A 60,948-nucleotide genomic window follows, 5' to 3' on the forward strand; every position below is an offset into this window, starting at 1 on the left:
TGACCATCTGTAGCAGCTCAGTCCCAAACCTGCTGAGCAGGCTGACAACCGTGGGCCACTCACATTGTTTTAAGTTCATTTCCATATTAAATGTAAGGAAAATTAGCTAAATAAGAGGAAGTGATCATTAAAAACATGTAAGCTACTACTTTTAAACAACAGTTTTACATTTGGAACCCCATAAATACACTTCCACATGCAACAGGAAAAACTCCAATCAGCTTGGTTTTAGAGGTCATGCTCACCTTTTTACACCAGCTTCAACATGCTAATATTAGCATAAAGTTTGTGTGTTGTTGCATCATGATAAGCTAGGTCATGTTGTCCAGGCTAGTCTGAATAGCTAACATGGCTAACACCGGCTAACATCAAACTGTTGCTCTTGCGTCAGTGTCTTAGGTTTTTCTGGGCAAAGCTGTGAAAAAAAATGATCAGAAATGAGACCAAGGCCTGAATGCAGATGCTTTTCCAGGCTGATGTAGCATTGGTGCTGCAAAGCTCAGGGTTTTTGATCAAAACTTTTGTGTATTTCCCTGATCCCTGATCTGTATGCATTTCACTTTAGGTTAATCTTTAACCATTTTTATTCACATGTGCTTCAGCAGCGGTTCGTGTTGTGACAACTTCAAACTGATTCTGATTGTGGGAACCTCCCAGGCCGAAGGCTGCATCTGTGTTTGCTCAGTAAGGTTGCAGAAGTCATAAAAACTGTTTAAACTAAATGCTGTAAAAGGAGCCAGAGTGTTTCATGTGGTCACTCTGTGCACATGTGACAGGACAGAGGGAGGCTTTCTTTCCCCTTCCCTCCAGAAGGAGATATTCAGCTGCCTCTCCCAGTGGGCGTCCTGGTCTAGATCAACATTCCTGTCGGGGTTCAAGGATATCTCCCATGTTTGTGTCCCACAGCTCTCTTACATGGCCACTATTGTTTTCCCATTGCTCTGCCTCAGCCCTCCAGCCCAGGAACAAATCCAAGACTCTTCTGGGCACGAGGGCAGAAGCAGCGTGGTCAGCCCACTCTCTGCATTCCTGCACCCTACCGCTGTCAGGCCCGCGGGCGCTGCACTGATCCGGCCTTGCAGGGCGAACAGACGCAGCACTGTGTACAAGGCAGAGCGGACAAAAATGTCTCCCGTCGAGTCTTTCCCCATTTTAGTGCACTAATGCAGGAAACCAGCCGCCATGTTGGCTCCATAGACTGCATGATATGAATATTCGCCCACATGTTCAAGATTTCTGAGTGGAAGAGTTCAAATAGAGACCTCATGTTGCTCCTTTTATGAGATTTTTTTATTTCTTCTGAGTCACAGATCTGAATGAGTTGCTAACAGATAAAAAAAATGTTTATTTAATTGCAAATAATAAGACTTATGCTCATTTATCAATATCTTCTTAAGAATTTTTAAGTTCTTTTTTACAAAAACTCTCCATTAGATCTATGAACATGTACTCAGACCATGAATTTTTTCTTAGGCTGATAAATGCTAATGCTAACTGAAAAGATGTGCCAGGTGTCCCTAACTTGCAGGTAAACACCAGGATGTCCATTAAAGGTCATGAGAGTGAAGAGCCATCTGCAGAGAGACGAGGGACGGCCAGTGGTGTTATCAACCACCCGGTTAGGACGCGTCCTCCGTCTCCTGATGAAAATGATTAGAAATGCACCAACAAGCCTATTTACTTGCCCACCAAAAATCTGATTTTCAGAGTTACTATATTATTTGTTTGATCATGTAGGCAGCATAATCTGATTATGGTTCATCAGGTAATGGCAGTTTATTATGTCAGATTAGATAAAAACAGATTTTCTTTTTAAATATTCCGACGTCTTCGTAGCAGAAAACAGCATTACTTTAACCTCTTGATGGGTTTTCCTGCTAATTTGCAATAATCAAATTTGATGATTGATCAGCTTCAAATTTCTTTTATTGATTTAACTTTTTATTATTTTTTGTGTATATATTTTTATATTATCTATTTAAAAATTATTTGTATTTATTTAATATAATTAATGGAATTTTATTTAATGGTTTATTTTTTTAACGGTTCATTTTATTCCAGCATTATTCTCCTTTTTTTTTTTTTTTTTTACAGTATTTATTTTGTTTTGATAAAAATTAATACATTTAGGTGTTAAGGGGTTGAAAAGACAGAAGTGCTGCCATCTTAACTCTGAGCGAACATTAGTTTAAACAAAGTGAAACCTTTATGTGTAGTCTGTGTTATTAGCTCCACATTAGCTGCTAATGTGCCGCCATGTTCAACAAAATACGTATGTACTCCAAAAAGAAATCAAATAACAGACTGGGAATTGTAGACCAGGATTTTTGGAATTTCTCATTTTAGAAACATCCGGTTTTCCAGGTGTAGCGTCAGGTCTGTAGATGTAACTATAAACATGTGTGGTATCCACAGAAAGTCCAGAATCTCAGCTACCAGCTCAGTAAAACCATTTCTATCACCAACAAACACAGTTAAGACAACAAACCAGGTACACAAAGTCCGAAACAATATGTAAACACAGATGATGTCTTCCCGTGAACACGGAAAAACGACTCCTCTGCTGAAAGACGACTATTTTTATCGTCCAAAAAATCACCATTTTCTGACCATCTGCGGGGGTTTTGATGGACAAAGAGAAATGTTTCCCTCTTTAAGTTCCAGGCAGAAAAAGTCTCTTCATGTTAACAAACCCACTCTTTCCTGATCGCATGACTTCCATCTCTTCACCAACTTCCATTAAAAATACAGAATTACATGTGAGCACATACACAGAATAGAAAAGGACGTTTCTCTCCATCCTGCGGTGGAAAAATACAAAGAATAATTTAAAGAAAAGAAAAACAGAGTATGAAAAATACAGTAAAAAAAATACAATACAAATGAGTATGTCTGTGAATATAAACATTTTTTTCTTTATGTCCCAATGCATAAACATGCAAACCTACAGTGCAAAATACAGAACCAGGTGATTCAGTGGCAACAGAAACATCAGTTTTTATTTTTATTTTATCATTTTATTTTTTTAAATAATGCAGCTTCTGTGTCTGATAAGTGTTGATGGAGGAGTTCAGAGTTCAATGTTTCTGGTTTACTGGTAGATAGGGTTACATTTTATGTATTTATAAAGATAGCTAGTCCTTTTAAATGTTTACATGCAAGTTAGAACAATAAGACCACTGTGGCTTCACAAAGTTGTTTATTTAGACACATTTACCTGCTGTAATATCATTTATTGGAGATAATAATTTAGTTCCAGCTGGGGTGCAGGTGTAGTACAACTAAATCAAATTTGTGTTCTAATGTTCATGTTTCTGCTGTGAAGAGAGATGTATTTACAACATGTTTTCAACTAAAACCAGAAACATGTCCATCAGCTCAGACTGGAATCTGTCAGCTTCTGTTTATCTTTGCTTGTGAGAGTCTGTCATATAATTATTAATAATTAAAGGCTTCAGCAGCCGTTTGGCTCTAAGCTCTGGCGAGTCCTCTGTGGGTGACAGGACAATAAACTGCCACATTCCTTGTTTTCTGAATATGCTTCCTCCATCCAGGAGGTCACTAATAATCAGCTTCTCGCTGGCCTGTCAGTAGACTGCAGCAGCTCATCGCTGATCAGACCAGTATCTCATTTAGTCCTTCGATACGGAGGATTACAGGTAGTCTCTTCAACATCTTTCACTGCGCTTGGGCTGCTTTGTCCTCGCATGTGAAACTTTTTCTATAGAAAATAAATCCCCATTTTTTATATAAGTAATTTGTCTTATTACATTATACAGCCTGTTTATGTTTTTGTGAAACACTAAAGTTGTAAAGACATTTTTTCCACTTCAGGAAGGTTCTATTTACTTTTTTCTAAAGTTACTCTCTAAGTTGAAATAAGAAGCAACCAAAACAAAAAGCATCTGTTCCAAAATATTAATATGCTGATGCTGAGTGGGTGTTTTCTAACACAACTTAGACACAACAGAACCTGCTTTGTTCGGGTGAAACACAACCATCTCTCCTTGTAGAGCAGTGATGTGGTACAATGGAAAAGTTTCTACTCTGTTTTACTGAAGCTTCCATAGTCGCAGAAAAGAGGCCAGTTATTATCACTTTCCTCATCAGCACCTTTAAATTCAGCAGATCTGATGGCAACAGTTTTATCATCAGTACAGCACAAAGTTAGGATTTTAAACACGAAGTTAGGATTTTAAACACGAAGTTAGGATTTTACACACGAAGTTAGGATTTTAAACACAAAGTTAGGATTTTACACACGAAGTTAGGATTTTAAACACAAAGTTAGGATTTTAGACACGAAGTTAGGATTTTAGACACGAAGTTAGGATTTTAAACACGAAGTTAGGATTTTAAATACGAAGTTAGGATTTTAAACACGAAGTTAGGATTTTAAACACGAAGTTAGGATTTTAAACACAAAATTAGGATTTTAAGCACAAAGTTATGATTTAAAACACAAAGTTTGGATTTTAAACACAAAGTTAGGATTTTAGACACGAAGGTAGGATTTTAGACACGAAGTTAGGATTTTAAACACAAAGTTAGGATTTTAGACACAAAGTTAGGATTTTAAACAAACTTAGGATTTTAGACACAAAGTTAGGATTTTAAACACGAAGTTAGGATTTTAAACACGAAGTTAGGATTTTAAACACGAAGTTAGGATTTTACACACGAAGTTAGGATTTTAAACACAAAGTTAGGATTTTAGACACGAAGTTAGGATTTTAGACACGAAGTTAGGATTTTAAACACGAAGTTAGGATTTTAAATACGAAGTTAGGATTTTAAACACGAAGTTAGGATTTTAAACACGAAGTTAGGATTTTAAACACAAAATTAGGATTTTAAGCACAAAGTTATGATTTAAAACACAAAGTTTGGATTTTAAACACAAAGTTAGGATTTTAGACACGAAGGTAGGATTTTAGACACAAAGTTAGGATTTTAAACACAAAGTTAGGATTTTAGACACAAAGTTAGGATTTTAAACAAACTTAGGATTTTAGACACAAAGTTAGGATTTTAAACACAAAGTTAGGATTTTAAACACGAAGTTGGGATTTTAAACACAAAATTAGGATTTTAAACACAAAGTTATGATTTAAAACACAAAGTTTGGATTTTAAACACAAAGTTAGGATTTTAGACACGAAGGTAGGATTTTAAACACAAAGTTAGGATTTTAGACACAAAGTTAGGATTTTAAACAAAGTTAGGATTTTAGACACAAAGTTAGGATTTTAAACACAAAGTTAGGATTTAAAACACAAAGTTAGGATTTAAAACACAAAGTTAGGATTGTAAACACAAAGTTAGGATTTTTAGACACAAAGTTAGGATTTTAGACACGAAGGTAGGATTTTAGACACGAAGTTAGGATTTTAAACACAAAGTTAGGATTTAAAACACAAAGTTAGGATTGTAAACACAAAGTTAGGATTGTAAACACAAAGTTAGGATTTTTAGACAAAGTTAGGATTTTAGACACAAAGTTAGGATTTTAAACACAAAGTTAGGATTTTAGACACAAAGTTAGGATTTTAAACACAAAGTTAGGATTTAAAACACAAAGTTAGGATTGTAAACACAAAGTTAGGATTTTTAGACACAAAGTTAGGATTTTAGACACAAAATTAGGATTTAAAACACAAAGTTAGGATTGTAAACACAAAGTTAGGATTTTAAACACAAAGTTATGATTTAAAACACAAAGTTAGGATTTTAAACACAAAATTAGGATTTTAAACACAAAGTTATGATTTAAAACACAAAGTTTGGATTTTAAACACAAAGTTAGGATTTTAGACATGAAGGTAGGATTTTAGACACGAAGTTAGGATTTTAAACACGAAGTTAGGATTTTAGACACAAAGTTAGGATTTTAAACACAAAGTTAGGATTTTAGACACAAAGTTAGGATTTTAAACACAGAGTTAGGATTTTAGACACAAAGTTAGGATTTTAAACACAAAGTTAGGATTTAAAACACAAAGTTAGGATTTAAAACACAAAGTTAGGATTGTAAACACAAAGTTAGGATTTTTAGACACAAAGTTAGGATTTTAGACACAAAATTAGGATTTTAAACACAAAGTTAGGATTTAAAACACAAAGTTAGGATTGTAAACACAAAGTTAGGATTTAAAACACAAAGTTAGGATTGTAAACACAAAGTTAGGATTTTTAGACACAAAGTTAGGATTTTAGACACAAAGTTAGGATTTTTAGACACAAAGTTAGGATTTTAGACACAAAATTAGGATTTAAAACACAAAGTTAGGATTGTAAACACAAAGTTAGGATTTTTAGACACAAAATTAGGATTTTAAACACAAAGTTAGGAATTTAAATCCTTCTTGGGTTGTTTTGGTCTTAAAGTTGCTGCAATATCTAAAGTTGCATCACAGACTGGATCAACAAAGATACAGAAACAATAACGTAGAAGCAACCGATATTTTCATTCATTTACATCTTGATGAAATTTTTATTTTAGTTCTTTTGTAATCGACTGCTGCATTTACTAATGTTGATCATAATATCCTCCCTGATTGATTAAAAAAATGGGACGGGATCTCAGGTGAAGGATTAAAGTGGTTTTCTTCGTATATATACAACTTTTTGTTCTAACTCATGATGTCACCTCTGACTTGTGGGGTTCCCCAGGGACCAATCCTTGGCCCAGTTTTATTCTCTCTCTCTCTCTCTCTCTCTCTCTCTATTTTATATATAATAGTTCTTATCTCCGTTGCTGCTGTATGACTGTCAACAACTAAATTTCATTGCAAGTTTAAAATGACAATAAAAACTTAATTTTAATAAAACTGAAGTTCTGGTTTTTATGACAAATCAGGTTCCAAATAACATTATCAGGTTTCTTGGTCATTTGATACAAGGTAGGGATGTATAGATACTCTGGGGTCAACATGTCACAACACTGGGTTTGATGCTTTTTTAAATACCCCTGTGCTGTTACACAACATGCCATTTCTTTTCATTTCTCAGAGTTTTAGGCAATAAAAGTACAATTATAAACTTATCATAAAATTAAATTACTTCTGTGTCACATGCTCGTGGTAGCCTATCAGCTGTCATGTTGTTAAGACGATGCTCCCAGCCTCAGTGATGATGATGTGTTTTGATATTTTACCTGTTTAATGAAGGTTTTTCAGCACAAAGTTCTTTCGGTTGAAAAACTAATAAATTTTGTATTAATTTGTAGTCTAATCATCATTTTAAAAATATTTATTTTAATCTTATTTTTATTTACTTTGATGCATTTTATTATCATTTTAAAAGCACTATTTTTATTTATATTTATTTATATTTATATTTATTTATTTATATTTCATGTTACCCTTGCAAAGAAAATACAATTTTCAGTTGCTATAGATGGAAAAAGTACCATGAACTGAAATAATCACACCGAAATTTAAGTGTCATCTTCAAATGACCTGAGAAAGGCTGTAAAAAATAGGCCCCAAGTAAGAATAAGAAAAAACTATTTAAGCTTTTATATCGCTATGCTGAGACGAGTGCACCTTCTTTATTCCTGTTCACAGCTGGTCCAAAACTCTGCTGCAGGCCGGTCAGTAAGACCCCGAATCATTGTCGCATCACCCCAGTTCTCATGTGTCTACTCTGACACAAAAGGTGCTATGCAATTAAATCTGCTTTCTTAGTGAAACTGGGAATCCAAACATGCAAAGTCACCGAGTTATCTTTGGACTCTGAGCCTCAGCTCCTCCACGAAGGTTTTCGGATCTTGCACAGTGTAATCTTTCAGTGCATGTGTTAATCTAGTGACGTTAACCTCAGCGCGTTTAGAAGATATACGAGGGCGAGCCAACAATGGGTGCACAGTGCTTTGGGTCGTTTGCATCAGGCTTCAGGCTCAGAGATAACCCTTGTTGTCCCTGAGGCCGGGGTGAGGCAGATGGGGAGAGGAACAATGGCTGGGCCCATGTGGAGGGCGGCAGTGACTGACACAGCCTCTGAAGCTCCGAAGAATGTCTGGAGTTGAGCCAGAGCCATGTAGCCCCCCCAACCCCACCCTGACCTGACCCTCCTCGTGTCCCATGGTGCCCCTGGGGGCCGAGGAGATGACACCTTCAAAGACAGCCCCTGGGCGTCAGACATCCTGAAGGAGCGGCAGAGCTGGGTGTCGGCACTGTGGGTTCTGGACTGGATCAGGAGAGGACCACCAACGGAAGCACCTATCATGGCTACAGCGGGCACCTCAGGGCAGAGCGGCTTCGGGCTCGGCCGGAAAAAGAAGAATCCCGGTCTGATGGATCAGATTAGCAAATTCTTTGGAGGCAACAAAAAGAAGAGGAGCAAGGTGAGAATCCGGTAGCTTCTTTTAGGTGAAGATTAAACTTTGATCAAAAAGTCAGATCATACCTGAGTCTCCCCTCATCGTTCACTGGCAATATTTTCCAAATTCCTGCTATCTGGGATGTTTTATTACTTTTTAAATCTGTTGTTGTAAAAAATACACCACATTTACTGCTGCCTATCTTGGACCAGGACTCCCTTGCAAAAAAAGGTTTTTAATCTTTTAAATTATCATTTTTCCTGTGAAGGTTTAATTGAAGTATTTTCATTCTGTTTCTACTATACTTGTCTACCACTTGCTACTCGCTGCTGTAATGTCTGAATTTATAGTTGGGAAATTTATAAGGGAAGTAAAACTTTTAAAAAGTTTGCTATTACAAAGTGAGAAGCAGAAAAAATTTAAATAGCATTTTATTTCTTTCAATATTTGACCATATTTTCTTTTTATATAGAATGAAGTTAAAATTATTATTTTTATAGTATTAAACTATAAAATAACTTTTATAAAATCTATTATTTTATTATTTAGATTTTTTTTAATTCAATGCTGATGCTGAGATAATATCTCAAACTTCAGTTCAGCTTCATTTGTACAGCATTAATTCACAACACAGTTATCGTTGGGCATTTTTACAGAAATAATCAATTCAAGCCAATTCATTGTGATCCAATTAAAATAATCCATGTTAATCCAATTTAAAATAACTGTGTTCAGCCAATTTAAAAAGGAATGAATAAATAATTGCCTATGGCTCAATTTAAACTTGGATTGGTTAAAAAAAAGAAAGACAGAACACATAAAAAATATTATTCCAAATTGAGAAAATGATTTTGAGCATCTTCATCATTTCAAAGTCTTTTTTTCTGTCATGTTGTAATGAAAACATGTATAATTGTGCTGTTCCTATCAGAGAGGGAGCGGATGCATTTCAGCTTCATTGTTTGGGTAAATTTAGTCTGTAATTTCAGTCTGACCACAAACTGCAGAAAACCTCCAACAAAGCGTCTTAAGATCCAACGTCCTACAGCCTGCGGTGGGAGGGGCCCCTCGGACCACTTTCATCCCACATCCAGGCTTGTTTTTCTGAGCTGATGCAGCACAAACATGCCAGAATGTGCTTGTGCTCCATCTCTGGCTCATCCTCTGCAGCATCTGTAATACAACATAAAAACACAAAGGCATGCATCTTTCTGAGGTTTACTTTGCTCATTTCCTCAGATAAAACTTAAAGAGAAGTGGAAGAAAATAAACATTTATTGGTTTATTGGCGTTATGATTGGCTGAGCTGTGAGCCGTCGTGCTAATTTCAACTTGTTTGGCCCAAATTGCAAATGAACTTGTGTTGAGCTCCATGACTTGTTGATCCTCTCAGGGCTCCTTCAGAGGTCACCTGGCCGCCTCACCCCAGCAGTCCTCTGCTCGCCGTCGGACCAATGAAAACGCTGTGGTGCATTTCTTCAGGAGCATCGTAAGTTCAGCATCAAACCTCACACAAGTTTTCCCTCTGAAGTCTCTGTTTCAGAGTCAAACTGATGCAAAGATTTAAAACCAACAACCAGAACAGGAGAGGTTAGTGTGGTGTCAGAAAGCAGAACAAATCACGTCCCTGTTTACTTCACAATGAGAGTTTTCCCTGCATGTAAATCTGGGCTCAGCAGCTGTTTCCCTGCGCTGGTCACAGAGCTGCCTGATGTTTTCATTTACATGCAGATAAAGAAGGAAAACGGGGAAATTTGCACGAGAAGCTCCAGCTTTTCTTTCTTGCAGCTCAGCTTGTTGTTGAACTTTCTCGCTCTGTACAATCAGTCACTTTATTGTTGTTGTTGTTGCTTGTTGTTTTCTTCTCGTGCAGGTTTCCTCTCCTCCTCCTAAACCTAAGGTGAGTCTCATTTTTCACCACATCTGTGTTGTAGAGCTTCCAGACGTGAAGCTGTGGGTTATTCAGATGTTTTTAAAAAATTCAAGAAGCCAACATCTTTTCCTTTTATTTCAAAGACACATTTTTGTTTCCATGGTGCCTCCTCCTCCTCCTCATCTTCCTCGGGTTTCTGTTGTCAGTGGTTGCCTTCTACTTGCCATATGTCAGAACTGAACATTTCTGGGTTTGGTGCCACCTGGTGGCAGTTTAACAAATTAAATTCAGAAATCGGCGTCATGATTTATTTTAGCTTTAAACCAACTCATGTTAGTCCTGGTGCCACATACAGTGGGCCGGAGCAGTAAAACAGCAGCATAATAACCTAAAAATAAAAACAAAAATAACATTTTTGTCCAAAAAAAGTCCAAAAACTTACAATTACATTATAAATATGTCTTCATATAATAAACTATCCTTTAAAAACGTTATGAACCTGAAAGTCTTGAGAAAAATAAGCTCAGTTTCAACAACATCTTGCCTCAGTTTATCATTTACATATTTAAAATAGTTAATATATAAAAATGTATTTATGTTTTGGTATTTAAATATATACATAATCTGTTTTGCTTTACATATAAATACAAATATATGGTCATTTATATTTATCTAAAATATTAATGTTTATATTTATATAAAGTATTTTTTAAATTCTATCGTTTAAAATTCTATTAATTTCATGAAAATATTTAGTATTTTTATATACAGCTATTTTATTTGATAGATTTATTTATGTCTGTTTTGTTTTTATTTTTTTACCTTTTATTTATTTTATTTATTTTACATATTTACTCATTTACATGAATTACAACTTCCAGACCAGCATGGATCTATAAACCAGCTAACACTCAATCCCAGGTATCTGGAAGGGAAAATCCAGTATGTCATATGATCAGAGCAACTTTTTCTGATCTAGACCTTATTTTAATGTACATATGTGTGCATTTCCACATGTGTGTAGTAATCTGACACCTGAACTGACTCACCTCGTCATACAAACTGAAGTCACGTCTATGAAGCCAGAAAAGATGGAAGAAATTTTCCTGCTGGCTTGGAAATGTTTTACATTTAAACAGAAATAAATGAAACCTCACCTGGAAACATTGGAAAAAACTGGAAAACAAGATTACAGGACAGTTCATTTCTTCTATGTCATTTTCACATTTACCAGTTTCATCCTACAGGCCAGACTGGGCCCTCTTGTGGACTGCTCTTTGCCCCCAGACCATATGTTTGACACCCGTGCTGTAATCCCTTTGACTCAGAAACACAAAAGGGCAAATGAACTGTCTGCCTGGTTCTCATCATACTGTTGGACATGCAGTGTGAAGTAAGCAGGCGGCGTACCAACCAAGAGAAAACATCAGGACACATTTAGAACAAGTAAACTAGTTTGTTTACTTTTGTTTTCAAAAGTTGGAACAGAGGTTCAGAAGTGTGCAACAATGCAGCTTTCCCAAACAAAAGAACTTAAAACGGTAGCCAACTTGTCCTTGACTTCTTATGTTAGTAAACCTCAAAGATTCTACAGAACTCTGCTGCACAAAAAACACCCCGGATAGCAGACAGGTTTGGGCCGAATCCAGCCCACACATGGGCACTTACAGCCCAGTTATGGCACCGGCAAGTGTTGTGTGGGCCAGAAGTAAATCAGATGTCAGCTGCCAGCCTGGCTTGGGCCACATGTGGTCCAGATGCCAGTTGTTGGCCTGGATATGAATTATAGCATAAATATTTCGTGGGCCAGAGGTGGTCCTCATACAGAAAGCCTGCATTATAGTAATTTCCTTGTGGGCCACATTAATTTAATTTTTGATCAAGATATCTCGACATTTCAACCACATTATGGGGGGGGCACCTGGAGATGTGGGGCCTTGGCCCCCGTGGGGCTATGCCTTGGCCCAGCTCTGGTAAAGAAATTTTAAAAATGCAGTCATATTATATCAAGGACTTCTCGTTAATTCATTTTTGTCAAACAATTTGCTCATGACCAAAAAGGTCTAGACAAGGGATCCTCAAGGGATTCTGGTCGTGGAGGGACTATGTCCTGCAGGTTTTAGAAGTTTTCCTGCTGCAACACACCTGACTCAGATCAGTGGGTAATTAGCAGACTTGTGCGGAGAATTAACATCAAGCTCTGCACAAGTCTAAGTCTGAATTAGGTGTGTTGCAGCAGGGAAACCTCTAAAACCTGCAGTACACCAGCCCTCCAGGACCAGAATCCCTTGAGGATCCCTGGAACTGCAAAGAAGGTAAATCAAATTTAATTTTATTTGCCTCCAAGTTGCATTTTGATCTGACATGGATGCATCAGATTCTTCTTCCTCTCATCATGACGCTGTCTTTTTCTTTTTCATGTCCAGTGGAGAGACGTCTTGGGTTTGGTACGTTACCATCTTCCTGGAAGCAAACTGCGCTGCTCTGAGCAGTCGTCTCATTTAAATGTGTCTGTGGAGAGCTTCCTCTCAACTCCTTCTTTGTCTGCAGTGCACCTGCTGCCTAACCTTCACACTCGTCCCGTCTCCTCCTTTGTGTTTCACTGCTTTCCGCCTTGAAGAGAAATGTCTTTCATGTGGAATCAGATCATATTCAAAGGCTGTGCTGATTCACCAGCAGGGACTGAAAAGCTCAATACATGTCACAGAAAATCACATGACGATATTGGAGATTGAAAGATTATTCATTTAACATAATTACGTGCATTTTTGGTACTTTACTACATTTCAATAACCCTTCTTTGCTTCAATCCAGAGCGACTCACTGCTTCTGGATGACTTTGCAACCGCTCGACTATTTATGAACCGGTAAACACTTTCTCTTAGGACTTCGTGGCCAGCATCACCTTCCTCCTCCTCTTCTCTTTCACACATCCTATTCTCTGTAACACCTCCATGTCTTTGTGCCAGAAATGACTCACCGACCCTTTTCTGTGTCCTCTTGTCAGAGCAGCAACCGCAGACGGCCATTTGTGGGTCATTTCTCAGCAATAATCCTTTCACATCCTCAGCTCCATGTGGACCCTGTCTTGTCCACTTCTGCCCTTTTCTTTCTCCTAAAGGTTGCTGTTAGTGACTCTGGTCCTGTTCTGGTTCATGTTTTCCTTCCTTAATGTCTCACTTGTGATATTGTTTCATAACAGCTCAAATGTTGTGCTGCTGTTGCAGAGAAACCACATACCTGCGGCTTAAAGTGATAAAATAAGACATTTTTAGAGACCTTAAAGGTGCAATGTCAAACAAAATCAAAAAAGACAAAAAAATTAATATGCCATTAAAATCTGTTTCTGTTGGTCTCTAATCAAAATAACTGGTTTTTATTCTCTTAGAATGAACCGTTTACTTGCCATGGGTCTACCTACATGGCAGCTGCCATATTTGTGGCATTATTTTTACTACGGTGTCTTTAAATGGACAAACAACTCTGTAAAGCTTTAAAACTGCAGTACCAGCTTTGTTTGATAGGAGCTAGAGCACTGTTTGGGATAAGTAACGGCTTAAAAGGCAGATGAAACCATGTCTGGAAGAATTCTGGCCACTAACAGCCACCATCCATTCACAACAGTGCTTGGCATTTAGTCATTTCTCTGCCCATCTTTACCACTAGATGTCAGCAATTCCTACATACTGTACTTTCAGCTCCTCCACTTGAGACAAAGACCCATAAAGCTCATGAAATTGGCCGAATACAATTAAAAAGAAATAAAAAGTCTGTTAGAACATGGAATAAAAATGGTTTAATATCTGTAAGGGAAGTCAAATTTATTTTTACATCACATTTAATACATAAGCCAACCATGAATGATGTATAATCAAAAGAAATGAGAGGAAACAGATTCCCTGAAGTCTCTGAGAATCTGTTTCCTCTTCAGCCCTTTTTAAATGTGGAGTTCCGCAAGGATCTTTTCCTGGACCCATTTTATTTTCTATTCACAAACTCCCCTTAGGCTCTATGTTATGAAAGTATGACATCTTTTTTAATTCATATGCAGATGACACTTTGATCTACCTCCATTAAGACCACTGCTAGACTGTGTCACATAAATCACAGCCTGGATGGCTTTAAACGTCCTCAGCTTGTGTGACTTGAGAACCCTCTAACCTTTAAACTGCAGCAGTAGCTAGAGCACCATTTGGGATAAGTTACGCCTTAAAAAGCACCTGGAAGACAATACACATAAACACGATTTTCAGGTAGTTACTTGCTGTGCAGTCATCGCTGCACCTGAAGCAACTTGCAGATGAAAACATGTCTTGAGGAAATTTGGCTACTGACAGCCACCGTTCATTCCTAACTGTGTTTGGCATTTAAAGAAATTTCTAGCCCATCTTTACCACTAGAATTTAGTCATTCTTACACACTGTACCTTTAAGGCATTTGAGATGTTGTATCACCACTAAATCTAACCCTGTTTTTATTTTAATGTCCAAAAGGGATATTTAACCTGAACCAATGCACACTGGAACTGTAATTTAAAAAATAGATCCAAGTACAAAAATCTCACTCTATCTAGAAATGTGGAAAATATCCAAATCATGCCAAGGTTTAAGCATTAATAAGAGCCTTTCTTTCCTCATTTTCTTTTTCAAAAAAAGAACATATTTAGTCGTTACTGTATGTGTTTTTTGTCCAACAACAGCAACAATTGTTCTTCATAACAAAACACTTCCAGCCATCGATTTGTGTTGGTAATTTATTAAAGTAGTCAGACATTTCAACTCATTTTGTAAGGAAAAGACACTGGTAATGTAAAAGGAGTTCAGCATTTAAAGGCTTCAGCCTCTGCTTTCAGGTCTCCATCTTTGCTTATAGAGCATCTTTTTTTAGGCCTCGTCGTCGCGTGCCGAGAGCACAAAGTCCCCAATCAGGAGACGCAGAGACCAAAGCACGCTGTCCAGAATCTTCAACCTGGTGAGCTCGCTGCATGTTTGCCTGTTTTAACACAGAAAATCTCCACTTTTTTCTATAAAACTGGGCTTCACAAATGCTGTTTCCTGTCTGCTTGCTCAAATGCAACAGTGATGCTCTCACCAGAGATCAGTGAGTAATAAAACTGTGTCCAAAATTATTCACCATGTCAGTATGAACGATTTTAGTCATTTTAATTCATCAACATGCTTTCAGCAGCACCATCATTATAATAAACTAACAAGCTATAAAGCAACATTTTCATTATTTTTGTTAATACATGTAAACCTAAATATCCACTGATCATTATTCTACAAATATTATCTACCTCAACTCTTGAGGATTTATTTTCAGTGTGGATCATCTGAATCATCTGAATGTGAAGTACTCGACAATCAACCCTTAGATGGACTCTCACCACAGTTTAAACTGCAACTTAACCCCAGATTGCTCTCATCTGCAAGCTGGGGAAAGACAAAGCTGTGTTTTTCTCAATTTCCCCATCTTCCTCCTCTCCAGGGAGAAGCCAAGTCCCGTCCACCCCCAAAACGCTGGAGCACCATCTTCTAAGCTCACCGCTGAGGACCAAACCACAGATCCGACACCGATGGGATCCGAAGGAGTTAGAGGAGGGAAGACGGATCTGCATGTGGCAGACTCACAACCTCAAGAAATGTTAACACACTAACACAAGCCTCCTGTAATTTACAGACAACGTTGTAAAGGATCCACTCTGTGGTATGCCACTTTTCCTTTTAACTCTACTTGTGAGGAATTATCCAGCTGTTTATAAGAGGTTCCATCCAAATATCCTGTTGTAAGAATCATCTTTGTCTGATGGTGCTAGTGTTTGCTGTCTGAGGTTTGTTCATGGCAGATGTTTGTTTCTCGACGTGTCTGCTGTCGTCTGCATTTTGTACACAAGCGATGCTTTATGGATCCTGCAGCCCACACACCAAACAAACCTCTGTTTTTGTTTCCTGTGTGGAATCCAGACAGAAAGTGGTTCTGCTGTGCTCGAGTCCTGTGTGAGAATGTTTAATGTTGCTTTACGGTAACTGTTTGTGTCTCATTATGCCTGAGTGTGATTAATGAGCATGTACAGTATGATGCTACTTTACTCTATCCAAACATAAAGTGCCCTTTTCAAATGCACTGTTACATAACCACAATATGTCCTAAAAAAGTAGAGCTGTTCTGTTGTTTTTTCTTTCATCGACTTTGTTTAATATATTTGATCTGTTTGTATCTCAAATGAAGGTTTTTTTTATTTGTGTTGTATTTAGAAAATGACAGATGTGGTTTGTTTTAGGTGATGGTTAGCTTGTAAGTAGTTGAAAAGGATTCAGAAGCGGCAGGATGGTGTGAGGAGCACAGAGTATGATGGATTCAAATGTTCTGAGGCATGCTTTCTTATTTTTATCCCTTTTTATGCTCTCTTTAACAGAAAAGCACTGTAAATATAGTTTTCTCGAGGTTGCTGACCCATTTATAAAACTGTTGTTTCCACTTAATGTAGAGTCTTTCATTTAATGTAGAGTTTAACTAATAATAAACTCCTTTCGTCCTCTCTTGGGTAAAATATTTCAGAAACTGATTATTGTTTGTCTATATTTTCAACATTTTGCATGTATGAAAGGATGCAAGACACACACATCCATAATGCTTTTAGACCTACATTATCATCAGTTTCCGTTTTGGTAATATAAAGGCACAGACACTGAATACAGAGTTAAACTGTTAGAGCTTTGTCGAAACTGTCAGTCATATTGCTATTAAAAGCTAAAAGTGCCTTATTTTACCTCTATTTTCCCAGGATTCACATTAACTCAGCTCTTTTAAAGCCATAAAATTCATGTTAATACATTAGAACAGCACTTTTTAATATAATCTATAAAATTGTCATTTTTAAACATGTTTTGTGGTGGAACACGTCACTAGATTAAAACTCTGACTAATAAAAACCTGACATTTCACATCAATGTCAGGTTAAAACTGGCTGACCAGCAGCGTGGACATCCACAACCTTCACAATAAATCAGTGATTCATAAACCACAAAATTTCTTTTTACTTTTCTTAAGCCTTGAAAATAAGAACAGCACTTCTTAAACATAAAATCCTAAGGTGACACATTCACACTGAAATGAGCAACATGAATCTATTGTGTTAGCTTAAGTAAAACAGCTAATGGAAACCAGGTCTAGTATTGGTGCTAACTTTAGCTGTTCCATTTAAGTTGGTCCCAGTTTCAACAACAAGGAATCACATCAGTTTCTGGTCACATTAAATCAGCACTTCTTATTCTTTAAAATAACAACATATTTAAACATAAAACAGAAATTCTTCAGTTGCCACTACTAGTTTATGGTGCATTACAAACCTTTGAGGAACACATTCACATTGAAATGAGTGACCTAAAGTCACCAAAGCTCAGCTACAACATCAGCTGGAGCTAACTTAGCAAATACCCTGCAACTATAATAGCAAACAACTGTAGCCATGATGCTAACATTAGCTCACATGTTCCAGTTTACAGCTGGTTCAAGTTACAACAACCCTGGATTTTAATGTCAGTTTCTGTTTGAAAACTGGTTGACTAGCAGTATGGACATCACAGCACATTTTTCAACTACCAAAAAAAGAATATATAACCAAAAACACTAGCTTGTTGAATAATTTTGTAATCTGTTCAATAGTGAAGAGACAGAATCAGTTAACATACAGCAGTATTTCACTGATGGTTTAAATAAATATGGTCTACAAAGAGGTTATTTCAGTGCATTCATGGTTCAGCACAGAATAAATACACACATATGCAGCTAACATAGCATAAAGGCAGTGATTTTATGCATTTTTAAGCTAACTAACCTTCATGTGTGGATACTTAAGGATAGAAATTTGGTAGGATTGATAAGAACGTAATTATGCTTGGTTTGAGGGAAGCTTTGACTTGTCCACAGACTGAGTACTCTGTATTTTTACTGGTATAACCAATGTGAAAATTAATTTAAAAATAGTCTAAAAACAAAGGACATGGCTTAAATACTAAAATAGGTCAAGCAGCTTGAATTGACTCACAGAAAACTAAAACCTGGTGGTATAAATACTGGAGGAGAGGATGACAAACTCATTGCAGGTGTGGTAATGGGTAACGGGTCCAGGTGTGTGGAGAGAGCGGAAAGTAAGTTTTACTGGAAAAAAACAAAAACAAACAAACAAAGACACAGAGTACAAAAGCCAAAGAAAATAACCCTAAAGCCAAGAGAAAGAAAGTATAACCCAAAAGACATAAACCACCACAAACTATTACAGACATCCATCTTCCTTCTCCTGTTTGACCTCTTTTACATATAAAGCGACTATTGGTGTGTATGTAAAAATAAAATAAAATAAAATAAAATTAAATTAAATTAAATTAAATTAAATTAAATTAAATTTAAAAAAGCTAAAGAACTAACTAATGTTTTTAAATATAGGTATAACAAATGCAAAGTTTTAGCAATTTCAGCATTAAATTTCTACACCATAATGAGACTAAAAGTACACACATATATATCTAAAATTTGTCCCCTCGCCCTCCGTGGGTGGTCTCTCATCCATCCAAGCTCGGGTCCTCTACCAGAGGCCTGGGAGCTTGAGGGTTCTGTGCAGTATCTTGGCTGTTCCTAGGACTGCACTCTTCTGGACCGAGATGTCTGAGGTTTGTCCTGGGATCTGCTGTAGTCACTCTTCCAGTTTGGGGGTTACTGCCCCGAGTGCTTTCTCTACCGATCATGGTTAAGAGATAAGATAAGATGAGATAAGATAAGATAAGATAAGATAAGATGAGATGAGATAAGATGAGATTAGATGAGATGAGACAGGATGACATGAGATGAGATGAAATGAGATTAAATGAGATGAGATGACACAGGATATGTTAGTAAAATGTGGTCACAAGTTCATTTCTTTTCTGTGGATGTCACCAGTACCAATACCGACCTGAACTGTAAGGTGCTTGTTGACCCCGTTTCCTGTCCTCTCCACCCCCACCTGGTCCAGGACATGGCCGTCCTACCTGGTTCTGATGAAGGTTTTCCCCTCCACTGTCTCCTCATGCAGCTCAGGATGGAGGATTGAATCAAACAGATAAGTCTAACAATCTGTTGGTTTCCTTAGCTAGGTCATTATTTTAAAAAAGCAGGTTTATATAAACTCAGTAATTATAAATTTAATGTAAATTACATAATGGATTTGCTTTTATGGAATTATAATTTGGACTACCATAAATTGGACTGGACCCATAAAAGTGTCTTGAGCTCACTTGAATTTAACTGGTTTTTCTCATATCTGGTCACCATTAACACAACAGAGGTTTTTCATCTCTCAGTGTTTCAGTATCGTAACTTCGCTGTCGATTTTAACGTACATCTTTTCATTTTCAGGGTTGGCCAAGCGGTTCATCACCGAGGAAGAAAAACAAAAGCTGAATTAGCCTCTATGTGTCCCTGAAAAGACTCCCACACAGCTGAAATATCCTCTGGAGGCCAATCATCCGCCTCAGACAATCATCCCAGTTTCTAAAGACTGAAAGCAGATCTCAGCCACATCAAGGATAAAAAACATTGTGTCCTAAACAAGGATGAGTCATTCTCATTAGACTCAGAGGTGGAAAAGCAGATTTCTCATCATTAGACATAATGTTGAGATGGAACTTTTCAAGGACATCAGAAACACAGCGAGCACAGAGCTCCATCTCTCCTGCAGGCTGCAATTACTGGTTGAATAATCCTCGTCGTGTAATGACACGCTAACGTGTTCATGTAAAGGGAAACACAAACAGCTTCATTACAGTTCATCCTCACACCGATGCAGCAGCAGGCACTCAGCCCACCTCAGTTATTAGTGTTTTTACATGGATAATGTTCATGTCTCGTCCTGTGGGATGGAAATAACCAGAGTCTCTGAGGGCTTAGTAAGTTAGCGACTCCATTACACGCTGAGACCTCTGCTGGTCTGGGTCTGTCTTAGACAAATCCGATCTACTGACCCTGAGAAATAAAAAGCCGTTTATGTTTCTGTGACTAAGCAGAGAGGAGTGATGCTCCTCATCATCCATCTCCAGCTGGGACTCCGTCACCTCTCTTCACCCAGCTGGGATCTGACGAAGGTACTGACTCTATGGACCGACCCGCCCGTTCACCAGACCTGAATCCAACCAGCGCCTCTGGGACATCATGTCTCGCTCCCTCCACATCAGCCTCTGAACTGATCTTCCCACTTTCATGGGTATGATTCTGAATCCAGACCTCCAGGGATCAATGATTCTGATTCCCATTGATCATTCTTGTGTTATTTTCCACTATGTGATAATTAAAGATTCTCAGCTGGAATATTTCATTCATCAGCTGTTGAAGTCTTCCCTTTATTATTCTGAGCAGTGAGCTGGAAGTTGTTGTGAATGTAAATGAGGAGATGTGTAAATGTGCGAATATTTATAGTAAAGCATTGACAGGATAGTTTTTTTTTTACTTAAAGACTTTCACAACTTCTTTTTAGGAATTTCTCACTTGTCCAAAGCCTTTATTTTCTTTTATTTCTGTAAATCTCGAATGAAGTGAAACGATCTCACTGATTATTTCACTGGATTTCAGTTTAAATCTTTTTCCGGACATTAGGATAGCTCATTTTTCCAGCGCACGGACCGCACTCCCATGTAAACACGCCGTAGATCCACAGTGTTTATGACGAGGCTGCTGAGCTGCAACGTTTGAAAACAAAACTTTATTAACAAGATTTTATCTTTTCATAATTAAGCCTGTTTACATGGAGACCACAAATCTGACCGTTAAATGAACGATCTCATTTCCTTCTCTGAACTAGTTCATGAGAAGCATGAACTTCACAGCACTGCTAGCAGCTTATTAACGCTCACATTAGCGGCTAACGCTAAATACTTTCAAAGTAACAGGAAGTGACGTCACCACACGCGTACGGTACATCCTCCAAAAAATCAGCCTGATGACGGACTGGTACACGTAGAGAAGGGTTTTCAGGTGGCATTTCTGTCGACGTGTCAGATCAGATTATTACAATAATCTGATTACTACCACATATCTGATGGTCATGTAAACAGGCTCATTAACAATATGGCACAAAAACATATTTTTATACTCATTTTTCTTTCAGTGCAGGTGAACAGGACATAATTTATGTGCAAAATGCAGATTCTCTAAGTGCACATTCACAGCACAGATTATAAACCTACTGCGAGAGAAAAGATGATTGTCCTTCATGAAACATAAAAAAGATCTAAACAAAAACTGTTTGTGCTTGAAGGCTTGAAAATGTTTGTATGTACAGAAAGTTTAAACCTCTAACTTTCACTAAAGCTCTCTGTGGCCTCCTCTTTAAAAACATGGCTGACAGCGTCCAGACTTTGCGACTGGGTTCTGAGCTCGTCCACGATCCCAGAGACGTTTTCCAGCAGCCGGCCCATCCCGTCCTCCATCTCCTGGTGAAAGTCCACCTCCTCAACCTTCACCTGTCCTGCTGGGAGGAATGCCTCCCCCTCATCAAAGCCGTAACCGTAGCAGTCCTCCATGTCCGCCGCCGCCATGTTGGCGTTGTTGCTGGAGGCCAGCCTCTCGCACCGAGCCTGGTGCCTTAGGAAACTGTCCCTCCAGATCACTTTCTTCCCACACAGGCTGCACTCATAAGGCCGCAGCCCCCCGTGGGTTTTAAGGTGCTTGGTCAGGTGATGCTTCATCTTAAAGGATTTGGTGCAAACGGGACAGCCGAAAGGCCGAAGGTTGAGGTGCTGCATCTTCACGTGCCGATCACGCATGCTCTTCAGAGTGTAGGCTTTCCCACAGTGGCAGAAGTGGACTTTCCCCGTGTAGGGGGCCCCAGCGAGAGACACCGAGGACGACGAAGACGAGATGGGAGGTGAAGGGGGTGGTGGAAACGCAGCGGACGATGGGGACAGGTGACGACTGGAGGTTGGGGTTAATGAACCACCCTGTCCCCTGCTGGCCGACGGCCAGTTCACCTCTGATCCTGTCAGGCTGAAGTCAGGAGACACTAACGGCCTCTGGGAAACCTGTCCTGATCCATCCTCGATCTCATCATACATGTCTCTGCTGAAGGCCCCAGCTGGGAAGCATTCAGAGTCCTCCTCCTCCTCATCTTCCTCGTCTTTACTGCAGCAGCCAGCCTCACCTTCCTGTGGTCTCTGCTCCTGCTGAGACCAGGAACCCACCTGCCACTGAAGTCTGGCTGAGACTGGACACGAGTGTCCTGGAGCTCCTTCACTGTCTCCAACGCCGCCGGGCGGGTCAGACGAGGCATCGCCTCCGACGTCTCTCTGCACCTTCTCCTTCATCACCTCCAGACTCTGCTTCCCTGCAGCATGTCCAGCCTCCACGTGTTCACCGGAACCAGGACGGAAGTCAGCTGGAGATAAAAACAAAGACAAGCTGCTTGTTAGGAAGCGAGTGTAGCAAAGAAAACACTGGAGATGTACAACCCCAATATATGACACTGATCTCATTAATGTGTTAAAAGCTGGTGAAGAAACAGCCACCAAACTTTTACAAAGGCTGAGTTTTCTATTTTATCTCGTGTTCAGGCTGCAGGACACAGTGTACGCTAAGAAGATAAAAGTTCCTAAAATCTAACATTAGCTAAAATATGCTACTAGCGTCATTATAGCAGAAGCCAGAAAGTTTAACAGACGTCCCTGCATGAGCATTTTGCGAGTGGAAGTTTTTTTATGGCAGATCATATCGTCATGGCAACTTTCAACAGTGTTATGGCATATCGCATGTTTTCCGATATCGTGCAGCCTTAGATGGGATGCTCTTTTTTTGAATAAAATGATAACTTAAAGAGCTTCAAATCACTTGAGTCCATACGTGATTTAGAACAAAACATACATAACACTAGAAACGGGATGGATTGCAGCTGCTGCCCTCTGAGACGTACTTACACGGATTATGAAGGCAGCCATGACACAACGAAGCAGCTGCTGGTTGGTATCCTGACAGAGCCAGGAAGAGGCGCCACACACATTTAATGTCTGACCTGTATAACACACACGTATGTGTCTGTTTTAAATGCTGAATCACTGGTTGGTTCATTAAATCCATCCTGTTTGCATATTTCCCATCATGCTTTGTGGTTCTGTTCTGCACTGTGAGTTAAGTTTCCTGAGCCTGAACTTTTGTTTTTCTTTTCTTAGTAGAAACCACAATGCAAACGATACATAAATAAATAAAATGAGTCTTATTTGCATTTTCACAACTACAGCAAAGGTCTCCCTAATCCGGTGATGTGTTCATGATTCTACGTGCTCTGTAGAATAATTCAGACCAGACAGAAACATCCTAAGTCTTGTAGTTTTTCAGCTTTTCGGCAGGAGCTGGTCTAATGTGGTTAAAGTCCCCCCAAAAGCAGTGGATTTACTCTTTGTGTGTCAGAGGTTCCCAAGCCGGGCTCCCCCACAGAGCACAGGGGTCCCCGAGGCTTCCAATTCAGAGCCAGTGTGATTTAAATGAAGGCCATGTCCAGACAGACGAGTTGAGGTGTATTCGCTTAGTTTTTTATTATTCAGGTGTTTCTTCCACATGGAACCAGCATTTTAGAGCCTGAAAACACTGCATCATGTCATTAATCAGACATGTCTGAGAAACGCCACGGCATGGTTTGGAATTTCGATGGTTAATGTCTGACAACGTTTACCCTTAGCGTTGTCATGGCAACGCTCTGCTTTACGTCTGAATGTCTGAACCTAGATTTCTCCAAGAGACTCACCGCAGTGACTCATCTGTCCAGATCCTTCCTTCCTCTCCGCCGCTTCTTCTCCAACTCCTTCATCGGCCTCAGTCTCTCTTCTTTCACTCCTTCTCCTGTCCGGTGTCTCATCACTCTCTCTTGTCTTATCAATCAGTCGATCGGTGCTCTGCACCGCCCCCCCGCTGCTGAAACCTGACCTTCTGCTTTAATGCCTCGCCTCCAGGAACTCCCCCGTGGTGTCGGCCATTGTGTCCAGGTCCGTCTTGAGCCGACAGGCTGGTTTTAGTGTGGCTGGATGCCCAGGCCTCCTCACAGCTGGGGTAATCACTCTCCACGTAGCCGGGGACGCTGTCCAGTTGAGAGTCTGCTAAGTGCTGGGCTGATGAGGGCCGAGGGCGTCCCCATCGCGCCAGCTGCTGCGGGCGTCTCCACGTGGCTAACGGAGGCAAGGCGTCAGGCTTCGCCTCCCTCCTCCTGCCCTCCTTCTCTACGTACAAGCACTCGGTGCTGCTTGGAGACTGCTGACGGGAGGCAGATCCGGCATGAGCGGAGACCTCTCCGGAGGCGGCTTCTCGTGAGGGCCGGGGCCGCTTCAGGATCTCCGTGCATTTGTCCACAATATGCCACATCTGAAGGAAGCTGGCCACCGTCACGTAGTTGACAATGTCATCGTGCACAATGCTCAGCTGGCCGGTGTAGGCTGAACTCAGGACGCTCTCAAAGGCAACGGGGTCCATGACTGAGGGCAGAGAAACCATGGTAACGTTCTTCAGTAACACCTGTCAGGAGACACGAATGTGTTTAAAATCAGAACGCTATTGTGGGGAAAATTAAGCCAAACAGGTTAAGAAAGTGGTCTTTTCTACTTCCTGTCCTGCTTTAGACACCTCTGCTGACAAAGTCTGTATTTGTAGCCCAAAAAGATGGAAAACATCACATTGTGTCATTCATGTGATTCATTCATTATTAACTTATTACAAGATCTATATTTTCTGCCTCCTGTCTGAAATGACACATTCCAAATAAACAGCGTACATCTCCACAACTAGCAGGGCCGGATGACTAAATGATGTTAGACCTGAATGTACTCTGGCCAACCTGGTCGTGAAAATATGGTGAGGATGCAGCAAGCACACAGCGGTGGGCCCTGAACACTCGGCCTTGCACCTGGATGGACAGATCACACAGCCGGCCTTCCTCCCGCTGCCGGTTCAGATTGTCCAACACAGCTGCACGGGCACCAGGAAAACACACCTGGACGGTCAAACCAGCCGGAGCCGCGGACTCACAGCAGGTCGGATCCATGCTGGCACAGGTCTGCAGATAAGATGAAGACACCACAGAGGCCACAGTTTATCGCCCACGTCTGGAATCACTTTATTTTCATCTCAGAAGCAACTAAATCTGTCTTTTCTAAAGACTTATGGAGGATTCCACAGCTGTCTGGGTTCTTAGCTGCTCCGTCTGCAAGGATAACTGCATCTGCTGTCCATCTGTTCCTGTTCTTTGCTCTGCTATTCTTTCTTTGAACTTGTTAATGAAGGTTACATGTGTGACAGATTTAATGATGGAAACATATGGAAAATAACCCCCTTATCAGCTTCAAGGGTTATATAAAAATAAACTTACAGAAAGTAAGTTCATTTGTGTTTTTGGTCAGTTATTTCTCCCCTTTAATAATACTGATTGTTGCATTGTACATAGCTGAAAGCCTGATTAGTAGCTTTTAAAACCAGCTCTAACTGGTGAGGATGCTGCTTCCTCTAAAACTGACCAAAAGCTGGTACTCGTTTTTAGATTCAAGGTAAGCAGGTTAATTTAATCTAAAGACAAGTCAAAGTGCTTTACATAAAAACATTAAAAGCATTACAGCAAGGTGCAAAAGAAAGATTAAAAGGAGAATTAAAACGAAGATAAAAAGAAGTCCTGCCAGAGTCACGAACAGGAGAATATTGCAGGGGATTTTGGTAGTTTAGGAGGAATTACCTGGTTTAAAAAGCCAGTTAAACCTGGTTTAAAAAGTTACTAATCAGGCTTATAAGGATTTTGTTTCCTTACAAGTTCTACCTGCTTGTAAAGGTGATGAATCAGGCTTTCCAGCCACGTATAACACCACACTGACTGGTAGTTTTAAATGGAAGAAATAATTGCTAAACGCAGATTTCCTTACATTTTGTACTACGTTTTGAGGGATTATAATTATAACAAAAGACTGTATATTATAATATTTATTTATTCTTAATGATAAAGGTCAATCAAAGCGGAAAATTTGCTGTTTATTCTTTTCTACAGTTTACACTTTTCAAAGGCTAGTTTTTACATATTAGAGCATAACAATTAAAATAATGAAAATCTAGTGATTAAAAGGTCTTGAAATGAGGTAAAGCTGATCTCAGATGAATAATAACATTGGACATGTTAGATTGAGCCTTTTATTTAACATGAACAGACTAAAGTTGCTTCTAAGCTGCTGAATGAATGAGCTGAGTTACTTTCACACACTACCTCCTCATTTGGTTCAGTTTTTCTTTCAGTAAACAATGACTGTGTTATATACCCCGTGTTGTTAATCTAAAGTTGGTTTTCTTTAATTAGGATGTGGTTATGGCCAGAAGATGGTTTTAATGAGATGAAGCTGCCCTCCTCCTCCTCCTCCTCCTGTCTGACATTTAGCTTCCACCTGAGTCTCTTCACACATTACTGGATATAAACACTGTTGACGTTGCTCATCCTGTTTAATTGCTTTAAGTGTTCTTTGCTAATCGAATATTTCACAAACAAACTTTTAATTTACCTGTAATGTCTAATAAAACACTGGCAGACTGATGAGCAGCTGTTTGCTAACTGATAGCAGGAGCTGCACCTGACCAGCAGCTAGCGTTAGCTTATTAAACAGCACATGTACAGTCAACATGCACGGCTGGGTCCAGATTTAATGGTAAACACAGTGTGACAGGAGGTCTGGCTGAAGGACCAGATGACATTTGTTCCTAGTTTCTGGTTCCCAGACAGTATGCATCGGTTTGAATGTTCCCTCTTCCTGCGTTGTTCTACCTGAACGGCACCTAGCTGCACAGCGTTAGCTGCTAACAGCTAGCTTAGAAAACATCGACTTGCTACCTTGCCTGTAATGTATGGAGGTCTTTACCTTTACAGGTGGGGCTTTCCGGCTATTTGCAGCACAACATGATAAATAGTCATTTACAGATGCAAACTATGCTCCCATGTTTGTGTTAAAGTCAAGCTAGTAAATGGTTGTGCTGCATTCAATGTGCGTGGGAAGTGGAATAATTGGATGTCGAAATCCATATTTTCCTTTTATTTCATTTGTCTTGTTGATTTATTGTTTCATTAGAATAAATTGTCAACCGTTCTCATGCATTTGACTGTGGAAGCTCGTTCCTTAAAAATATTAACAAAGCATCTTATAATTGTGAGATTCAACGATAATTTTTAAGATAAAGTCATTGTGAGAAAAAACCGTCATTATGTCACTGTGACATTAAAACAGTAATTCCGAGATTGAAAGTTATGATTTTAATCTCATAATTATGACTTATTTTAATGACTTTTCATCTCAATATATAACTTTATATCACACAAATTACTTTTTATCTTATAAAAATCACTTTTTATCTTAAAATGACGTGATTTTATAATTCAGACTTAAATCCCATAACTTTAAATTTCATGATTGTGAGATACTTTGCCAGTACGATTAAGAAGCGTGAGTTTTTTAATCCGACTCCTTGTCTGTTTTCTCTGTAAATCCATTTGCTGGTGATCAAATCACTCGCTTCCTGTTTTTGTTTGTTTGTTTTATTCTTTATTCTTTTCAAGAGCTTTAAAAACTATTCGTGCATATTTACAAACAAGCATACAGAAACATATCAATGTCAGAGGAAGGAAGTTTTTAAATATCCGAGTTTCCACATGGTCATGAATGCAGCATAACGATATGAACTTGTTTCTGATGCTTAAAAAAATCAGCGTGCGCCGTGCGTGCGTGTGTTTAGTGAACACAATAAAGCCAAATACGCACGCGCATGTGCGGTTAATAAATGTTGTTATTACGGTTATAAATCCTGCCTCAGATGATAGGAAGGCTCCATTTCTGGACCTTTCCGTCTCGGAGTCGTGTTAAAGGGCCAGTTCACCCTAAAACAGCCACGTCTCTGTCGCAGCTATGACATCTTTTTTAAATATTAAAAGAAAAATTAAATTAAGGCGTGGCCCCTGCAGCAGCTTTTGAGCAAACACTGAGCTTTTAAAGCAGCTGGAAGCCTGAAAACCATCACATAATTACAGCACCCGCTCAGACTCACGCGCACAGCCATTTTTTTTATTTTTTTATTTTTTTACCGCAGTGCATCTGCAGCATCCTGAGAAGCGAGCATCAGAGGTGCCACCGTGGCGTCAAACTGAGCTCAGCAAGTCTCAATCAGTGTTTTTCTTTTTTTCTCTCTCGCGCTGTCCGGCTTTTATGTCTGCGTGTTCGCTCGCGCAGTTTCCTCTGCAATGCCAGCGCGAGCGAAACATCGCTTCCACGAGCACGGGGTCATTATCAGATAGGTGAAATTCCAAGTCTTTCCACATTCGGCTGGCATCGCAGGAGAGGACGCGGCTCCGGGGGAAGGAGGCCTGAAATTCAGGACAGGAGGCTCCAATTTCTCTGATCCGGTTCTGGAGAATTCCTCCTCAGACCTGCAGACTGGTCTGTTTTAATTACTGGTAGCGTGCAAGAAGTAGCTATTTATTCTTCTCATAGAGCATGCAAATGAATTAAATATGCACTGGCATGTAAATGTTGTTTTAATCAGTAGCATGTTACCCATCAAGACGCATTAATTGTGAATCTGTTATTTACCAACATCAGAGCTGAGCCTGTATTGATTGACTGTGGATGTTTTCATAATCGGAGCTCAGGGACAAAGATAATCACATCTCAGGGTGTGGATGTGGCGGTCACTGTGAGGCAGCAATATCTGGATTGTTCCATTAGCTACTTGATTGTTAATAGCTGATTTATTGGCTGCATTGTGGAAGGAATTTAGAGAACCATTTATAATTGCAGCAATAATTTGTGGCAATAAATTGTGTAAGCAACCAGAAGCCGTTGCTGGGATTGAGCCAAAGACCTGAAACACTTTTGGGAGGCCTGTAAACAAACTACATGTTTGCACTTTACAAAGTGTGTTTAGCTGCTGGACACCTTCCTGGAGACATTCGCCTGCACTTTACTGAACCAAAACACAAGCTTTGTTCCTCCAATCTGAAAGTAAAGCTTTGCAAACTCGGCTGAGCTGCTGGGAACCTGGAGGTGCTCGGTTTATGAGTGTCGTGAAGCTCCAGCAACATGGCACCTGTGCACCTGCTGCTCCTCTCCCTGCTCTGCGCCCTGTTCGGTGAGTCCGGCAGCCCTTTTGCAGGGTGATGCTGCTTCATGTGGAAACTCAGAGTAATGGCTGGCCTTGTTTTGAACAGCGTGCCGGTGCGATGGCGCCTGTGCTGAGGTGGACTCTGACACGGAGGCCGTGGCAGGAAAAGGCTTCAAACTGGGCTGCATCTCCTGCAAGAGGAGGAGTGAGGTGGAGGGAACCGCCACGGTTGAGTGGTACTTCAGACCTAAAGGGGAGCCTGACTTCGTTCATGTAAGTGTAAAATTAACGGGGTGCATTTTTTCTTCTTCTGTGTTTTACAGGGAGTCCAGAGACTTAAAATCAAGCCGCCCTCATCCTCGATTCTCGAGACTAAGCTATTAATATGTTTTCTATGTAGAGCGCAGCCAGGCTCCCTCCTTCCTGCCACCCAGTCACATGACAGCCTCAGAGGCCATCATGAGGTGGGATCGATGGAAACATTTTACAGAATTCACTCAGAGGTGAACTTGACCTTGTGTTGGTGTCACACCAGCGTACGAACTGGTGAGGAGTCAGGATGGCGTTACCCAGCAGGCATAGGGTCTCACCTCCACCTGCAGGGGCATTTAATGTTTACCAGGGTTTCCTGGAGAGATGGAGCTTCCAAAACGTACACATTTTAATCTGGTTGAAGCAAAAAGTCCTGGTTTTGTTAAATGTTTGTCACTATGACACCTGTCTCCATGGAAACCTAAAAAGAGGAGCAGAGAAGGTTAGTCGGGTCTTGTTTGATCCTAGATGATGTTCCGGTTTCATCAGGTTCAGCTCCGTCTTTACATCCTGGCCCAACTCCCGTCCCTCTTACTGTTCTGGTTGTATTTTATCTAATGCGTCTCCAAAATCTGTATTTAAACAGCTTCAAGTAAACATTGAAATGTCTCCTTTGGTACAGGACGTGTCGGCCACAGATCAGAAGAAGAATCAATTAGCAAGTCATTAATCATTAATCAGAAAAGCATCAATATAAATCCATTCATGAATAGATAATGACCTGTAAAGAGGCTCATATCTAGATTGTTGTCAAAGGCTTTTCAATTAATTTAAAATAAATATGGAGATAAAAGTAATGGAGGATCTGTTCTCCTTGGGGGGGGGGCAAGATAGCGTCATCCAGACCGGATTAAAAGGAAGTGTTCACACAGCAGGTGGCCCCATTTATTAATGACTAAACTACACAAAAGTCCACATGTTTTGATATCAATATAAATATCTGTAGTTTTTTTTTCTCTATTAATGATTTTTTCTAAATAAATCAATAATAATTGATAAATTGGTTCTATACCTGTGTAACGCCATTAGACACACCCCCCCAAAAAAAATGCTCACAAGACAGGATATGATACAATCTGATACGATACGACACAATACGACATGATATGATATGATACATGATACGATACAATACAACACGATACAACACGATACGATAAGATAATATAAGAGCCAATCAGGTGTATAATCCGGTGGTATCAGTAACTATGAGTATTACTTTATATTTACGAAATGCATTTTATGAGGATGAATGTACAATAATTTAGGGATCAAACATTCATGAATTGTAGATGTTTTAGTTCTTATTTCTATGCAACATGTGACGACTGCGTCTCAGCGACTCCACCAGACACCAGCCAGGATCAGCTGACTCTAGCTTTTCACGTCCACATGAAAACCGGATCAAACCCTACATGACAGGACTCGACCTTGTTTAGTTGACACCTGGTTGCAAACATAAATAAAAACTGTCCTCAGAGAGAGGAAGCAAACCAACGACGGCCCAGTAAATTCTGATGGAATTAAAAGTAAAATAATCTCTATTCATTCCTGTTGTTTTCTAACCTGCATGCTGAGACGTTTCCGTGTCGTGGGTTTAATCACTAAAACTACCGTTACGTTCATGTTTTCTTTTTGTTGCTGTTGTTTTTGCTGTTGTGACAGATTTTTTTCTACATCTTTCTGTCTTTTTATAGCTTCTTCTGATGACTGTCTGTTTCCTAAAAGATGCTGCAGGTGTTTGTTGTTGTTGTTTCCTTCCAGGTGGAGCAGCTGCTTGTCTATGTTTTCTGCTAAGATTGAACAGCTGATGTTGTTGCCTTATATTTGGTATATCCTTGTCTATTTTCTCTCTTTTTCTCTTTCTCTTTCATTTTCTTTCTTTTATTTACTTTCTCCATTCTAACCCCCCACCCCCCCACCCCACATCAGGTCCGGCATTAATATGTAAAATCAGCAATAGAAAAGTTGAAAAATAAAGGAAAATGCTTAAATTATCAAGAGGAGCCTCATACCCACAAAGCTCCTCTTGGCAAAGCAAATTTGTTCATCACAGCACAGCCAGCCAGACCATCATTCTACCGCAGCCATGCCTGGACGGGACAAGGATTTAAAATATAAATAAACAAAATAAAGAAAAGCATCACACAATTTAAAGGTTGTAAAAGAAAAAGAAGCTGCTTACGTAAGTCAGCGTGTGGAAGTAACGTCTGTCTGGTAACACCAGATCTACTCCTACAACGAAAACGGCCCGACCATCGAGCACGAAGTCTTCACGGACCGCATCGGTGGGAGGGAAGCAAAAAGGAGCAACGACATCCAGAAGCCTCCATCTATCTGCTCAATGTCACCTTCAACGACTCGGGCACCTACCGCTGCTTCTTCCACCGCATCCTCACCTACGAGTATTACGAGTACAACACCGTCATCGACAAGGTGGTCCACCTCACCGTGGTGAGCTAAAGGTACGACGCCGCAGTCCTCCAGACGTCACGCAGTCTGGCCTTCATGGTGAATGTTTGTGTATTTATGGAGAAAAAATCCCTTAAAAAGCCATAAAAGTTTTCTACCTGAATGAGTGGAAAGATGTAGATACCTGGTTACACCAGCAGGTGGCGTAGTTGTGCCGAGTTGTTGAACCGTTTGTAAACGCACATTTAATGGAGACGTTGGCTTAAACTTGTGTGTGACATCTGCTGGCTGGGTTTAAGGAAGCTTTCTTGGTTCTGGTTCTTTCTCCATCTTAGAAATATGAGACACTGCTGCTACAAAGAGCTAGAAAAACCTGGAAAACACCATAAAACGGGCTGCTATGGATGGCAGAATTTAAAAGTAATGAATTAATTCTGCTTTATAAATAAGGCCCATCAATCTGAATGTGATGAAAATCCTCTGAACAAACGGAAGCAAGAAACACAAAGTTTCACTTTAAAAGTCTGATTTTTAATCTGAAGAGTTTAATTTTGATTTAAAAAGTAAGAAAAACTTAGAGGGTGAAAATTTTATATGTTCTCATCTCTATGGGCTCACAGGCAGCTTTATTATATTTCATTAAATATGATCAGACTCATCCTCAGGAATGTAATTACAGTTAAATAAAACAACCAAATTAATAAAGCTGAATAAAATAATAAATCAAAACAAAATAAATCAAATTAAAATAAAATCAAATGAAAAAATAAAATAAAATATCAATGAATTGAAACATTACATTCATTATTAAATTAAATACAATTAAAATAAAATGAGTAAAAAAGATCAAATATAAAACATTTAATAAAGTTAAATAAAAAATCCAAAGATAAAATAAACCAAAACAAACTGAAATTAAATATTAAGTAAAACTAAATCACATAAAACATAACATAAAAAGAAAAAATAACTCAAAATCAAATAAATGAAATAAAAATGGAAAAAAGAATAAAGGCATGAATCCATGCGAGCGAAGAGACGGCGGCATGTTTTCCAGCTTTCGTATCTCATCTGTAAAATTCAACATAAAACCTGAATTTATTCTCACATCATGACCAGATTCGTTCCTCCTCTTCACGGAGACAAATTCCCACATTGTGTTTAGTTCAGCTTTATTTGTTTCACAACCATGTCACCTCAGAGCAAATCAGCTGGAGGATTTTAGAAACAGCAGATTGTGTGAACGTGTCAGATGGAGGCGTCCCAGTCTGCTTCCCACAGGCGGTGCATAAACACCGACCCCAGCAGGCGTAGCTCCGTCCCTTCATGTGTACAAATCTTTCTCCTGATGGATGTTTGCTTCCTGTCTGCAGCCACCAGAGGAACGGCCTCCATCGTCTCGGAGGTCATGATGTACGTGTCCATCATCGGCCTGCAGGTCTGGCTCCTCATAGAGATGATTTACTGCTACAGGAAGATCGCGGCGGCCGGGGAGGAGGCGCTACGGGAGGCGGCGTGAGTATTCCTGCTCCGGCCGTGTGCACAGAGGCTCCGGCATGGAAAAATCTTCTACCTCCACGTTTACAGTCATTTTATTCTTTTTTTAAGTTGGTTATTTACAGACGAAACTGCTGCATTGTTCATCCACCTACAGGAGCTGCAAGGAGGCTTTAGTCCTGATAGAAAACTCAGTGGGTCTATCAGTCCCCTGCAGATGTCACAGAGGGTCTGAAAGTAAAGTCCATAAAAGAAAAGATAAGTTAGGAACACAGGATATTGGTTTTATCGGATAAAGCAGCTTTTCTGCTCCGTTTCATCCTCAGTATCTTTGGGATTCTCCCGTTAGCTGACCGGAGGTCTCAGAGTCCGTCTTTCCTCCTGATTCAGGTGCAGAAAATCCGGTTTATACATGCAAGCTCCAGCCACATCTCTGCTTAAGCCGTCCTCCAAACGCTGCTAAATCCAGATGGGACAAAATCCATTTTCATCTCAAGACTTTATCAACACAACACAGTCCAATGTGACCTAAAACCATAAACAGATATAAACACTTTCATTCCAAAGTCTGACCTAATGTCCCCCATCAGATGCATTTTATGGTTTAATGTCACTTCTGTTAAATTATTTTCCAGATTTACTGGAGAGAAGAAAACTTTGCATCTCTTCATTTAATCTGTAAAGCTGCCGTGATGGAGCCGGTTTATTTCAGGCCATCTGAGACATCCTGGACAGACTGGTACAAATCTAATCCTGGAGGCAAATACGTCCTTATTACTTTACAGAAGTCCAGTCCTGGTTTTTAAGCATCTTATTTGCATCTATTGATATAAACACTCATCTGAGTGAACCCATTAAGGTCCGCAGAGTTTAAATCGCTTCTGAAAGGCTGAGCTTAGCTGGAATAAGTCAACTCATCTTTATTCAGATTATTTCTTTGTTTCTTGTCAAATCTGAAAACGTTGTAAACTATTATTTCAGTGTTAAATTGGCCACGTTTGTAAGGAAAATTCATTCCCTCGAAAAAAGGCCCGAATCTTCTCAGCCAAAGCCGATCAGCTGATTCTGCCTGTTCCTTTAAGCTTCAGGTAACCAAGGTGATGACGATCAGGTGGTGATCAGCAGCACTCTGCTACAGGATGCAACCCCACATACTCAACTAACCCTAAACCTTAAGTCCAGTATAAACCAGTCTGTAGCAGCTTTTAATCCCAGTATAAACCAGTCTGTAGCAGCTTTTAATCCCAGTATAAACCAGTCTGTAGCAGCTTTTAATCCCAGTATAAACCAGTCTGTAGGCAGCTTTTAATCCCAGTATAAACCAGTCTGTAGCAGCTTTTAATCCCAGTATAAACCAGTGTGTAGCAGCTTTAAATTCCAGTATAAACCAGTGTGTAGCAGCTTTTAATCCCAGTATAAACCAGTGTGTAGCAGCTTTAAATCCCAGTATAAACCAGTGTGTAGCAGCTTTAATCCCAGTATAAACCAGTCTGTAACAGCTTTTAATACCAATATAAACCAGTGTGTAGCAGCTTTTAATCCCAGTATAAACCAGTATGTAGCGGCTTTAAATCCCAGTATAAACCAGTCTGTAACAGCTTTTAATCCCAGTATGAAACCAGTGTGTAGCAGCTTTTAATCCCAGTATAAACCAGTCTGTAGCAGTTTTTAATCCCAGTATAAACCAGTGTGTAGTAGCTTTTAATCCCAGTATAAACCAGTCTGTAGCAGCTTTTAAATCCCAGTATTAAACCAGTGTGTAGCAGCTTTTAATCCCAGTATAAACCAGTGTGTAGCAGCTTTTAATCCCAGTATAAACCAGTCTGTAGCAGCTTTTAATCCCAGTATAAACCAGTGTGTAGCAGCTTTTAATCCCAGTATAAACCAGTATGTAGCAGCTTTTAATCCCAGTATAAACCAGTCTGTAACAGCTTTTAATCCCAGTATAAACAGTGTGTAGCAGCTTTTAATCCCAGTATAAACCAGTCTGTAGCAGCTTTTAATCCCAGTATAAACCAGTGTGTAGAAGCTTTTAATCCCAGTATAAACCAGTCTGTAGCAGCTTTAATCCCAGTATAAACCAGTGTGTGGCAGCTGGGAATCCCAGTACGAACCAGTCTGTAACAGCTTTTAATCCCAGTATAAACCAGTCTGTAACAGCTTTAAATCCCAGTATAAACCAGTCTGTAGCAGCTTTTAATCCCAGTATAAACCAGTCTGTAGCAGTTTTTTAATCCCAGTATAAACCAGTCTGTAGCAGCTTTAATCCCGTATAAACCAGTGTGTAGCAGCTTTTAATCCCAGTATAAACCAGTGTGTAGCAGCTTTTAATCCCAGTATAAACCAGTCTGTAGCAGCTTTTAATCCAGTATAAACAGTGTGTAGCAGCTTTTAATCCCAGTATAAACCAGTCTGTAGCAGCTTTTAATCCCAGTATAAACGCAGTCTGTAGCAGCTTTAATCCCAGTATAAACCAGTCTGTAGCAGCTTTAATATCCCAGTATAAAACCAGTCTGTAGCAGGTTTTTAATCCGCAGTAATAAACCAGTCTGTAGGGCAGCTTTTAATCCAGTATAAACCAGTCCTGTAGGCAGCTTTTAATTACCAGTATAACCCGTCTGTAGGCAGCTTTGTAATCCGCAGTATTAAACCAGTGTGTAGCAGCTTTTAATCCCAGTATAAACCAGTGTGTAACAGCTTTTAATCCCAGTATAAACCAGTCTGTAGCAGCTTTTAATCTCCAAGTATAAAAAGTGTGTAACAGCTTTAATCCCAGTATAAACCAGTCTGTAGCAGCTGTCAGACTGGGAGGTAAAATGATGTAAAGTGAATGGTATGAATAGATATAGCAGCATAAAGGTCGACCAGAAGAGAGAAAACAGAATTTATTACTAACAGACTTTGTAGAAAATACACCACGATCAAGCAGTGACACAAACCTTTCTCATCTCATCGTTCTCATCAAGTTTTGGCTTTCAGGAGAAAAAAATTATTGTTAATGAGAACAAACAAACAACAGAAACTATTTCCATGTTTCCACATTTGTCCCTCATTTCCAGTTATTCCTGCTACTATTTACCTGCTATCCTCACTAAACCAACTCCAGCTCAGCTGCTTTGTGGCGCACCGGTGCATCAGAAACGTCTTCTTGGCTTATTCCAGCATAGAGGAGCATTATTTTTCTTCTTTTCACCACACACACACAGAACTTTCTGCTCACTGGGGTTGATCTTTAGCTGCTCCTGATTGGACATTACCGTCTATCTAAGCTCTGCTGATTGGTGGAAAGTCTGACAGGAGAGTGGCTTCATCATCAATGTCCAGGTCTAAAACAGAGGTCTCTTAACCTTTTAGGCTGATCTAACGAAAGTTTTCCAGCATTTCTATCCCGTCCAGGAGGTGTTTACAATCCAGCAACTAAATGTAGTTTTATTCAAGACTCTATCTGGTAAATCCACAATGATCCAATGATAACAGCATTATTTATCACATTTCACCATAAAAACATCACCATCACTAGTATTTACCCCACAGAGCTACAGACTACCGCTTCTGAAACGCTGGTGAATGGTAGAAGAGGTAGGACTTGGAGAGTTTTTAAGGGTTAAAAGGGAAATAAAAAGACATTCCACAGTATAAAACTTATTTGCATGAATCAAAGCAAAGTAATGATCCACAAAAACACATAATTTACTGAGTTTTTCTGCTAAGTTTTGGTTAACTTTCTTACCTTTAAAGAAAGACTAACTGAGCGTCTTAAAAGAAGCCTGATAAAACGCTGCAGATCTAATGGGTTTAAATCTGCAACACCAGCAGTAAAAAGCAGGACGTTGTCTCTTCTGAAGCTTCGATAAGTTGTTTGATAAGTATGTTGTCTTCCCATGAATCCTTCATTCATGATCCTCTGCTGAAACCCCACCTTCGTCCTCCGTTCCTTCCTCGCTGTGCTTCCCACCGTTCGTCCTGTTTCTGTAACCTGCTCACTGTTTCCATCGTGTGTGTCTTTGTGTCCACACCTTTTCATCCTCCTCCTCCTCAGTAAAAACCAAAACCAAAACCTCCCTCCTGTAAGTTAAAAAGCATCATTTCATTTTAACCCTCGTCTCTGACGTAGTCTAACCGTTTGTTTTTCTCGTCTTCCTTCCAGAAATGCTGAATATTTAGCGATAGCTTCGGAGAGTAAAGACAACTGTGCAGGCGTGCAGGTGGGAGAATAGCACAGGTATGGCATCATTCCTCACACACCTGCTCACCTACTCACACCTGATCACGTCACATGTTAAAGGAGAAATATGGAAGTTTTCTAACAAGTTGACAGCGTGCCTGATCATGGTGTGGTGGGAACCCCAGGGGCGGAAGCTGGACTTTCACACATGGGGGGGCCAGAGGTGTGGGCATCACTTTATCAGGGGGGGGTCATATACTAAGAAAAGAAATTGCACTGCTGTGATAACTGTGGTCACATGAGAAGTAAAACATTAATAATCTGGTTCTAGAGGAAACGTTCGTCCCGGTCCAGACTCCAGGATGCAGGAACAGGCCGGGCAGTTGATGATGTGGGCGGGGTCATTTTCTTCAGGTCAACTTCGGCCTGAATACACAGTTCCGTAATTCAATGTTTGGCCCATATCGAACAGATTAGGTATAAATACCATTAAAAATAAGTGACTTTTCTCTAATAATAATAAAAAAACCTTTTGTTGACAGTTAAATCTGATCCGGCTGATATCAGCTGATTTAACAGCAAATAAAACATTTTATTTATGAAAAACAGTAAATGTAGTTAAATGACAGACTGAGGCTGAGGACCTAAAACAGTTGATGAGACCTGTTTAGACCCGTCGATGAAAAAGTTTACACAAAACACTGATGTTTACATCCTGATCCAGCCTTATCAACGTCCCAGAGCAACCGTGGAGAAACCAGCACTCGCCAACCTGCAGAAGTTTGCATACGTTCATCTTAGAGAAAGACAGACCAGAACTGAACCAGACCGATCCGGTTTCATTTAGTGCAGCTTCAGCTCAGTAAAACATCAGGGAACATCTGCAGCAGGTAGAAACCGGACACACTGAACATACGGCGCTTAGTGAGGAGAGTCGGGCTGGGTTTAATCCAGCTGCAGACGATGCTCCAGAGGCAGAGGAGACACACACTTGTGGTTGCTATGGTTACTATCATGCTAGGCGTCGCCACAGGGCTGGAACCATCCGACCTGCTGGAAGTGGTCGATTCTTGCTGTGTGACACCTCTCACCTCTTCCTGTCTGCACGTTGTGATTGGATCGTTGTCCAAACATCAGTCTGCTGCTACTGCACCGAGCTGGTTCATGACTTCACGACAAATATCGCGATAACTTGAAAAATGCTTCGTGTTCTTTAAGTTATCGTGATATCTGGTGATTATACACACACAACTTGCAAATATCTCGAGAGAACAGTTTTCTAAGCAGCAAAGAACACAAACAGGATTCTATTTCTGATGATTTAGTACAACTATGAAGATAACATAATAAAAATTGAAAATTAGATTTAAAAGTATATAAATAAAAATGAAAAGGCTGGGTGGGTGGGTGGGCCCCCCTAATGGAGCCTACCCATAGCGCTCGGTCTGAATAGAAAGGTGAGTTGGTTGTTTGGGGTTCAGTCTTTGAATCCTGATGTAGTACACCAACGTTCCTGAGAATCTGTTGATAATGTAAGCCTAGCGCCGGAGGGTACGGGAGATTTAGTGGAGTTTTCAGGGTAAATTGGCTAAATTAACCTTTCTGCAGCAAAGCTCTGCCAAACCAAAATACAGCATCAACCTTGGTGTTGTTACATACCTGCAGCAGGGAGGTCACTATTACCCTGGAAGCCTCAGGGTGGATGGCAGGTGTCTCAAAGCGTAGCAAATTCCATCATCCTAACATGAGGCTTTCTTTGGTCGATGTTTCCATTCAAAGTTAATAAAAAATAAATTCAGTTGGTTAAAATCCATAAAATGCGAGTTTACAAACGGTTTTAATGTGGCAAAATGGCTGGTATCAGGTGAGACGGTAGAACAGTCTTGCCCACATTCCACCTATCCTGATTAAAATCAACTGTAGATAAAACCTGAACCTGTGTAGGGCAGACCCTGATCAAGACCCTCCAAACTCCATACAAGCCCCAAGTGGCTGAACAAGTAACCAAAAAGGTGAACATAAATGGCTCCAACTGCAACATTAAGCGCGACTGATTCATTTTAAAGCTTGTAAAGGATTTTGCTTTAGATGAAAAACCTCAAAGATATACTACAAAGCTTTAGCAGATTTTCTTGATGATGCGCCCCCTATCGACAGCCAATCCAGGATCCATTCTGCATCCTACCTGCATCCGAGACCGCATACCCTTTAATGGCTAGCGCCCCCACCCCCCCCCCCCAAAAAAAAATGGCGAAAAATTTTTATTTTTTTTAAATCTGAAGACTTTATTTGGACCCTTTAACAAAAAAATATGTAAATAAAAAAATGATATTTTTTGTATTTTATACCGTTTATCATTGTGTGATATGTCATATTGTAGTGGCAAAAAGGTATCCACATAGAGGGGCAGAACTGTGGTAGAATCAGACTAATGTACAACAGGATTTTGAGCAAAGTTTTACCATAAAGTGATGCAAACGGTCTCAGGAAATGTATGAATTGAACACGATACATATGTCATTAAAGGGTTAAACTGTCTTATGCTGTTTAAGAATTATTCAAATATGGTCAGTTGGACCAGGACTCATTTTTCATGGCCATAAACATTTGTTAAAGCCTGAAATTATTATACAAATATATAAAAACAAATATATATATATACATATATATAGAGAGAGAGCGAGAGAAAGAGAGAATACAGAGAATTACCGCCAAACAACTGTTGATGTCCAGAAACGAAAACGTAACAGGCAAAAGTTGCCGTTTTCCTTTTTGATCAACGGACTTTGAAAAAACTGTGTTAACATACGATTAATAAAATGTGCTAATTAATTATTGCAATAACATGCCCAGCCTGAGTTTTTCAAAACCAAATTTTGTTTTCAGCAGCAATACGATGTCACTGTTTTAGCTCCGTACAGCTCCAGCCCTGCTGATGATGCATTCAGGAACTAATGGAAAACTGGAATTTTCAGCTTCCAGCTGGGAAAAAAAATCAGCAAATGGCAACAAAAGTACGATTTCCAGATACGGATACAGAGCATTAGCCGAAGTACTGACAGAGCGTTTTGCGTATCTCCTGGCAGGCAGCAGGTTCAGGAGGAAGACTGGGACACCTTCATCTTAACGTCATATATAAGCGCCAGTAAAAGTGCAGATAAACATAAAACTGTGACACAGACACCATCCTAAATGAATCCAGGTTTAAATTTACAGAGTGTTTTAACCACATTGTTAAATCTGTCGAGTTCGGGGTAAAACTGAGCTGCAGGATGTCTTTACTAATAACTTTTCTTCATCTTCAGGCTTCCTTGTTGGACTGAAACTATCTTTCCAGCTGCTGACCTGCATGACAACAACCTAGACGAAGAACTCCCCATCATCTTCACCTTCTCATCCACAGACACCACCGGCAGATATGACACACACAGAGTGCATGGAACCAGCACTGTAAATAGTTTCCTGCTTGTAAAAGCATGTTCTGCACTTATACTAAGAAAGCATTATGCATCAATGAGCCACAATGTTAAAGCATATACAGGAACATCAGTGGATGTAGTCAGAGGTCTGTTGGTCTCCATGAGTTTGACTGTAAAGAAAACTTTTTACTAAATCTTCACCACCTGATGTGTAAATTCAACATGAACTCAACGGCTGTGATTTATAAAGCAGAACAATGATGGATTCTGATAGACTGTATTTCAGTTTAAACTGCTAGTTGTACATTCAGTGGAATTTAAAAGATATGCTAAGTAAAAAATAAAAGAAAATGAGGTAAAAAATGTCTTCTGTGTCATTATAGGAAAACTTTTTAGCCATTTTCAGTCAATGTTCTGACACAGTTTAGGGTCCAGCTGCATAGAAGTGTTCAGTCATTTCAGTTGGTATACGAACGATATCGATACCAACATCGATATCAACATTGATACCAACATCGATATCAACATTGGTTTATACCAACATTAGCATCGATACTAATATTAATACTAATACTATTGCATAACATTGATATTTTAGTGTAAGGCTTGAAAAACGCCAGATTCTCATAAATGAGGAGGAAATGAAGTGGTTTTTGTTGATTTGGTTCCTAGATAGCCAAAATCATCTTTGTGTCAGAGATAGCACTAAACTGGCATTTTATGGTTTAAGTTTTTATGTGTTAACAAATTAATGCATTCATTTCACAGATTAATACTTTTGCATTGAAGGGACATTGTGTAGGAATTACTTCCATCTAATGGAATTGTGTATCATTCCATCGTAGTGCATTCTAGTGTCCCACTTTCTCAAACACGTGTTGCATCTACGGTAGCCGTCGTGTGTCAAAAAGCCTCAACAACACGGATGAAAGCGTGTCGTCTGAAACCAGGTAAAGCTACACTTCTGTACCAACGAGGCTGGTGCATTTTTGCAGAAACTACTGTTATGCTGCCAGGGTAACCATGGTAACCATGGTAACCATGGTCACAAGCAACAAGGGACTTCCTTGTCGAAGAGAAAGCTGCAACTTCAGCGTCCTTTTTAACATCTTTCTCCCTCTGGAGCTTCTAACAGGGGGTAGAAGGAGCTCCAGAAGTAGAAGGATAAAAGGTCATGAGAGTGATGAGTGTGTACAGAGACGAGGAAACAAACAGAATGCCAAAAGAATAAATGAAAATAATAAAGACGTGCACTGAAACCTGATCGCCCTCATTTCTTAAGTGATGGTTATAAATAATCATTTCCCTCTGAAGGAAATGTTAGAATAGAATCTGCAATATCAGTTTTTTATGTTCAAATAACAAGGATTGTAAATTATTATTCCAAAAACATGAGGGTAAATTTATTCTCATGTTCTAATGAACTGAACAGCAGAAACACAAAAACTGACTTCGTTCAAACATTAATATTTGTAGAGAAGATTATTCGTGAATGTCACAATCTTCGTAAAAATGTTCTAAGTGGGACTTAGGAGCAAATTTTTTTCAAGGTTTGGATAAATGAGGCCCAGTGAGCCCAAACACAGCAGAATGAAACCAGGACTGGAGGAGCTTCTAGAAGCTGACGTTTAGTTTCTGTTTAGTGAATAATGAGACTGTGATCTGTCACATTCTTCAGGTTGATTTATTCCATTTTAACATCTGATGAGGATCAAATCATTTATTTGCTGTCTTGATTTCATTAATTTTGTACAGTTAGATAACAGTGAACACTCCATCCAACCGATATGACGTCTTTTATTCTCACAGTTTAATTACTGGATCATCGTAAAGATGTTTAACTGTTTCTAAAGCTAACAAACACACCTCTGAGTTTACAGCCTGAAGACTCGGTAGCAGCTGACATGATGGTGGTACTGATGTCCTCATCTCATCTAGATTCAGATCAGCTGATCCTCGCTAGTTTCACAGCTGGAACACACAGTCTGTACCCGGGTATTGAGGCAGGTTGAGCTGGTACTTCCTCTCCAAGCCGGGCGGAACAAACCGGCCTCCCAGGAAGTGGTAACGTCCTCTGAACAGGGAGGCGGATTTCTTTGGAGCAGTGAGAGAGATGAGCATGTCGGGCTGGAGTCCGTCTGCACTACCCAGCTCCACATCCCAGCCTGCAAGAACCAGCAAAGCCCCGACCACAATAAGTCAGTTTTCTTTCTAGAAAAACAAAACTTTTTTTTCCTGGAAATATCTGAAACTCAATCAGCTTAAGATAAGCAAACTTATCCTCACAGCCGAGGCTGGAAATGTGGAGGTCCAATTTCAAAATTCCTCTCAGTCTAAACACTTATTTACTCTTCTTGACCAGACCCTTCTGCAGGGAGAGCAGCAACAGATCCTACAGACCTGCAGATTATTTGCAGATGTTAGCAATGCTAACATGTAGCATAGCAACATGAAGGGGGGGAAACTCAGCTAAAAGACTCTACCAAGCATCGGCATCCAAGCCAAACAGTTTTTGAACGGACTACTTTACTCGTTCCTAGGATTACTTTAGTCATTCCTAGAACTACTTTACTCATTCCTAGAACTACTTAATTCTTCCTTGTGTGTGTTTTGTGTTGATGGAAAGCAGTGAGTCAGCAGACGTTAACGTGACTACCCCCATCTATCCTCAGAGCACCAACCTGAGGGGATGTCGATGCTCGCGATGGGCACCGTGGTTTTCTTCAGCACGTCCAGGATGGAGCCAAAAGGCTCTCGTACCGACCCCTTAAAGCTGAAACCAAAAATGGCGTCTATCACCAGGTTGTAAGCCTCATCGATGACCTCGGCCTGAGGAGACAATGTTATTGGGTTTACGTCTGCAAAGCTACACATTCTTCAGTTAATTACAGGTTTTTACTCCATCTCAGAGATTACAGAAGCCTCGTCTCATTTCAACTGAAGTGGAACAGGTTTAATCCCATGCACACTCGTACATATACTCGTGAGGAGTGTCTGTGCTACCTCGGGCATCTCGCTCAGGAAGGGGATCTCCATTTTCTGGCACTGTGTGGTCAGACCCTGGAACAGCGGCTTGTCGGGCCTCTTCGGGTACAAGATGGTGGGCTCATAGCCCTGCATCACCACACGCAAAGTATCAGGAAGGACGGAAAAATGGCTTCTTATTTTACTTAAAGTCAGGTTCATTTCACTTACAAAGAGCTTGAGATGTCGAGCACAGACCAGGCCGTCGCCCCCGTTGTTACCTGGTCCACAGATGACCAGCAGAGTCGGTCTGGCTTTGACCAGCGACGTGACCGGATACGCCTGCAGGAGGAAATAACAACACATCAAAAACCTGCTGGTTACGTGCACATAAAAATAAATCTGCTGCTCAACTGGCTTTGATGCTCTAAGCTATCTGATATAAAATAGGAAAGTTAGCTAAATGCGTTTTGTTATTCTCGATTAAGCTTTCCAACAGTTTTACATGCTGGAAATGTAAAAAGAGAGGGGCTCCTTTCTGCGCCTCATATTTGGTTGAGCCATTTAGAGCATCTGGAGACGTGGACAGGCATCTCCTCGTTTGTGTCTTTAGGAAATAAAACCAAAGTCCCGACTCCATCAGCTGCCATCTGCCGTCCCATTAAGACACTGGAAATCCCCTACACATCCAGCCAACTGAGACAGAAAGTCCGTATGAGTGAGACCACATCATAGTAAGTTATGCTGCCAGAATGAGGAGAAAATAAGGAGGAAGAGGCCTGTGGAAGAGGGAATATGGACCAGTTCATGGTCCATCTCACCTCTACTCACATGACCGAATGATGATGCTGAGGCATCTCTTTCATAGTTTTGTCCCCTCTCTGATCGGGACGACTTGTACTTGTACGGTCTGAAGTGAAAACATTTTAACAGAAGATGAAAAATATTTGTTCATCTCTCAGTTCGTCTTGTAAATAAATCAACTATATAAAATAAAGAAATCATTTAAAAATGAAATCTTATCTTCCTTTTATCTGTCAGTTAAATTTATTTTATCCCATAAAAACAGAAAGCAGTGTTTCGCAGCGTTTCTGACCCGCGTGACGGCCGTAGCACAGCTGAGCCCGGCCAGCTCCATCAGCTGGTCCACGCTGAAGCCGAACTCGCTGAAGAGCTCCTCATCGATGCGCTGCGCCTCCTCCTGCCTGCAAAGACCCACCACTCAGCTCTCTCGTTCAGTCTGGCTTTTTCTGTTTCTTCTCTCACATGCATAAAGTTTTACAACCTCACCCGAGATATTTGATGCTTTGGGCCATGGTGGACGCTGGTCTTCTGCTCAAACAGGGATAGTTAGCAGCAGTGGACAGAGGACATGTCCCCGTCTGAGCCAAGGCTGCTGTGGCCCGAGAGGTCACCAGGAAGCCGATCCCGAACAGAGCCCGAACGCTCAACATCCAGGTGGATCCAAGCTGCTGAACGGAGCGGAGAACATCAGAAGGTTTGTAGAAGTTTCAGCTTCAGTGGTTTGTTGCTCGATGCAGACGATGACTGGATTTCTGAAACAGTAAAATCACGTCCACGAGCGCAGGATGTGGTTAAAAGACTGAAACGTTCATCACAACTAAACTTTACTAAGATTCTACTTTATTTTCTTTAGATGATAAACAGAATCTCACACATTGTGTCATTTCTCAAGAAAAATGTCAAAAGTCTCTTTATGGGTTAAAGTTTTGAACAATTTTCTGGTCCTTTCATCTTTTACAGAACAAAACCCAATCAGCTGATTTGAACGCTTGGAGTCACCTGATGCGCCACTCGATCCAATAAAACTGAAATGTGAAAGTTCATTTTTTAGCACGGAGGAGTTTTTAGGAGTTTTAAAATGTCCAGTGTTGGTGAGACGGCTGCTGAGCTGAATCAAAGCTGTTCGGACGTTTTGGTGAAATGAAAACACGACTCGCTTTCTCAAAAGTCAGAGAATGAAAGTAAAGGTTGACCTATCGAGGATTCAACAGCTTATAACCGTTAGAACCGGCCCATGAAAAAATGGTAAGAAAGTCACATTTTTTAAACGAGGTCTTTATTTGCCCCTTTAACAAATGTAACAAAATGACACATTTTGGAGGAAATCTACCATTTATATTTAGATTATAATGTGGTTTTCTGCTTCTGGGTTTCTATCAGGGACAGAAGACGATCAGATTGTGTTCAACAGGATTTTAAGCAACGTTTAAACCATAAATTAAAGTAAAATGTCTCCGAAACTGAATGTGACAAATATGTCAGTGTCGGACTCATATGGTTTAAAGAAACTCTCATCACTGCATTTATAATAAAATATATATAAAAAAAAAGATAAATAAAAATATAACATGACCTCAGTTTCATCCTGGTTTTAACTTGTGGAGATTTGGTTTTAACTCAAGCTCTAATTTTGTCTTTAGAAGGAAAACAAAATTTCACTTTTTAACTAATTAAACTGCGTAAACTAAGTTTTTAATAGTAAATATTTTACTTTAATTATTATTATTATGTTCCTGTGAAAGAAACACCAAAACCAAGATAAGCGGGATAACATTTCACAGGTAAGTTAAATTATTATTTAACTGTTATAAACTTGTTGAATTTGACGTATTTCTTAAGCTAACATAAATGAAACCGGCTTATATCAGGACAAGAAATAAAAAATGTTTTGTTAGTAAGACGATGATTACAGGAAGATGATTTAAGTGGCATTTGGCAAACACACACTTCATATAATTATGAAGGTCATGTCATTCCAACATTATCTATTAAATCAGGCGCTAACATGAACTTTAACTTTGACCTGCAGCTACAGAAGACGTTCAGATGGATGTTTTGTTTGTTTCTAGAAGATAAATGTAGGAGGAGGCCATGGGTAGCAGCACTCAGGAGGAGAGACTTTGTACGAAGGACAGTTCAGCCGTCTGCAGCCTCGTTTTAACCCAGAGGACTTTGAAAGGCCTGGACAGTCCACTGGTTTAAAGGAAGAAGTGATACCATCCATTTTTAATTTCCTGACCATCTTTGCAAAGTTAGTGTCATGACAATTTCTCATGTAACCATAATATTTCACTAACAGAGTCCCTCTAAATGATTATAAAATACACTATTAGAAATGCTTCCCTTTGAATGAACCCTTCAGTACTTGTACAAATTTCTCTGGTCTTGAATTCTCTGTTTATTTTATTTTCTTTGACATTGTGTTCAAAAACGTCTGTTTTATATTGGTGATGTGTTCTTTGGTACCTTTATCAGGTTCATTACTTGTTGGGTGTCCCATCAGAGGTAAATGTGGGTTCTTTATTTTGTATTAAAATGACAAGAAGAACAGATTTAACTTTAACTGAGGTATTTCATTTTGGGGGTATTTTGGTACATTTTTAATTTGGGCAATCCTTTTTTTATGAGTGCTTGTTTTTCTGTTTTTTTATTTATTTATATTTTATATTATTCATATAATTATAGAATTATTTATATAACTCCATATGGCATCACCATTCTTATTTCTCCGAGTATTGTAGAAAATATTCAGTATGCATGTGGGTGTGTGTCTGAGTATGTGTAAGTGTATGATATAAAATAATAAAAATAAAAAAAATCTGTTGTATTATAAATATGTGTGACATTTCTAAACCAACAGATTAAAAATCGGTTGAAAATTCAGCCAGTTAAGGTGATTTTAATAGTTGATAGACCTCTGCCTCTACTGACTAATGCTGTAAGTAGACGCGGTTTACCCCGGCTTATTGTTATTATTATTATTATTATTATTATTATTATTATTACTATCCATGTTGTTATTGTTGTTTACCGCTGCAGCTCCGCCCACCGGCTAAACTTGTTAGCTAGCAGTTTATTTCGAGGCTGTTTGATCCAAAATATATTTAAAAACTCACCAAATGGTAAATGTTTGTCTTGACAACAACGCCGCGTGCATGTATCTCTTAAAACAACAAAGTGCAGGTGATCCGCAGGAGCAGCTCGACTTTGTCCACCACTTCCTGTCGACTACTTCCTGTTAAATACTTCCGGGTTTAAAACCATCAAAATAAAACAACTGTGACTATTGTTCTGAAAATGCACATTATTAGAGTATATATGTTTAATTTTAACATATATAAATATACGTACACCCTAAAAATGATTTAATTTATTATGTATAGTATATTCACCAATTAATATAATTAATTAAATTAATAATAATATTTTATTAGCGTTGGTGGACGGGTTTGTAGACTGGACTGGCAAGAATCATCTGAATGTCACCAAGACCAGAGAGATGGTGATAGACTTCCAGAGGAAGAGGACTCCTCTACCTCCACTGAAGACTATGGGGTAGGAGGTGGAGGTTGCTGAGACCTAGAAGTACCTGGGAGGGACCATGGACCCCAGACTGGACTAGAGATCCAAGAGGGAGATGAGCAGGCTCTACTTCTGGAGACAGCTCAGACCCTTCAATGTCTGCAGCAACCTGTTGGAGATCTTTCATCAGTCTGTTGTCTCCAGTGAGCTTTTCTTTGCTGCTGTGTGCTGGGGAAGCAGCATCGAAGCAGCAACACCAGCAGACAGAACAACCTTAGAAAAGAAGGCTGGAACTGTTGCTGGAGAGGAGGTGCTGACTAACTGGTTTCCATCATGGACCATCATCTCCAGCACACACTGGTCAGCCAGGAAACCTCTCCATCAATCTGATCAATAAGTCAGCTCTACTTAGACACCAGACTCTACCTGCTGCTTCCACCAGCCTTTTATTCTATTTTGGTTCTGGCACATCTTTATTTAACTCTATCTATCTATCTATCTATCTATCTATCTATCTATCTATCTATCTATCTATCTATCTATCTATCTATCTATCTATCTATCTATCTGTCTGTCTGTCTGTCTGTCTGTCTGTCTGTCTGTCCAGCATGATGACAGCTGGCCTGCTGGTGGTGGATCCTTCATGGACTCTTTTCTCCCAGAATTCATTTTGCACAAAACGACAGCAAATAAGCAACAAAGCTCAGAAGAGTACTTTTTTTTTTTTAACCTCACTTTAATAGAAACATGACAAAGCCAGGTACATTAAAAACGTCTTTGTTAAATGTTGGCAATAAAATTCTATAATATTTGATATTCATGGATTTTAAGGGGTAATGAAGAGCCTACCGACTAAAAAACTACAGAGCCTCAGACAGGTTTTTTTTATTTAAATTTTTTTTTACATTATTACTTGGTCGGTGTTAACGTTCACTAAAGTGTCCCATGATATGCAAACAGTAATTTCAGAGAAGCGATTCAGCGTCCTACGTTGCTGCTGTGGGAAATACTCGTGGGCTACGTAGGAGGTCCCATTTCACGAACGGTAAACGGACTTGGAAGTGTGCAGACTAGGTAGGACACTCTGTAGCCTACCTAGTCTGCAGTCGATGTCAGTTACCTGGAGTGCAGTCATCACCTGAGGTCTCTGGATCCGCTGGAACATCACTGGAAGGATCAAAGCGGTATATATATATATATATATATATATATATATATATATATAAAGAATAAATAAGGTTAATAAAGATGAGTATATAAATTTAAAAAATGAATTAGATAAAAAGAAATTAAACAAAAAAACAAAAAGCTAAAAGCGATTTGTTGTAAATTTGTCACAACAGGCATCGAGGGGTTAAAAGATTTTATCTTTGTTTTGTTTCCTAAAAGTAAAATCAGATCAGGAGCAAAGTGACAGTTTTAGGTTTATTCAGTTAATAAGACAAAGAAGATTTCTGAAAAAATGTTTATTGATATCAGAAAAATAATACAAAAACTCCTGTAGATCTGAAGCAAGCTGAGCTTATTTTCATTTTATAAAACCTACAAAAGAATATTTAAAATGATCAAACAAACCAGATTTACTTGTAAAATATTTCATAAACTTTCATCTACTGGCTGCAGCTGAAACCAGAAGATATGGAAATGTAATAACACAGCAAATGATCAGTTATTACAATAACTGCCTGGAGAACAACTGACATACATTTCCTATCAAAACTTAGAGTTGTGACACTGAAATGGAAGAAAAATAGCCTTTGCAGACACGAATATAATCATGAAGCAGTATTAAGTTTTAATGCATACAGTATACTGGAAATCATTCTAAGGCATATGAGCTGAAGTAAATACTAAAACTTAATGAAGAGTATATCACTAAAAAGTTATAGCCTATTTAAAAAAATTCAAATAAAAAAGACTTCAATATGGATCCAGAGATTCACATGATCGGGCAGCTCTCCATCCTCGCTCCAGTCTGAGAGGAAAGTTTCACAAATAATATTATTGCACAAAAAATAACAATACGTTTAAACAACTTTTAAACACTTTATTTTCATTATTTAAAATTTTTATTTACTGGAAAATCATTTTACATCCTCTCAAAAAATCTGTAAAGTTTAACTGCTCAGTCAAAATAATTCTTTAGAAAAGTTAAATTGGTGGGAAACCAGCTCAATCTATTCCAACAAACAAGCAAAAAGTGTATTTATTTATTTGTTTATGTTTTATTTGTTTATGTTGTATGCTAATATTCACGAGCAATCTCAACTATCAACATGAAAATATATTTACTTCTACATATTTCAGGGTTTATTTCAGTCATGTTTATTTATTTGATCTAATATTGACTAGAATGAGCTTCCGTATACTTTTATACATTCCCCGTGTGAGTCGTTGCACCCACCTTGCGAGGTGTGCTGGTGCTGAACACATACGAGTGTGGCAGTAAACCCTCGGAGACTCCTCCACTTCGGAAGGAGCGGGAAGCAGAGGACACGGAGCAGCTGCTGGATTTGTCCGAAGGAAGTCCACACGAGCCGCAGACGACGGTCCGGCTGCGCAGGTTGTACTCGCCGTCGCCGCAGGTGCTGTGAGCCACCTGCTGAAGCCACCAAAGGACATTTATTCATCATATTCATCAAGAGAGGAATCAAAGCAGTTTATTTTACTTTTGTCTTATCCTCTTTGCAACTATTTTCTATGGTATTCCAATAATGTTTTTATTTTATGGAATAACATAGGTGCCAAAAACCTTTAAAAATAAAAGCAAATTAAAAACACTTTATTTATCCCAGAAGTAAATTGGTATTTCTTAGTTAAAATTTATATACAATTGAAATAATTTTATTTTAATTTTATTTAATAATTATATTTCATGAAAACAATTTTTATTGCATTTATTTCCAATTTCTTAGCGAATCTAAAGAAAATATGAGAATAATTTCCAACGTCGTAAAATGTTGATTTATTTTACATTTTGTCCATAATTACATGAATCATTTCACACAAAATATCAAATTCAACATTTCTTAAGACAGAAGGTGTTGGATGTAATTTGATAAACATCAGCTCCATTTTTACTGCAATAACTGCTGCTGATTTAACTCCGTTTCATTCTGTAAATGTCATAAACATCTCTTTTCTCACCATGTCGTCATCTTCCTCGTCGAACTGCGTGCGGGTGACCTTCCTCATTGCCATTTCCTGGAAGAAAAAGCACATTTCTGATTCTTTCATGTTTTATAATTTCAACCTCGGCTTTTTGTCACTGATTTTCTGAGTGTTTAATGTTTAGATAAAGACTAAATAAGTCTTAAAAGTCAAAAAAGTTAATATGTTATTCATTTAAAGTACCTCTCCGTTGGTGCTGATTAAAGTGGTCTGGAGCAGGTCACGCAGTGCCACCAGGAGGGCTGACTCTTCCACACCAGGTCTGAAGGAGGATTGTGGGTTCCCCCTGAGTTATAGGCCCAAATCTGAGCCAAAAAAGAAACAGGTGATGTTCAGATATGTGTGAACCAATTCATGGAACCTGATTTGAGAATAAATGTGCTTCTTACCGTGACCTCTGCCCGGCCTTCAAGGTAAATTTAGCCGGGAATTTGAAGACAATTGGAGCAGCAGATCCCACCTGCCGCTTCACCTGCCAGTTTCCCCAAATTCTGCATCCTACAGCAGCAACATCAGGGCTAAATGAGACCATCACTAACCAGCATTTAAAACAGCTTTATTTTCCATCTCCAGGTCAGATAAAACTCCTCTTCTCACCTCATCTGCTTTGTTGCCAAGTCTGACGTATCTCCCCTCCAGGTCCACCTCGTCCACGGTGACCCGTCCGCTGGCCGAGGCCTGCTGGGTGATGCGAGTGCGGGCCACGGCTCCGCCCGCGAAGCTGGAGGCCTCGCTGTCGGTGTCGTTGGGTCGGCGTCTCTTGGCGGGGGAGTGCACGGATCGGGAGTGAGCTGCTGTGGTGGAGGAACGACTTCCTGTCACTCTGGTGGGAGGTGGCTAGGGGGACAGCCGTAGCCTGTACAGGGACGGATATGATGAGGATGATCAATCACTTCATCAGTCAGACTTTACTTATACAGCACTTTTCATACAGTTCTGATGGTGGAGGCCAACTAACCAGACACTGTGATGAATGAATGAATGAAAAATACTTTATTAATCCCTTTGCAGGGAAATTCATGTTTTCAGTACAACCCATCCAAGACTAGACAAAACAACATGTGATGACACAAACAGAACAGGCATACACTGACGGAGCAGCCATTTCTACAGCGCTCCTTGTCTTAGATATAGGTGAAAGGAACATTAGGGAGTAAGATGTAGCTGAGAGGATAAAAAATAGGCATCTCCACACTGGGCCTAAGGGCCCATTATTGAGATACAAAAAAAACACTCCTCAGTACATACAAAAACATAACTCAGACAATCACAACATCAGAAACACGTGGCGGGGGAGGAGAGGGGTCTCCCATCACAGCAAGTGCAGACGCAGCTGCATTCTCAGAGCGCGTCCAATGAACCCACTGCCCGGGAGTGGAGGGAGGTGGAAGGACAGCAAGGCAGTGAATAACGGGGAGGTGTATCTGTAGTCGTGTACTTGAGTGTGGTGCGTGTGTGTGCGTAGAAGTGAGCATATGAACTTTGCCCCAGTTCTCCCTCACAGTCTCTGCCACCTGATGATAGTGGGGCATCCTTGAGGGCTGATCCAGGTTGAAGTCCATCGCCCGTGAAGAGGGTGAGGGGAGGGTGGGGGACTGAGCGTCCATCAACAAAACATTCCAGGGAGCTTTCAGCCAGCCATTCAAGGCCAGCACAGGGAGCCAAATTTGATAACAGCATTTGTTTTGGTTCAGGCCAGAGCTGTTTCGTCTGCCTTAAGTCTCTCAGTGGTCCCACTGGCGACTCCAATCATCCGAATTTTGGGTCAATTTCCATCCAGCCGAGCTGACAACTTCTCCAAGTTGGTGACCACCTCACGTACAAGCCCAGAAAGCGCAACCAGTTTGCCATCCAGTACTGGAATAGCCTCCAGTTTACGATTCAGCTCCTGTACCGCCACAGCCTGATTGTTCGTAGCTCGGCACACACCCGCACAGAAATCCGGCAGCTTGCCAGTGACTGCCGACAGTGTCCGAATTTTGCGATATGCCAGGAAACCGCCCGCTCCAAACAGCAGAAACCCAGTTATCATGAAACCGAATGTATAGATGTCCTCCACGTCCTCGACAGAAAGAATCGACAGACACATGACTTTCCACGCTCCCCAGGAATCCATCACATATCCAGCCGAAAACGTTCCGCCAGGGCAAGCAGGCTCCCCCACGCCTGTTTTCCGGTTCGAATAAATTTGGTCGATTGCATTTAGGGACCAGCTGATCAAATCCATATCCAAGATTTAGTTTTTGGAAGGAAATGCAGAGAGAGGCTCAGAGATGACAGGACAGTAGCAGCAGGGCAGAGTGAGAGGGAGGGAGAAGAAAAAGCGTCTGCCTCGGTTGAGAGCCGGAAGAAATCATGATCATGGATAAGCAGCAAAGGAAAACCGTAGTGATGGATGTAGCATCCGCAACGATGGAAATATTAGGAAAAAGGAACACGAGAAACTGGAGAAATACCAAGGATTCAACATATATTTATATTCCTGTGATGCTGTTAAATGTTTTATGTAAAGCACTTTGAATTGTCTTGAACATAAAATGTGATTACAAATAAACTTGCTTTGCCTTGTCTGTCTGAGCTTCATTACCAACTAAAACCTCAATTTTGTCCTGGTGGAGAAGTTTTCTGCCATCCATGTTTCAATCAGATATGCAGTTAAAAGGGGATCAACAGGTCCAGGGTGATCAGGAGACACAGACATGTAAAGCAGAGTCCTGGAAGTTTAGGCTGTCTCTTAATGACACTTCCTACAGCCAACATATAAAGATTAAAAATGCATGGGCCTGAAATCGAACCTTGAGGGACACCAGATTTTTTAAAATCTTTAAAATGAATGGTTCTCCATTAAAAAAATCACTATTAAAAAGATTTTAAAACTGAACCAGAAAGACTAATAAGATGATGAATTTGTTATAAGTAGGGAGGGCTTATTTAAACCCATGAGGTCTTTCTGTGCTGGGGTTAGACCAGAACCCAGACTGATATCTCTCATCAACATTTTGAGAGTTTAAAAGTCATGTAGTTAAGTTTCTCAAAAATTCTCCATAAAACAGTGTATTCTTTTATTTGGATAAGGTGGGGTGAATATGGTTGAAGTGTGAGTAGTATTACAAACCTCTCCTCCTCTCCCTCCAGCAGTTTCCTGTAGGCACAGATCTCCATGTCCAGAGCCAGCTTCACATCCAGAAGCTCCTGGTACTCATCCAGCTGCTGCTGCATCTGCTGCCTCATCTCCGCCATCTCTCGGTCTTTCTCCCCCAGCAGGCGACGGGTGGTGTCCCGCTCCCGAGACAGAGCGTCCTCCAGGTCCCTGATCTTCGCCTCACGGGCCGCCAGCTGCGTCAGACACCAGAAATTCAGTTTCAGAGTGTGATGAGAACATGAAACGCTCCTCAGGCGGAGCTCTCGTGTTCATGAACACCTGTTTCTGCAGCTGGCTGAGCTGCGCCGACATGGACTCCAGACGAACTCGTGTCTGCTGCAGCTCCTCGTGCGCCGCTCCAACCAGGTGGCTGCTCCGGTCCGCCGACTGGCGAGCACTTTCCAGCTGAAAGACACAACACAGATGGTCCTTTAGGGTCCATAAAACACAGCTCCAGCCTCATTCTGACCCGGTGTGAAGTTAAAAAGTAAATAACATTTATTTATACAGCTCTTTTCACAGATAAAATTCACAAACTATACAAGAAATGTATATAACAAGTCATAACAAATAAAAATAAAAATTAAATATAAACACCAGCTTAGCCTAAGAAACTGATATGCTGCCTTGTTTCCAGAACTACATGGTCAGGAGCAGCATGTAAAACTCTGAAACAGGTCACATATACGGCAATTTCCTCACGTCAAAATGTAAAACATTCCTAAGGCAGAAAGATTGTTCTATTTTTCTGTCTTTCTGGCTTAATAGGTCTTTTTCAAAAATATCTTCAAAATGTATACAATATATATATATATATATATATATATATATATATATATATATATATGTATATGAATAAGATTAATGTATATTTTATAATCATAATCTTGTATATATTTTAAATAATATAGGAATATTCTATTTATATAATATATACATAAAATATAAATATAAACCAATGTTACTGAAATATGTAAATGTGTACAATTTTATAAGTAAAAACTCTTATGAGTAACAAATGATAAAACTGATCTTATACATAAATTATAAATATATTTTATAATTATTTGTGTATATAGTATATACATATAAAGAAAATCTAAATTAGTATGTAAATAAATAAAATATCATTAGCTACAAAGCATAATTTCCTCATTCTTATTTTAAAGTTGTTGGAAATAATGATTGTTATATAGTGGAACATGTATAACAGTTCATGGCCAACAGGGGGCTATAGTGGGATGTGTGGTCAGTAAGCAGAGAAGAAGAAGCCAGTACGTGGCACAGTGGAAGAGACCTGTAGACTGTATGTTTGGCGCAGCCGCAGTTAATAAAGACATTTCCTAAAGTCAAGTAGCCGTGCTTCATCAACTAATCACCACGAAGATATCACAATGATGAACAGTAAATAAGCAGCGTAAGGTGAGCAGAATTAGGCTGATGACTTATTGTTATGTCTATATGTTTTGTGTATATGTGTATAATAATGTTTGAAAGGTAATTTTTTTGTTGAAACTGTAAGTAGTTGTTTTTTTCATTATATATAGGTTATTGTGTTGGTATTTTCTGCTCCAGCACACTGGAACTCAAACTGTCCTGTATGTGGCCCCCAAACTAACATTAGTTTCTTATTCCTGCTATAACAGAACAATATAACTGAATGTCGTCAGCATATCGAGAACATAAAAACTGTGCTTTCCAGGATCGGCTACCATCAAAATATGACTTTAAACGTTAAGTAAAGCAGTTTCAGTTGTGTGTAATTAGTGAAAATCAGACTAGAACATGTCCGTAACAAGCTGTTTTATTAGCTTTGCTGTAGCAACACTGACTGTTTATTCGGTTTGTTTTCATTGCAGAGACATTTGAACTCGTCCTCTCTACCTTGGTGTTGTAGGTCTTCTCAATCTCCTCCTTGTACAGTTTAATCTGCAGCTCGTGCTGGCTGCGCATCTCAGTCAGCGCCTCGGCCAGTTTGCTCTCAAACTCCTGCTGGTGTCCGTTGTCCAGCTCAACCATCCGAGACTCGTGGCGCCTCTTAATCTCCCGCAGCTCCTGTTGATGAATAAACTGCTCTCAGCTGTTCCCCTTTTTCAAAAACGTTGTTTTTATCTGCAATCCTGACCTCAGAGTGCAGGTTCTTCTGAAAGTCCAGCTCCTCTTTCAGAGTCTGGATGCGATTCTCCCCGTCCACCCTCCTCAGCATCTCGTCCTGCAGCTGCTTCCTGGCATCGCCTAAACTGCTGTCCAGCTATGACACGAACATAGAGGGAATGCAGCACAGAGGGTAAAACCATGCAAAGGGAGAAGAAAAAGAGTAAAACTCAGAGTTAGTGAGTTCATGTGTTTGTGCTGAACTTCTCCTTGAGTCCAGGTCAGGTTTACCTTGGCAACCTGCGCCTTCAGGTCCCGGTTTTCCACGTCGAGGCTCCTCTTCTCTCCCAGAGCTGTGGTCAAGGAGGCGTCCTTGGAGTTCAGCAGAGCCTCCAGGTCTTTGAGCCTCTGCAGGGCTGCTGCCAGCTCCGACTCCTTCTTGGTGTTCCTGTAAAGAAACAGCTTCAGAGTCAGGCTCCATCTTCCTCTGCATGTGTTTTAGCAATGGAAGATGTAAAACCAGTTCCTTTTCTACAAACATGAGCTTTTTACAGAAACAGAGACAGAACCGGGGAAAGGCCTCGCTGCGTATGACTCATAGGCCACAGTGATTTGTCCCAGGAATCCGGTAGCCACAAGCCACAACCAGTGGTGTTTAACCAAGGAGCTGCCATGGAAACGGCTTGTCTTTGCCAAACACACACACACACACACACACCGTCTCAATATTTATGGAAAAATAAGAGAACAGCCCTTAGACAGTGCCACGTACTGTGTTTATAATCATTACTTTGGAGAAGGAGGAGAAATGGGGAAAGAGTTAGTCATCGGGCTCTGGATGTGGCAGCGGGGAAGGAGTCGGAGTGGAAGTCCGACGTCAGGCTGCAGCACGGAGGGGATGAAACAGCCAGGGAGTGGCCCCAGCAGCAGTTATTAAGAGCTGATGAGTAACTGCTGGATTTTAACACCACAGTCTCAAACTGTCCTCAGATATTCATGGACCCGTGCAGACTGAGGACAGGCTGAAAAGGGGGATTTCAGAAAGCTTGAGGCAACCGGGCATCTCATGATCATCTAATGGGACAAATTTAGAAGCCAAAAATGTGAAATGTGAGTTATTTAAACTCTGACATGCAAGCGAACTGTAAGACAGCAGCTTAGATTAGTCCGTAACAACCTGAAGATCAGACTAGATGGAGTCTGTCTGCAGCAGCTTTTACAGGATTTGTCTCAACTCAGCTTTTCTTTGACTTTTGTTTATTAAGAAATGACAGATAAGAACACACAGGGGTGTAATTAAGGGATTGAGTGACTCTAAAATGATGGGTTGCCACAAAAAGCCTAAATACCATCATTATTTCTGCTCTCCAAGTTTTCAAACCAGCAACACTAAATCAGACGATGGTTCTCACCCACCTGGCTTTCAGCTCCTTGTGGTCTTCCCGCAGCTTCCCCAGCTCCAGCTGCAGCCGAGCCCGCTCCTTGGCCACCGAGTCCAGAGTCTGGCGGGCGTCAGCCAGCTCCGTCTCGTAGGCGGCCTTCAGGCCCGTCAGCTCCCGGGTCACCTCCGTCTCCGACTCTGTGATGCGCAGACGCAGGCCGGCGTTCTCGGCCTCCAGAGAGCGCACCTTGTCGATGTAGATGGCCAGGCGGTCGTTGAGGTTGCAGAGGTCCTCCTTCTCCTGGAGTCGGGTGATGCGGTTGGGAGACAGAGGAGTGTTTCCACCTCGAGGAGTGTTTTTGGGTGTCGCCATTTCACCTTTCTGCCTTGAAAAAGAAGCAAACATTTTCTTCTGATTCTCATCAGTTTGTTTTACATGTGAACGTGATCCTGATCCAGTCCTCATTTTTTTATCTCAGACTTTATCCTAAGCTTTAAAGTGGTCTTGATCACTAATTTCTCTTTGGACATTTCTCTGCTTTTCCCCTAATTTTCAGTCCAGTTCTGGTACCTGAACATTTTCAGAAGAACTTAACTCTGACCCATGATTCATTCAGCCAGAAAAAAAGGCTCCGAACTCAAGTTGTGTCGAGACATGATGGATAACTCTGTGTTACCAGCAGCCTGCCACAAAGAACGCATGATTTGTTCCCACTTTTTAGTTTCATGTGGGAAAATCAGCACAGATCAGACAGTCTGACAGAAAACAGGATTTCAGCAGCAACAAGGTGATTCCCAAACAGCTGGTAGCTGGAAACTTGGCTTATCTCAGCATGGAGGCAGAAACTGGACATGTGGAGGACAAAAGAAGAAGAGACAGGACTAAAAACCATCTACAGCAGAGGAACAGGATCTGAGATCCAGCAAAGACCCGAACCAGGACCTGAGAGATGCATCTGGACCTTCGGCTGATCCATATACTGTTGGCTGAAGCTCATCAGAAATGGTCTCCATGGAAACGTGGCTGGTCAAGAAGCCGTTCTTAAGGAAGTGAAAACAGGAGAAAAGGCTGACGTCACATGACACAAGAACTGGACTGACTAGTGGAACAGGTCTGATGGAGGACGGATCCTCCCCAGAACCCGGACCTCAGCATTACTAAAGCAGTGTGGGATCATCTGGACAGAGAACTGAACAAAAGGCAGAAACATCTAGATCAGGGCTACTCAATTCGTCCTACGAGGGCCGCAATCAGCAGGTTTTCCATGTATCCCTGCACAACACACCTGAGTCAAATTAGGTGGCTCTAACAGCCAATCAGGTTCTACACAATGACTCATTAATTTGACTCAGGTGTGTTGGTGCAGGGATACATGGAAAACCTGCTGGATTGCGGCCATCATAGGACCGAATTGAGTAGCCTGATCTAAAGAACTTTGGAAAGTCCTTCGAGTATCCTGCGAGAACTTTTCCTGGAGATTATACGACATGACAGAAAGCTTCTCTAGAGGGTTCAGATTGAGATGAAGAATACAAATATTCACTTTAAGCTCTTAGAAACTCAGATACTGGATTTAAATTGATGTTTGAACACATTTCTTTAAATAACTGAAGCACTTTCTTCTTCTTTTTTTAATACATAAATGATGAATGTGATAAAGTAGTTGAAACAAATTCAGAAAAAGATGGAAAATCTCTCCATAAAAGAAGAGAAAAAAGACTGTGAACATACAACAAGTTATAGCTTCTAAATCTTCTGCCTGAACCTGCATTAAACAAAGAAAGACAAAGCACCATTAATCAGACATCAAGGGCGAGGTTAACAACTCCACCCAGAAGTCAAAGAGACACCAACCATCACAGTCAGATTTACCTTTCTAAACGCGGTTAGAAGAAGATAAAACTGCTCCAGGATCGGTGTGGACTCCTTTGTTGCTGGGTGAGGACGTTCGTCTCCACACTCACAGCGACGTCTGCAGACCCATCTGAGTGCCCATGTAGGAAAGAATGAGATGGGAGGAGAGGAGGGAGGCTGGCCTCCAGTTTGGCACTGGATAGGTGCTTGTTCCTCTCTGTCTGTGGTGGGAGTGCAGCCTGGTTGAATGAGTCACCCTCTGCTCCACCAGTACAAGACGGGATTATTCTGAGATCCGCTCAGGCCTGAACTGGAGTCATTATTTTAAAGCAAACTGTTCTGAGGTTGCAGAAGAGAAAAAGCAGCACTCACAGCTGCTTTACATTTATACCGTATTTATATCAAACATGAATTATTCTTTAACCTAAAAACTCCCTACTGTACTTGTTTATTAGAAAGGAAGAGGGCAAACAACCAAAAACAAAGAAAACACTTCTAAATATGCCAGATTTAGCTTTATCAAGAATCAAGAATCAATCAAGAATCAAGAATCAAGAATCTTTATTGTCATTGTGCAAGGCACAACAAAATTTTGTTTCAGAGGTTCTCGGCTTAAAAGGCACACTGTAACACACAAAGATAAAAAGTATGGAAAGGCAAAAGGTAATCTCTCTCTCTCTCTCTCTCTATATATATATCTGTCCAGAGTAGCAGGAATGACGTCCTTGATGTGACATAAGACGATCCTCTCAAAGCACTTCATGATTACCGGTGTGAGAGCGACCGGGCGGTAGTCATTGAGGCAGGTGACAGCAGATTTTTTTTGGCACAGGCAAAGTGATAGAGGACTTGAGGCACGCAGGAACTGAAGCAAGCTGCAAGGACAGGTTGA

The 60,948-nt window shown here is 40.1% G+C and overlaps 4 protein-coding genes and 1 pseudogene across 11 annotated transcripts; 2 read left to right on the forward strand and 3 right to left on the reverse strand.

Moving 5' to 3' along the window:
- Positions 1 to 8,112: 8,112 nt before the first annotated feature.
- mbpa (myelin basic protein a) lies at positions 8,113 to 16,733 on the forward strand. 6 transcript variants are annotated; one of them, XM_042012597.1, is made up of 8 exons: positions 8,113 to 8,347; positions 9,717 to 9,812; positions 10,197 to 10,223; positions 12,623 to 12,643; positions 13,011 to 13,063; positions 15,084 to 15,167; positions 15,276 to 15,296; positions 15,684 to 16,733. In XM_042012597.1, exons 1-8 carry the CDS (start codon positions 8,228 to 8,230, stop codon positions 15,850 to 15,852), a joined length of 591 nt encoding a protein of 196 aa, XP_041868531.1. In that variant the 5' UTR covers positions 8,113 to 8,227; the 3' UTR covers positions 15,853 to 16,733. The 6 variants fall into 6 exon arrangements, with proteins under 6 accessions (XP_041868531.1, XP_041868526.1, XP_041868529.1 ...); XM_042012592.1 differs by lacking the exon at positions 15,276 to 15,296 and having other exon boundaries at positions 8,136 to 8,347; XM_042012595.1 differs by lacking the exon at positions 13,011 to 13,063 and having other exon boundaries at positions 8,136 to 8,347; positions 15,684 to 15,800.
- Positions 16,734 to 20,909: 4,176 nt separating this feature from the next.
- LOC121657167 lies at positions 20,910 to 27,326 on the reverse strand (annotated as a pseudogene).
- A 750-nt stretch (positions 27,327 to 28,076) lies between these two features.
- On the forward strand, positions 28,077 to 41,456 carry LOC121657188 (sodium channel subunit beta-1-like). Its single transcript, XM_042012599.1, is given in 7 exon segments — positions 28,077 to 29,345; positions 29,425 to 29,591; positions 31,858 to 31,951; positions 31,954 to 32,091; positions 33,413 to 33,557; positions 37,687 to 37,761; positions 41,010 to 41,456. Coding segments are annotated over 6 exon segments (663 nt in total). The 5' UTR covers positions 28,077 to 29,296; the 3' UTR covers positions 37,757 to 37,761; positions 41,010 to 41,456.
- Positions 41,457 to 42,791: 1,335 nt separating this feature from the next.
- On the reverse strand, positions 42,792 to 48,127 carry naxe (NAD(P)HX epimerase). 3 transcript variants are annotated; one of them, XM_042012585.1, is made up of 7 exons: positions 48,008 to 48,127; positions 45,378 to 45,643; positions 45,184 to 45,292; positions 44,319 to 44,429; positions 44,127 to 44,237; positions 43,805 to 43,952; positions 42,792 to 43,288 (listed from the first exon to the last, which is right to left on the reverse strand). In XM_042012585.1, the coding sequence occupies exons 2-7, from the start codon at positions 45,539 to 45,541 to the stop codon at positions 43,089 to 43,091; spliced, it is 843 nt and encodes a 280-aa protein (XP_041868519.1). In that variant the 5' UTR covers positions 45,542 to 45,643; positions 48,008 to 48,127; the 3' UTR covers positions 42,792 to 43,088. The 3 variants fall into 3 exon arrangements, with proteins under 3 accessions (XP_041868519.1, XP_041868522.1, XP_041868521.1); XM_042012588.1 differs by having other exon boundaries at positions 45,378 to 45,556; positions 48,008 to 48,120; XM_042012587.1 differs by having other exon boundaries at positions 45,378 to 45,559; positions 48,008 to 48,114.
- A 1,697-nt stretch (positions 48,128 to 49,824) lies between these two features.
- On the reverse strand, positions 49,825 to 60,548 carry LOC121657187 (lamin-A-like). The gene is given in 15 exon segments (XM_042012598.1): positions 49,825 to 50,388; positions 50,818 to 51,012; positions 51,561 to 51,617; positions 51,768 to 51,815; positions 51,818 to 51,889; positions 51,974 to 51,984; positions 51,987 to 52,072; positions 52,174 to 52,440; positions 54,700 to 54,920; positions 55,006 to 55,131; positions 56,611 to 56,781; positions 56,852 to 56,977; positions 57,112 to 57,268; positions 58,237 to 58,587; positions 60,075 to 60,548. Coding segments are annotated over 14 exon segments (1,911 nt in total). The 5' UTR covers positions 58,575 to 58,587; positions 60,075 to 60,548; the 3' UTR covers positions 49,825 to 50,352.
- Positions 60,549 to 60,948: the final 400 nt, after the last annotated feature.

The sequence above is a fragment of the Melanotaenia boesemani genome, chromosome 17, assembly GCF_017639745.1.
Source record: "Melanotaenia boesemani isolate fMelBoe1 chromosome 17, fMelBoe1.pri, whole genome shotgun sequence".
In the NCBI taxonomy this organism is placed as follows: Eukaryota; Metazoa; Chordata; class Actinopteri; order Atheriniformes; family Melanotaeniidae; genus Melanotaenia; species Melanotaenia boesemani.

What these genes read in the sequence shown, in the direction of transcription:
- mbpa (XM_042012597.1), top strand. Translation starts at nt 8,228, where the DNA reads ATGGCTACAGCGGGCACCTCAGGGCAGAGCGGCTTCGGGCTCGGCCGG. An exon ending in CTCCTCCTCCTAAACCTAAG is followed by an intron (nt 10,224 to 12,622) that starts GTGAGTCTCATT and finishes TTTCATGTCCAG; the next exon opens with TGGAGAGACGTCTTGGGTTT. An exon ending in TGTCCAGAATCTTCAACCTG is followed by an intron (nt 15,168 to 15,275) that starts GTGAGCTCGCTG and finishes CAAATGCAACAG; the next exon opens with TGATGCTCTCACCAGAGATC.
- naxe (XM_042012585.1), bottom strand. Translation starts at nt 45,541, where the DNA reads ATGTTGAGCGTTCGGGCTCTGTTCGGGATCGGCTTCCTGGTGACCTCT. An exon ending in CAAAGCATCAAATATCTCGG is followed by an intron (nt 45,293 to 45,377) that starts GTGAGGTTGTAA and finishes GGGTCTTTGCAG; the next exon opens with GCAGGAGGAGGCGCAGCGCA. An exon ending in TCCTGAGCGAGATGCCCGAG is followed by an intron (nt 43,953 to 44,126) that starts GTAGCACAGACA and finishes TTGTCTCCTCAG; the next exon opens with GCCGAGGTCATCGATGAGGC.